At 47.1% G+C, this 71092-nt stretch overlaps 1 protein-coding gene across 1 annotated transcript; it reads left to right on the top strand.

Annotated features, from left to right (window-relative positions):
• The first annotated feature begins 17096 nt into the window (after positions 1 to 17096).
• Positions 17097 to 70530, top strand: B4GALT1 (beta-1,4-galactosyltransferase 1). The gene is made up of 6 exons (XM_028115128.2): positions 17097 to 17721; positions 47591 to 47826; positions 61800 to 61987; positions 64457 to 64579; positions 67261 to 67365; positions 67586 to 70530. The coding sequence occupies exons 1-6, from the start codon at positions 17304 to 17306 to the stop codon at positions 67716 to 67718; spliced, it is 1203 nt and encodes a 400-aa protein (XP_027970929.1). The 5' UTR covers positions 17097 to 17303; the 3' UTR covers positions 67719 to 70530.
• The last annotated feature ends 562 nt before the right edge of the window (positions 70531 to 71092 follow it).

Here is a 71092-nt window from a genome sequence, read left to right as displayed (position 1 = left end):
TATCTAATTCTACTTGAAGTAAATAACGATGGAAGAAAAAATAAGTCAAAATGAGGGGTGCCTGGCTGGCTCAGTCGGTGGAATGTGTGGCTCTTGATCTCAGGGTTGTGAGTTCAAGCCCCACATTGGGTGTAGAGATAACTTAAAAAATGATAAAAATCTTAAAAAAAAAAGTCACAATGAAACAGTCCTTTTCAGATATCTCCAGTGAGATTAAGATGGGTGGTGGTGTTTCTTATTCTAGATTCCCATGGCACTGGACCAATCACTTCTCACAGGCTCCTCAGCTTGGGCTTTGAATTTTCCTGGGAGAAATTGTCAAGGTTCCTTCCTCACAGCCCATCACCTTGCTTTCTTTCCTTCTGTAGTGAATAGGCAACATAACATATAGGAAGTTATAGGGTTTGGAGCTAGATTAAATGGATTTAAATCCCAGCTCCATCTCTATTTACCAGCTGTGTGATCTATGACAGTTACTTACCCTCTCTGTGCCTTGATTTCCTGAAGTAATAATTCTAAAGGGTAATAATGACTACAACAGAAACACCTGTTGGGGTTGTTGTGCAGAAGAATTAATTCACGCCTACTCAGACAGGATTTTTTTTAAGTAATCTCTACACCCAATGTGGGGCTGGAACTCACAACCCCAAGATCAAGAGTCACATGTTTTACTGACTGAAACAGCCAGGCACTGCAGGATTATTATTATTAGCTCCACCTCTGTGAAATACTCCTTTTTCACTTCAACTATAAGGTTTTGGTGGAAGCTTTTTCCTTTTGAGATGACCCTGCTTCCTTAGCTGCTGCATTAGGTGTTAGGCCAGGGGCAGGGTCCCGACACAAGCCAATCAGAGTCTTTTCCTGGGATCTCTGAAATTGGGACATGAGAAAGGAAGCATTTAGTGATTCTCTGGCTGGGGAGCTGTCAGATGCCAGAGACCCAGGCTCCTGGCAGCCATGCTTCCAGCCTGTGGGGGAAGCCAGGTTGTGAGAATGAGGCTGACAGACATGTGGAGAGAAGGAGACATTAGAGATGGAAAGAGTCTGGCATTGTTGGACTCCTTCATTCTGGTGGTCCCCAAATAAACCTTACAAGCTTCCCACTCCTCCTAGGCTTGCTTGCATTGAACTTCTGCCACTTGCCACCAAAAAAGGGTTTTAATACACTTCCTAAGGCACCTTAGGACAGTAAAGATTATGAGGTCTCCCATTTGTCTGTCCACCTCTCTCTAAAAAGCCAAAAGCTCTGGCAAGCCTAAGACACACACACACACACACACACACACACACACACACACACACACACACACACACACACACACACAGAAAAGGCAATTCCTAGTTTCTTGGAGTCACCTGTGACTCCTTCCTTGCCCATGCCGCCTGCATATGTTTCTACTTCTCCACGCACATCAAAAGACAGCTGTACCAATGTCCAGGCCTAAGGAACTGCCAAAAGCTCTGGCAAGCCTAAGACACACACACACACACACACACACACACACACACACACACACACAGAAAAGGCAATTCCTAGTTTCTTGGAGTCACCTGTGACTCCTTCCTTGCCCATGCCGCCTGCATATGTTTCTACTTCTCCACGCACATCAAAAGACAGCTGTACCAATGTCCAGGCCTAAGGAACTGTACTTGCTAAACAGGATGTGATCCCAGAAATGTGTGCCCTTTTCTGTACAACCCTTGTCCTTTTTTCACTGCCCTATTGATTCACAAATATATAATGAGCACCTGCCAAGAACCATGTCAGGCCTTGGGGCCCCAGAGAGGCAGCAAACAGTTCCTGATGTCAAGGATCCTGCAGCTTGTAGGGCTGTCCAGCTGTCAAAAGATGGCTCCGAGAGAGACAGTAGGGTGAGTGTTAAACAGATGCTTTTGCCAAGTGCTGCAAGAGCTCACAGGAGGCTCCATTACTGGTTGCCTGGAAGAGTCATCTGGCTGGTCTACCCACCTCCAGCTTCTCCCCATCCCAGTCCACCCTGTCTACTGCTGCCAGACTATCTTTCTGAACACAGCTCAGTTGTGCAAGCCTCTGCCTCTGCCTTCTGCAGGCTGAAACCCCCATTCCTTAACCTGGCAAGACACTAATCCAGATATTCCTCAACCTACTTTCTCAGACACATTGTCCACTGCTCCCTAATTCAACCCACTCACTTTCATTGTACATGTTCAGTGTCTCCCCACCACTGTGCCCCTCCTCACTCTGTTCCTTCTGTTGGTGATCCCTGCATGTCTCAACAGTATACACGTTCCAAGGTGTGATGACAAAAGCCTTTCTTCTCTCATGGGCCTGCTCTGACCATCTGGCTGTGTTGCTGTGTTGAGAAGGATTCTGTGGCTATACCCAGGCTTAGTGAAAGAGTAAAAGAATCAGTTAGCAAAATCTGCCATAGACACCAGATTGAGTATTGACAGCAGGGAAGGGGGGTGGGGATGAACAGCACACTAGGGATACATGTGCAGACTTCATTCCAGGTCCAGGTCTAACGCATCTCCTTCATCCCCACGAAGACTTCCTTGCTCTTCCAAGTAAAATTAACCTCTTTTTTTCACCTGAATGTTTAGAACCTTCTCTCTACACCTCTGTGAGAGCATAGATTGCTCCTACCTTGTATGGGTACACCTGTTTTTTGTCCTGTTTTGTTTTCTATTTGAGGAGACAGAGGGTATCCTACAGAGGATGATACAGGTAGGGATTCAAAACACATTAACTAAATGGATGAAATGATGTGGAACACCAAGATGAATGTACAGATACAGAAGAGACTCGAGGGGCCTTTCCTGATAAGATGACTTGGTCTATAAGCCTTGACCCAGACCAGACTCCGAGGATGGTGTTATTGTAGCCATGTTCTCACTTCTGAACTGATTTCCTGCATTGTTACTTCTGTCTCACTTGTTCTTTGCTATCTTCTTGTGAGTCTGTGACCACTGAAGTCTGAGCTCCCAGCCTCGCCTTCTTTCCTTTACTTAGTAAACCATTTTTTAGGCAGGGGGAGGGGCAGAAGGAGAGAGAGAGAGAGAATCTTAAGCAGACTCCATGCCCAGTGCAGAGCCTGAAGTGGGGCTGTCTCACAACCCAATAGATCATGACCTGAGCCAAAATCAAGACTCAATACACCATTTTTGATGCCTCCTTGGTGGCCAGTTCTGTGCTCGCTGTTAGGGGCACATGGATGATGTCCTGCCTTCAGTCCAATCACTGACTTGGGGAGAGTGAGGTGGAGGTGGAGAAAGAGCTGAGTCAGAGGGAACAAGAGAGCAGTGATGTGCACCCTAAGAGAAGAGCAGGAGAATGCTGAGGGAGAACAGCAGAAGGCTGCTGGAGGAGTGAGGGGGTGGGGGTTGTTGACACACCCACCCACACCCGCCAAATTCCCTCTTGGTCCCAACTGTGTCGCCTGATTGCTGCAAGCTTCTTCCCCAGTTCCAGGACCCAAATGGATGGAGTCAGGAACTATTTAAACAGCCTCAGTATACCCTAACACCCCCTACCTGGCCCCACCCCACACAAACTTCAAGAGCACACAGCACTAATTCCCCTTTTAGACCTGGGATCCTCATGCTACCCACTGAACTCCCTTGAGTATAATTCACATCTGGGACTCTGGGCCCAGGTAATCACCCAGGCTCCTGAGCAGCACAGGGGGCCCTGGTTTTCCAGTCCTCAGGCCTGGGTGACTACCATGGGCATCTGTGATGTCCCCAGATTATTACAGGGACTCCAGAACAATCAGCAGATTTGCTAAAGTTGCTCTGCTCTTCCATCCCTCTGGGTTTCTGGTCCTACCGCAGGCACCTCCCTCCCCTCCTACCAACTCCCCCTCTCTCCACCTACAAACATGTTTAGGCTGTGGACCCAGCTGCAGAGCCGTCTAACCCTGTTGGCAGGAGACGGGCTGGCTCCAGAGAGCTGGCTGGAGGGGAATGCAGAGGCTCACATTTCTTCAGCTCGTGCCAAACATTATTCAGACATAGCTTTTCAGACAGACACAAATTGCTTATCCAATAAACACAGAAGGGCTAATCCCAGGACATTTATCACAGTGGGGAAAGATGAGAGAAAGGACAGTCACAAGAGGCCTTTGAGAGCTGGCCTGGCGTGGCTGGCCCAAGGGGAGGTGGTGAGACCTCCATGCACCCCTGGGGTTTTCTCCTTAGAGGGCCTGAAACCCAGCACCGGGGCTTTGGGATTTGCTTTCATCGTGACATCCAAAGCTTGTGTTGGTGCATACACTTCCCGTGGTGAACAGAGGGAAGAAATCAACATGGGTCAGGTGCCTTTGTGGGCAGACAGACCTTACCTCCAGTTGTCAATGGTCATGTGGGATAGCTGGCTACAGGGACTTCCTATACTTCCCCCAACATGCACACACAAAATGTCCTCAAGGCATTCTGTAGTTGTATGCAGAGTTCTCAGGGGATGTCCCTCCTGGCCTGGAATCTCTCATTTCTGGAATTCTCATTTCTGACAGGTGTGAGAGCATGGCTGCTGAGAAAGCAGGTTGAGGGACTAGACTGACCACCATGCCAGGGGACCAGAGATATGGGGATCCTCTGTCTACACCAGAGGGCTAGCCAAGCCACTGAAGTCCTTTCCTGGTCCCTTTCTGCTAGGTCCTTCTAAAGGGCCCCATGAGTGTTCCCCTTCAGGGACTGTGCCCAGAAATGACAGAAACTAGACCCTGCTCTGAGGACCAACATCAGAGCCCAGGGAGAGGAGGACCAGGTGAAGCCTCTGTAGACAGCCTGGGTCGCCCACTGCCCTATGTCTGGGTCTGTGCCATGCCACTGAAACTGGAAAGAATGCCCAGGGGTGAGGGTCTCCTTAGCGGAAGGAGACAATGACTAGATCGGGGTAAGGGCATGATAATAATTGTCAACTTTGATACAGTCAGGCACTATTCTCACTTTTCTCATAACAACACGATGAAGTAGGAATGGTATTATTGGTACTACTTTCCAGTGAGGCATTGAGAGTTTAGATAACTTACCCAAGGTCACCCAATTAGTGAATGGGAGGCTCCAGAATCTGTGCTCTTAATTTGCCATATGGTCTACAGGTGTAAGTAGAGATGCAGTGATTTCAGAAAGCAGTTCAGAAACTCTAGTTGTGTGGGAATCCTCAGGATGGTGGAGTTTGGAGGTCTGGAGTTACCAGAACTGGGATGATGCTTTCTTTCTTTTTTTTTTTTTTTAAGATTTTATTTATTTATCTGAGAGCGAGAGCAAGAGAGAGAGAAAGAGAGATTGAGAGAATGAGTTGGGGGGAACGGCAGAGGGAGAAGCAGACTCCTTGCAGAGAAAGGAGCCCAACATGGGACTCGATCACAGGACCCTGGGATCATGACCTGAGCTGAAGGCAGACGCTTAACCAATTGAGCCACCCAGGGGCCGGGGATGATGCTTTCAAGGCACAATGTTAAAATAGGTTTCCACTGAGGACCCGAGGGCTTTAAAATTAGGATGACTAACGCTCTCCAGTTTTCCAGAACTGGGTCCTGTGACATGGGATGGTCCTGGGCAAACAGAAGTAAGTTTACTAATCTATCTGTAACAAAAGGGCTGGGCTTGAATCATTGCCACAGACTTCAGGACCTACCTGTGGGCTAAACTTCTTGCACCTCCCAGGCTAGAGATTCACAGAGTGGCATGCTGATGAGGAAGATGGGCAGAATAACAACCAGCCAGCAGCAGCTCTTCCCAGACACTTGGGAGGAACCGACTATACCATCAAGGTGCTCTACAGTAGGGACACCACAGCCCTCAAAGGTTAGTGGAAACAAGGTGCCTTATGGTGTGGTCAGTCCGAACACGATCAGGAAGGCTGAGGAGAATTCTCAGGCAAGAAGTGGCAGCCAGGCAGGCAGCATGGACCTGGTGGTCTCAAAGGAGGCCAGAGGCAGGGCCCAGCCCACTGCCTGCAGGAAGTTTCTTTTCTGGTTCCTGAGACTTCACTCCTGCCAGGGATGACCTCTCATCTACCCATCTGCCTGGTAAACCCACATTGACCTGCATTCCTAGGCCCAGCAGCTCTTACCCTTCTCCCTCTCTGGCTTTGTCCCCACTTGTTACATGAGCATGTCTGTTTGTCAGTCTCATTGGTTGCAAAGATCTGAAACTCACTAATGCAACACCTAGAGGATTTCAGTATAAGGTGATTGGGTTCTGAGGCACAGAAATGCTATTAGGCCTCAGGAAGGAGGAGAATGGGGCAAGAAGCTGAAGGAATGTAGGTAGTGCTCTCTTCATTTCTAGGTACTCTTTGTGGTCTCTTTCTTTCCATCAGTTTTCTTTGCTTCTCTATGTATTGGCAGAAGGTGGAATATTTACATAATTTCAATTCCAGCCATACCTAGGGTCTGACTGACCATCCTGAATCTCAAAACCAAATTCTCAAGAGAGACCCTCTGACTGGCCCAGCTTAGGTCAGATGCTCACCTTTGGTCCAATCAGCTGTGGCTGGTAGGTGGGTTCAAACAGTACAAAAATGGGTATGGAGGACCAGTCCCAGGAGGGTCAAGGTTTTTGGAAAAAGAGTCACCAGAAGCTGGCTAGACACTTTCACTTTCTATCATATAGATTTCCTAGAACTGATAGGTAACTGTGCCTTCCCTTCTTAGAGTTTATAAAATTTCTTTTGTGGGTCCCTCCATGCTTGGTTCAGTGTTATTCTCACTCTTGAATATTGTAAAAATTAATTTGGGTAACTGTGATAAACTATTCAAAAATCTCGTTCTTAAGCCTGGTGACCCATCACCTCTACCTTACACAGCACCCTGTCTTTTTCTCCTTTGCTTTATGGTTTAGGATCTGGCTGCTCAAAGTGAGACTGACAGACCAACAGCATTGCAGGTCTTTTTTTTTTTTTAAAGATTTTATTTATTTATTTGAGAGAGAGAATGAGAGACAGAGAACATGAGAAGGAGGAGGGTCAGAGGCAGAAGCAGAAGCAGACTCCCTGCTGAGCAGGGAGCCCAATGTGGGACTCGATCCCGGGACTCCAGGATCATGACCTGAGCTGAAGGCAGTCACTTAACCAACTGAGCCACCCAGGTGCGCCCCAGCATTGCAGTTCTTATTAGAACTGCAGAATTCCCCACCCCCTCCCACATATTCGAGTAGCTTCTGCATTTTAACATCTCCCCCGGTGATTTTCATTAAAGTCTGGTAAGCGCTGGAGGGGCTTCTTGTCCTATCCTCTTAATAGACTAGAAATTCTGATGGCAGGGTCTCCATTCAGCAGACGTCTGGTATACACTTTCTATGTTCAAAGTGCCTTGCTTTGTCTTGCAAGGTACAAAACTCAAACGCAGTAATGAGGGGATTAAAATTTAGAATAGTGGTTGAAGAGGATAAATTAATTACATGGTATCTGAGTTTTGCTTTGAAATAATCCTACAGGAGGTGGAGGGAAGTTGGAGGTATAGAAGAAGCAAACATGGGGTGATGGAAACATTGAGGTTCATTATACTATTCTTCCTACTTTTGTGTATTTTTGAAATTTTCCATAATAAAAATTAAAAGAAAGGAATAATGGTGGAATACATTGTAAGAAATCATCTAGCTGCTTGAAATAAATTTGTTTCCCGGACAAATGAAGTAAATGAAGTAAATCCATTCCACTTCCAAGTGGGATTGCACAATTCCTGTCAGAGACTTTTGGAGGACACGTGCAGTAGGAAGAAGTTTGGAACGTTGGTTATGTGCAAATGATTTTCTAATTTTGCAAAAGTCAGGGTGGTAGTCAGTTTCTTTCTGTCACTTCAAGCTGAGACTTGAGGAAAAGAAGGGAAATTTGCCAATTCATGTAATTCATCAGTCCAGGGGCAATCAAATATGGCCATACTAGGGCCCATATCCCTGCCCCCGTGTTGGCTTAATTCTCAGGCAGGCTCTTTCCACATGATACCTGTAGGGGGTTAAATAGTGGACCCCCCAAATTCATGTCTACCTACAACCTCAGAATAGATCTTGTTTGGAAATAGGGTCTTTGCATATATAATTGGTTACGTCAAGATGAGGTCATACTGGATTAGAGTGGGCCCTATTTCCAGTGATTGGTGTCCTAGCAAAAAGAGGAGAGGACACGTCAACAGAAGAGAAGCATACACAGAGAAGGCCATGTGAAGACAGAAGCAGAATGGAGTGATGCAGCTAAAAACCAATGAATGCTGGCCTGCTGGGAGCCACCAGGAGCAAGAAGAAGCAAGGAAAGATTCTTTCCTAGAGCTTTCAGAACGAGCTGGACTCTGCTGCCCTCTTTTTTTTTTTTGTAACTCTCCTACTTCTGCTGGCCTCTTGATTTTGGATTTCTAGCTTTCAGAACTGTGAGAGAATAAAGTTCTGTTGTTTTTAGCCACCAAGTATTTGGGAATTTGTTACAGAGTCCTAGAAAACTAATATTAATACCCTTGGCAACTCCAGGATGGCCACCCCAGAGGAAAGGAAGAAACTTTTTCTCAGTATTTCTCAATATTTCTCAATCAGAATTCCTGAGGGAAGATGCGATCTTTGTTTCTTGGCCTCCTTGGACCGTGTGTCAATCCTTGAACCAGTCACCGTGGTCAGAGGGAAACAGTGCTCTGATTGGCCAAATATAAGTCCACTGAGGAGCCCTATCCCAATTAATTATATGGTATCTGAGTTCTGAGGTTAGCCTATACCAACCACATAGTGGAAGAGTGGACCTCCTCTTACCATAAGGAGGAATGAATAAAGAGTAGACAAAATTAACACCAGTCCATTACAAAGAGAAAAAGTTGATTCTGCAAACTATATTTACCCAGGAATAGATTTTTAAAGATATAAAGGAAGTAGAGATTTCTCAGAATAAGTCAGGGCCAGGGCAATCAAATTTCCTTTTATGGCAGGTCCCTGAGCTGACATCACAAGGATGTACTCGATAGTCTGTTGGCAAACTGGGTCTTCAGCAGGGCCTTTAATAATCTCTGCCATGAGATCCTTATGGGTAAAATGGGAAAAATGAGTTGGATGATAGTACAATTAAGAGGAAAATTAACCTGCTAAATGACTGGAGTGAACCTTTGCTATTATATTTGTCCCCTCAATATGCAATCCCTTATTTTGGAATAATTTTCTAAAAATAATACAATATTAGAGGACTGTAGTGCCCTGGCTCCCACCGTGGAAGCAGAAAGAAGATTCTCCTTTTCACTTCCTGGCAGCTAGGACTGAAGTGTGTGAATTGGGCCCAGCCACTCTCACCAAGGACTTTGAATTTTTAGGGGATGATGCTAAGAGGCAAGGGTAGTGTGGAAAGTATACATGTTAACAGCAGCAGCAGCTTGAACAGTCTTGAAGTGGTGGTGTTGAGTATTCACTAGCAGTGGTAGCCATGGCCAAGCCATGCTGTAAGTGACTGTTTTGCAGTCAAAAACACCGATTGGCACAATGATTGTATTTAAAGGATCCAAGTCAACTTGTAGGGTGTTTCCACTGTTTCAGGGCTCTGTCTTCAGCCCTGCCTTTTAGTTTAACATGAATATCAAAAAGTAAACATTGTGTTAGAAGGCATCTATGAAAGTATGATATTTGGAATTATGAAGGTAACTGAGGATCCTGCTCTCATTCTGTCGCTTGGACCCCAGCTGGAATGCTGCATCCAGTCGTGGGCACTAGTCTTTCTTTCTTTCTTTTTCTTTCGTTCCTTCCTTCCTTCCTTCCTTCCTTCCTTCCTTCCTTCCTTCCTTCCTTCCTTTTTCTTTCTTTCTTTCTTTCTTTCTCTTTCTCGCTCTCTCTCTCTCTTTCTCTTTTTCTTTCTTTCTCTCTCTCTCTTTCCTTTCTTTCTCTCTTTCTCTTTCTTTCTTTTTCTTTCTTTCTTTCTCTCGCTCTCTTTTTCTTTCTTTCTTTCTTTCTCTCTCTCTCTCTCTTTCTTTCTTTCTCTTTTTCTTTCTTTCTTTCTTTCTCTTTCTCTCTTTCTCTCTCTTTCTTTCTCTCTCTCTTTCTTTCTTTCCCTTTCTTTCTTTCTTTCTTTCTTTCTTTCTTTCTTTCTTTCTTTCTTTCTTTCTTTCTTTCTAGATTTTATTTATTTATTTGACAGAGCGAGAACAAGCAGTGGGGAGAGAGAGAGAGAGAGAGAGAGAGAAGCAGACTCCCCACTGAGAAGGAAGCCCGAAGCGGGGCTGGATCCCAGGACCCAGAGATCATGACCTGAGCTGAAGGCAGATGCTTAACTGACTGAGGCACCCAGGTGCCCCTGGGTACTAGTCTTTTATGAAGGAAACAGGCAGACTGGAACCTGGTCGAAGAAGAATGATCAGGACAGGGCAGGAAATCAACCATAAAGCATGATGAACAGTAGGAATGGGAGCTATCACATTGCCTGCCTCTGGAGAAGGGGGACTTGGTGACATGCACGCTTGGATCTCAGATTCCCTAAGGACCGGTGCCTATTATTACCTCCTTTCTACGTGGGAGTGTCTACTGTGATTTTTCTGTCCTGGTCTTTCCATTGTATATCGGATGTATGGGTGGGGGGTAGGTAACTTACAGAAAACTTGCAAGTTTAGTACAAATACTTTTTTGGATTGAGAGTAAGCTTCTGACATGATGTCATATTACCCCCCAAATCTCATATGTATATTTCTAACATAACCACAATACAACCATCAGAATCAGGAAATTAACATTGATACAATAGTATCATCTTATCCTTAGTCCCCATTCAAGTTTCACTGGTCATCCTCAAAACATTTTACAGCAGAAGAATCCACTTCAGAATCAGTGTTGCATTTAGTTGTCATTTCTCTTTAGTCCCCTCCAGTGGGGAACAGTTCCCCAGTCTTTCCTTGACTGTCATGAACTTGATATTTGTTAAGATTTCAGGATGGTTATTTTCTAGAATGTTTCAAAATTTGGATTTTTCTAATGTTTCCAATTGAAATTGTAAGGATTTTGTGGAGGAGATACTTTGAAATTATGTAAATATCTTGTTATCATCAAATGTTCATTTCTTTATTTATATCAGTATGAACTCATGGTTTCTTATTTTGTTCAATTGGCTGTAAACTGTTCCTATCAATATTTATTTTCATGCTCAAATTGTTCCAGACTTGGCCAATGGGAGCTCCTTCAAACTGATTTATGTGTTATTTTGACACATACTCACTATTCTTTGAGCCCTTCTTACTTTTTGGTATATGATTTTCTAGGCTCATCTTGTAATATCCCTGGTCCATTCCTGAAATCAGGCTTTTCTCCAAGAATATTTAGTTCCTTTTATTGGAAAATGCTGTTTAGAAACCAAGATTTGAGCATTAGATATGCTCATTGCTATTGGGAAGTTTCTGCTCCCAGCACTTCTCCCAGGTATTTCCTCATATTTACATGTAAATATATATACACACACACAAACCCCTATATTTATTTCATTATCTATCTATATATTGAAAACCATGAATTCACACCAATTTCTCTAATTCCAATAAAGCGTCAAAGAGTTCATTTTAGTTTTGTCCTTATCTATATTTGTAACTCCCTTCTCTGACAGTCAGAAACTTAGGTGACTCTCATTAGCCATATATAGTTACTTCTTTTTTGTGTGTGTGTTTTGTTGTTGTTGTTGTTTTTAAAGATTCCATTTATTTATTTGACAGAGAGAGACACAGCGAGAGAGGGAACACAAGCAGGGGGAGTGGGAGAGGGAGAAGCAGGCTTCCCGCTGAGCAGGGAGCCCGATGCAGGGCTTGATCCCAGGACCCTGAGACCATGACCTAAGCCGAAGGCAGTCGCCCAACCAACTGAGCCACCCAGGAGCCCCTATATAGCTACTTCTAATCAGTCTCCCTGTATTTAACAATCTCCTCATCCCACTTGGGCTCTAACACCCTGGCCTGCGCTGCCCTAATTCACTAGTACCCTAACCACCCATGGATGCCCTCTACTCTGCTTGGGCTTTGACACCCTGCACCCTGTACCCTACTTAAGGCTGCCACCCTCCCCACTCATCACCCCATCCTCTCTCTTCATTTGGTTGGGCTTTGACACACTGTCTATAAGATTTAGACTCCTACCTTGCTCATCCCTACCTAATGGCTTTTGGACTGAATTGCTCAGGAAGAGGATGAAGGGAACTTGTTTTATAGTTTGCAGGACTCTGAACCTGAGGAATCATCTGGACCTGATTTAGATGATGAAATTCTTGACCTGGAGCCTGAGCCTGAAGTCTTAATAGGCTCAGCCTTTGGAGGATCTGGGAGGAGATTAATGTATTCTACATGTGGGGAAAATCTAAATAAGTTGTGGCCACTGGGCAAACTACAGTGGTTTAAAAAAGAGGGCTGCAGATTCTTTACTCCTCCACCCAAAAAGAGGAAGACACATCTACTCCCTTTGAGTTTAGACTGCCCAATAAGTTAACTAAAATACCCAAATGAGTGATACTGAAGGCTGGGCCTTACGGGGTTTGCATCTTCTTACCTTGTCTTTAAATGCTCCTTCTTGGAACTCACCCTCCAGTTTGTGAGGCAACCCAAGCAGTCATGTGAAAGGCCTTTATGGAGAGGTCCGAGTGGAGAAGAGCCAAGGCCCCTGACCCACGACCATTCTAAGGCAGCCTCTAGCCCTCACAAACTGCCCACCGGGTGAGGGAAGCCATTTTGGAACTTCCAGCTGTGCCTGGGCCCATGTGAAGCAGAACTGCCAGTCAACCTACATGATTAGGAGAAAGAAACTGTTAGTTTGAAGACACTAAGTTTTGGGGTGGTATCTTATGCAGCAACAGATCCTTGAAATAATGGTCTACCATGTGCCAGGCACTATTCCATGTCCTTCTGATCTACTGAGGTGAAAGAGAAATGTAAACTGACAGGTGCAGATAAGGGTGCAGAGGAAATGCCGCTAACCAGCTGAAGGCAGCCCGCAGGGAGAAGCAGGAGCTGGGTGGCTCTGGGCAGATCAGCACTGAACACGCAAACTACAAAACCCAGATTTCAGTTTTTGACCAGTCAGCCCTGCAACATCCTCTCCAGGTATCTCCTCTGATGCGGATTAGTTTCCACCTGACAAAGTGGAAAGGGGGAAGAGGTGGCGAAGGTTGCCTTGGGTCTGTCTCTCTGTTTCTAAGACCAGTTCCTGTTTGGACAGCTGCAGAATATTGTTCTGAATGTTTCTGACCTTCTAGACCTTCTGAAGCAAAAAATTTATGGATTGTAGGCACCTCTAGATGTGGGTGGGGGTGCTGATAAGGCTGGTGGGAACCTCACTGGCTCTTCGTGGTCCCAAGGAATCTACAGCAAGTGTTTCTTTTCCTTGCTTCCTGGCCACAGAGAGGATCCTGGGATAAGTCTGTGACCCCTAACCTCCCTCCCCTCCATCCTGTCTCCGGGCCATTATATGGATACGTGGAAGACGTATCTCCATTTCCCCCTCCTCTCAGTTTTCAGATGGGGGACTATTTAGACCCACCCTCACTCATTGGACAGGCATTTTCTTCTAGGCATAGGCTGTTGAGGTCAGCTTCACCTCGACCAATTCCCTGGTGAACAACTCTTAACTTATGTGTTTAAAATAACTTAGCGGGGGGTGCCTGGGTGGCTCAGTCATTAAGCATCTGCCTTCGGCTCAGGTCATGATCCCAGGGTCCTGGGATGGAGCCCCACATCGGGCTTGCTGCTCGGCGGGAAGCCTGCTTCTCCCTCTCCCACTCCACCTGCTTGTGTTCCCTCTCTCTCTGTCAAAATGAATAAATAAAATCTTAAAAAAAAAAACTTAGCAGGATGGGGTGCCTGGGTGGCTCAGTCCATTGAGCATACAATTCTTGACTTTGGCTCAGGTCATGATCTTAGGATCATGGTCTCAGGGTTGTGAGATCAAGCCCCATGTCAGGCTCCGTGCTGGGCATGGAGCCTGCTTAAGATTATCCCTCTCTCAGGAGACAAACCACAAGAGACTTCTTAAGCATAGGAAAGAAACAGGCTTGCTGGAGGGGAGGTGGAGGGGGCATGGGGTGACTGGGTGGTGGGCATGAAGGAGGGCACGTGATGGAATGAGCACAGGTGTTGTATGCAACTGATGAATCACTTAACTCTAAAACTAATAATACACTATATTGTTAATTAATTGAACTTAAAATTAAAAAAAAGGAAACCCCCCCAAAAAATTATCCCTCTCTCTCTCTGCTCCACACCCCCCACCAAGCACTCTCTCTCTAAAATTATATAAAGAAATAATAAATTTAAAATAACTTAGCGGTGTACCTGGGTAGCTCAGTCGGTTAAGCATCCAACTCTTGATTTGGCTCGGGTCATGATCTCTGGGTCGTGAGATCGAGCCCTGTGTCATGCACTGTGCTGGGTGTGGAGCCTACTTAAGGTTCTCTCTCTCCCTCTCCCTCTGCCCTCCTTTCCCTGTGTGTGCGCGCTTTCTCTCTCTCTTAAAATAAAATAAGATAAAATAAAATAAAATAACTTAGCAATAGTTCTTCCCTTCTCCCCTTCCCACATAATCAAGATGATCGTAAGCATTCATTTAACAGGTATTTTAACAAATATTTACTCAGTGTCCACTATGTACTAGTTCAGTTCCAGGAACTGAGGATATAGTAGCAAAGAGTTCCTGCACTCATGGAGCTGATCTTCTAGTGAGGGAGACAGACAACAATAAATATAGTGTTGGGTAGTGATACATGCTCTGAAAAAAATCAAGCAGGTTAAGTAGATTTGGGTGGGGGACTATTCTATATAGGATAGTCTGAGAAGACCTCTCTCTTAAGGTGACATTTGAGAGATCTGAATTAAATATGGGTGATGAGTATTTCAGACTAAGTGAATAGCAAGTACAAAGGCCCTGAGGCAGGAAGAAATAAGCAAATTCCAGAGAATAGCAATTAGGTTAGTGTGGCTAAAGCAGGTAGAACATGGTAGAGAGTGACAGATGTGGGTGGGGAAGAGAGATAGGAACCAATTAGATAGGGCTCCTACACATTTGGATTTTGTTTTGAATAAAATGGCACGATCTGATTTATGCTTACAAAGATCTTCCTAGATGCCGTTTGGAGAACAGACTGGGGAGGGGACAGGGAGGAGGTGAAAGCAGCGTGACCAATTAGGAAGCTACCATTATAACCCAGGCCAAGATGGTGGTAGCTTGGTCCAAGACAGTTATAGCAGAATTAGTAAGTGGTTAATTCTGATGATTTAAATGTAGCACTGACAAGGCTTGCTGAGGGACTGGAAATGGCATTTTAGCATAAGAGAGGCACATCAAGGACACCTTTTAGGCTTTGGCTTGAGGAACTGGCTGAACAGTGGTGCCATTCTCTGAGGTAGGTTAAGAATGAGAGTGGGGTATAGTATAGGGAGTAGGTTGTCAGGGGGCAGGATGTATTGAGTTTGAGATGCCGGTAAGATAGGCACTTGAAAATAAGTCTGAAGATCTAGGCTAGAGATAGAAATTCTTCAGTCATCAGCAGATTATTATAAATTACTTCTAGGGAGTGTGTAGACAGAAAAGAACATCATGTGCTATATTCTGAGGCCTTGGACAACTGCAGAAGGCAGAAATTTTGTATCATTTATATACAGATATTATAAATCACTCCTAGGGAGTCTGAACGGACAGAAAAGAGCATCATGGACTATGGCCTGGGGCCTTCAACAACTGGAGAAGAGGAGGAGAAGCCCACAAGGGAGACAGAGGAGTGACTAGTGAAGTGAGGAAGATCAGGAAAGCCTGGTGTCCAGGGCCAAGTGAGGAAAGTATTCTATATGATCACAGCTGAGAGTCAACTCCTGAGCCTCAGTTTTCTCATCTGCGAAATGGAGATAGTAACAAGAACCTACATGAAAGTGTTGTTAGGATTGAGACGATGCATATAAAGCAGTTAGGCTTGTGCTTGACTGGCATATAGTAAACTCCCAAGCTATGCTAGTTATCGCTATCATTCCCTCCACTTCAGTTGGCTGCCAGAGCCCTCAGCTTCTCCATCCACATAAATAACAGCAGTTCCGTGAGTCCTTCTCAGGGGTGAGGACTGCTCACTAGGCATCAGGTGTGCCTGAAGAGTGGCCTCTGGGTCAAATTTGAACCGAGCGACTGCTGTGCCTAAGCCTCCCACCCAGACATGCAAATCAACCAGGGGCAAATATGTGGTAAATAAAGGTTTTGGAGCCAGAATTCTACCTCTGTCTCTCACTAGCTGTGGGATCTCAGGTAAGCTTAACCTTCCTGACCCTTGACTCTTTTATCTGTGAGATAGGGACAATTGCTACCTCCTGGGATTGTGTCTGAGCTCACGTAAACTGTAAACAAAGCTGGCTGCTCTCCTGCAGGCCAGCAAGGGAGTTACAGAGGCTCCTTGCCACCCTCTCACTCAAAGCACGTATCCTCGAGGGGCGGGATGCACTAGAAGAGGCACCCACACATCCAAAACCGAGCTGGGTGGGCCTCGGAGATGCTCTGGCTGCCGTAGGCTGAGCCAGACAAGCGGAGACTCGTGCCCTTTCCCGCGGCGAGAGGGTGAGCGGCGCCTCCTTGCTGGGCCCCCGCATTGGTAGAGGAGTCTAGCCCCGCCAAGGTAGGGGCATCGAAGGTCCCAGGGAATCCCTCCGCGGCTGTCCCGCCTCCTTCCCGGTGTTGAAGCCCGTTTCCTGGACAACCGTTCCCCATCCCTCTTCCGGACCCAATCAGGCCTACCGAGGCGCCCTAGGGGGAGCGCCGTCGCGGCCCCCAACCCCTCAACACCTCAAGTCAACGACCAGCCGGCTCTCTGCGCCGCCGCGCTGTAGGCCCAGGCCCATACCCCAGCCCTTCAGCACCGCAGGAAGTGGCGGCGCCTCTCGAGGGCAGCCAGGAGGAGGCGAAGGAAGCGGAGGAGGCGCGGCTCGGTAGCGACCGAAGCCACACGGCGAGGGCTCGGGAGGAGGTCGGTGTGGGAACCCTAGAGCGCGGCGCTGAGCTCCCGAGCTGCCAGCCGCCCTCGGGACGGTTCCGCCCCCTTCAGCCCCCTCCCGAGTCCCCGCCCGCGCGTCGCGGCTCCGCCCCAGAGGCCCCGCCCTCCCGCTCGAGCCCCGAAAACCCTGCTCCAACCGGCGGCCCCGCCCCCGCCCCCGCCCGCGCCTCGGGCGCACTTCTGGTCGCTGGGCGGCCGCGCTGGCCGGAGTCTCCGAATTCCGCCGCCTGCCAGCTGGGGCAGCGCTCCCTCTTCGCTTCCCCTGCGGCCCCTCCCCCAAGCGCCGCGGTCGGGCAGCGCCTGGCCGGCGGCCCGCGGGCGGGCCGCCCCTCCCCGCTGTAGCCCACCCGCCTCTTAAAGCGGCGGCGGGAAGATGAGGTTTCGGGAGCCGCTCCTGGGCGGCAGCGCCGCGATGCCGGGCGCGTCCCTGCAGCGGGCCTGCCGCCTGCTCGTGGCCGTCTGCGCGCTGCATCTTGGCGTCACCTTCGTCTACTACCTGGCGGGCCGCGACTTGAGCCGCCTGCCTCAGCTGGTCGGAGTCCCAACACCGATTCAGGGCGGCTCGAACGGCGCTGCCGCGATCGAGCAGCCCTCCGGGGAGCTCCGACCCCGAGGGGCCCCGCCGCTGCCGCCTTTGGACGCTTCCTCCGAGCTGCGCTCAGGTCGCGAGTCCAGCCCAGAGGCAGACTCTCACCCCGGCCCCGGCTCCGCGAGCAACTTGACTTCGGCCCCGGTGCCCTCCACCACAGCGCTGTCGCTGCTCGCATGCCCTGAGGAGTCCCCACTGCTCGGTAAGGACTCGGGGACTTTCCCGAATTTCCTCGGCGGGGTCCCCTGGACGTTCGCCCGTGCCCTCTTCCAGGATATCCAACCTCCCAGTTCCGGATCACCGTCCCTAATCCCAAACAGAGGTTCCGGGCTGGATGGCATGAGAGGGTGGGAGGCGAGTCCTTTTGGATTCACGTTGAAGACTGGGGTGGGGGTGGTACAAGGAAGCCACGGGCCCCTCTGGCCCCAGGGCCCCAGAACCGGAGGGCTTGGAGACTTCCCTGCTCTGGCTCACGCCTCAAGAAGTTTTGGAGTTTGAGTTTGCTTAGGGCTTGGAGCTGCCTTCGCCCCGCTCACTCTGGTAGGGACCAAGAGGCAGCTCAGAGTAACCCCCTCCAGTCTGGGAAACTGATGATGAGGCCTCCAGTGGGGAAGGAAATTGACCTCCCAGTTCACATCCAGTTCACGTATCTTGTCTTTCCCTAGAACCACTCTCTCCTGAGTGGGTTAACTTTTCGTGAGCTTTTGGGCGAGTGACTTGTTAACTTCTGGTTTTTCATCAGTTAAATGGGGAAGATAAACGGTACCTAAGTCAGGGTTGTTTTGGAAGATTAGGTGAAACAACGTAAACAAGTATTTACGTTAATGAAGGTAAGCCCTTAATAAATTGTTACTATTGTGTCAACTTCCTCTTGTGTGTAGATCCCTGCCCTGGGGCCTTCCTACCCTGCTTCCTGACCCTGTAGGTTCCCCGAAACCTATGAGAGCAGAGCCCTCCCAAGGACTGAGGGTGTTTGTGGGAGTACAGTGTGCACCCTAGCAGCTGGAGGATTAAACTGTAACCAGTCCACATCCCGTTGTTCCTTCCAGGTAGAAGCTTGGAGTCTCAGGTGACTTGCCCAGGTGATGGGAAGGGTGGCCACCAGCCTGCCGGGAACTTGAGAGGGTGGGTTTGCGTTCCTCCTGTCCGGAGGACGCTGAGTGGTTCCCTGCCGGCAGAATGTTTCCTTGACCTGTGATCCACAGGCAGTCAGGCCCAGGGCAGCCACAGGTTGTTCCCAAGATAATCATACCGGTGGCTGCTCATTTTTTAATGCCAGAGTTTAGAGATTGTTGTTCTAAGTGAGGGGCCCTGGCAGGAGGGCAGGCATCCTGCCAGTAGGAACTCTGTCACTCTCCCGCAAAGCCCTGGCAGAGCAGGCCTTCTACATGCTCTTGCTCAATTTCTCCAGTAATTACTTCAGTATTTGCATATCAAGTTTAGGAGGAAACTCTTGGACTTGGTCAGACATGAATTGTGGAAATAAGGGGACTTTTTTTTTTTAAAGCAGAAAATTGAATCCCTGTGGACTTGGTGGTTAGTCTGAGAAGCAGACTAGTCTTATAAAATAAAGTTGAATATTTGCCCTGCTGTTAAGTGTCTGGCCTCAAGCATCTTACAGAGTTTCTCACAGTCTGTGTCTTGTATGTAAAATGGGGGTGTTGGTGCTTAACTCAGGGTTATTTTTAGGGCTAAGTGAGATTGCGTACATTAAGTACATGGCAAATAGGACTTGGGACTTGAGTTCCATTTTCTCAGACTCCTGTGGAGATGGCTCTGAATAGCAGAGAGAAAGGGGGAAGAGAGAGGTAAGTCCCCAGAACCCAGAGAGGCCAGTTTTCATCTTTTTGTTTTTAATTGTTGCCTAGACGTTTATGCAGGAAAAAAGAGAAATTAGCACATTAAAGTGCCCCAAAGTTCATTAGATTGGTATTTGAGGTATAAGGTCTTCTCAATGAAGTGAGAGGGCCCATGTTGCTTTGTTTTTGTTTTGCGACGGTGTGGTGACCGGTTACTGTTATTTCTGAGTTGAATTTTGAATTGGCAGCGTGAAGGCACTTCCTGAGAGATAACATTTGAAGGGCGAGGAGAGGCCCTGGGTCTTCTCTAGCTTGGCCGCCTTAATGTGACGCGCATGGAACCATGATGTTTGGGCTGCTGCTGTGGAGGTCCAACAAAGTGAAGGTGGCGGGTTTTTCTTCATTTTAATTGAGCCCTTAGGTTTGAGTGGTTGGGTCAGCTCTCTGAATGGGGGCTCCTGGCTGAGAGGGGGTCTCGAGGAGGCTGAAAGTCTCTCTAGGAGTGTGTGGGTTGGGGGGAGTTGAGCCCATCTGTTCATCTGAGCAGGTGTCAACCAAAGCCCTTGCAGGGTGGTTTTGAGGTTGATGGGAGAAAGCATCCGTGGGGTTTAGAACTGTGGCCTTTTCACTACTTGCACTTCCTTTCCCTGACTTGGCTCTACTTTCTGGTGTCCAGGGGTCTGGGCCAGACACTATGATAAGCTCCTGTTTGGTATGTGGAGGGCAATGGGCATGCCCTTCCCTGGAGGAGCCAGGCACCAGACCAGGCTGTTGATGGTGTCTGTTTGATCTCTCATGGGTTGTCAGAGCCTTGGATAGACTTCAGACAGACTTGGGCTTGGATCCTGCCTCTGTCTAGTCTTTATGACATAAGGCAGGTTGCGGTGTGTTGAGCCATTGTAGGCCCTGCCTCAGGATCCCCCGTGGGCTAGTGGGAGGCCTTCAGGAGTAGGGACTGCAGGGGGGGAGATGGGCCTTTCCTGAGTATTCCTCCAAGTTCCCTGGGGAGTTCTCCCAGAAAGTTCAGGCCTGCAGTCACTGTCCTCTGGGCCCTCAGGCTGTGCAGCATCTAGTCCACATTACAAGGCTCCCTTTCCTGGCTGCCTGGGTATTCGACCTGGGAGGAGCAGCGGTCTTGCATTTTCTTTTCCTGGAATGTTTGTCTCTGCTCAGATTTGGTGGAAACTCAACGTGACTTGACTGGTGCTGGCCTTGGCACTGCCAGCCCAGAGAGGGGCTAGGTGGAAGGTGGGCAGGACCTCAGGTTGGGCTGGTTAGGGGAGGCAGGACTGACCTGCGGGCTCAACTGGGGCCTGGTACAGCTGGTACAGTCCCCTCAAGGGTGTATGGGGTGTGGGGGGTGAGTATAGGACTGCTTAAACCCAGAGGCTTCCTTTGCCCATCTATGCTTTGAAGAGATCCTCTTCATTTGTTCAAATGAGGACTCTAATCTAGAGGTGGGCACCAGAGAGCCATGGGCACCTGGACCGGCAAACAGCCACCATAGGTAGCCAGGGTCCTGGGAGAGCACTTGTCCATGAGTCAACTTCCCCAGCTTTTGTGGGGGCTGTCAGCCAAGCTTCTGTAGTGGTTTGTGCCCTTGGGAAGACAAAGCACTTTCTGGGTCCCTGCTGGCTCTCAGCTCTCAGGTGTTTTTCCACCAGCATGCTATCCCCCTCTCCCCCCTTCTCACATATTCACACATGGGGACCCAAGCAGGCTGCCCAGGACGAAATGTACTTTGAGGACATCTGTCCCAGCCCTCAGCTTGGGGAAGGGCTCTCTCTCCCCTTTGAGTCTTGGAGCCTCATCACTTTCTGGCCTGGGGTAGAGCCTTATCCTCAGAGTTGGGGAAGGCACGGGGAGCTTCCTCTTGTCCAGGTCTTTAACTTTGGGAGATTATGTAGCTAGTACTTTAAACTAATTTGTCCTGTTGTTTTTCCTCGGGAAAATAGTTTATTGGCAAATACAAAGATACACCTTCTTGTCTAACAGTCTGAGATTGAGAAATACCCTCTATGACTATTGGGCTTGCTTCCTTCCACTCAGCCTGATGGTGGCAGGAGTGATTCCTACCTGTTGCTGTCCCAGACTCTGAGCAAGCATGGGCCAGGTGGACTCTCCCTGACTATGACACACATAGTCATATGTGGGATTGGATTCAAACTGCAGCATCTTGGACCCATAGCATCCCAGGATGGGACTGTCTAGTTCCCTGGCCCCATCCCTCATTGTGCTGGGGCTGGAACTCGGGTATCCTGCTTCCCAGCCCAGTGCTCTTCCTTGAGGTTATTGCCCAGTAGACACCTAGTGCAGAGGCTCGGAGCAGGCTAATATGACCTAGAATTTGAGAGGATCCTTGCTAGGTATGTCTGTGTGTCCACCTGAAAGCTGGCCTGGACATCCTTGATGGCTAAGACATCTGGTAACTTCATTCATTTAGTTCCCACAATGCACCTGTCCTGTGCTGGGTACTAGAGCTGCAAGGAGGAAGATGACACAATGCCTCTTCTTTAAGAACTCACAGTCCAGGCAGCGGAGGCATAATTAAACTGTGCTGATGTCATTTAGGGAAAACTAAAATGTGAGTGTGTTTAGTCTCTCCCTCTCCTATCCATCCCACCTTTTCTTCCTTTCTTCTTTCTTTCTCTTATTCAGAAACCCAGAATTGATATCAAAGTTCTTCAGTCCTGGTTTTGGTTGTTCCTGTAATTTTTGAAGCCTCAAATTAGCTCTGCTGAGTGATCTGTACCTTGCTGCTTTATAATGACTGTTCTGAGACATGAGCAGCCATATGGTCTTTGGGTAGCAGCAGGGTAGGGATTTCCAGGCTGGGACTAGACTAATTTATGGGTTGGGAATGACAGGACAGTTAATGCTCAGGCAGTCCCTGCCTTTCTGTGGATTTCACCCAGGGAATCTTCTGGGTTTTGGGGGCAGGTCTGGGAGGCTCATCCTCTTTGCGGTTAGCTGGGCTCTGGGTGTGTATGAAAGTGGCTGAGTCTCCCTCTCTTGCTGTCTCTCTGTCAAATAAATAAATAAAATCTTAAAAAAAAAAAAAAAAGAAAAAGAAAGTGGCCCAGTCATCCTGTGGCCAAGTCAAACCTAGTGATTTCTTCCTTGCTTGCATACCCAGTGCCTTCAATGCCATCTTCACTGTTCAGTGTTCCCTGCCTGCTCCTGACAAGAAGCAGAGACTGGAATTCTGCTTGTAATCATATCCACTTGGAAATTCCAGTTATTCTTATCTAGTTAAGTAGCAATCCATTTGTTTTAGGACAAATGGATTGCCCTTGCAGCTTAAATCCCGTGGATCCTGGCACTGTGGCCATTTTACACTTGGCTCTGGCAATGCCCAGGGTGGTCCGGGCAATGAGGTCACTGTAAAGGCCGGTGAGCCAGACCCTGACTCCTGGGGGAGTTCACCAGGCATGGTATTGTGAGTGTTCCTAGGAGCTAGACTGTGGCTGTGATTGTAAAGGCCCCAGTTGTGGGGGTCTCTGTGCTTACCTAGGCCTACGCAGGTCACCAGTTTGGGGAGGGGTTGCAGATCCTGTTGTAAAGGTCAAAATGTCCAAGTTCAAAGGTCATGGTGGCTTAAGATCAGGGGAAAGGGTCTGGTTGGGAGGTGGTTCTGAGTGGACGTGGCCTAAAGGGATTCGTCCTTAGAAGGCAGAGGGGCTGAGTCACACACTCAGTGTTTCAGGTTCCACTTTCCAGCCTGGCCTCGGCCCGCCCCTTCCCTACACAAATGAAGGCCAGGAGATACATAATTGGCCGTTGCTGAATTCTTTGGCAGTGAATTTAATGTCTGGTCTGGGTGTGTTATGTAGCTGCTTCCCTTTCCCCTGCCACCCCTCCAAAGCCCCTCACGGAGCCCGGAGAGAGGGAAGGAGTTCCTTCCGTGGAATGCTGCAGGCTAGGGCTGTGGGTCTTTGCTTTTTCCTGTATTTTTTTTGTAAAAGGTAATGCAGTTTTATTGAAAATAACTTAAAAAGGTAAAAGAGGTAGAAAAGCACGCCTGTATTCCTTTCACTTAGAGGAAATATGTTGGCATATCTCCTGCTAATCTTTTTCTTGTACATATTTAAGAATATAGATGAACAGATAGATTGGTATGGATAGACATAGATACCTGGTATCCAGCATTTGTCGCTCAAGATTCTTTCTCATGAGCTTGGTCCTACACTTTTAAAAACCCCAAAAGCTGTGTCATTTTGTCAGCTGAATATGCTATAACTTTATTTTTTCAGTTGTTGTTGAACACACACACACACACACACACACACACGTAGTTTTTGTTTTTTCTTAGTGGCCCTCTGAGGCTTGTGCATAAAGCATTGCACTTTCTGGATTGTTTCTCGAGTAGAGTTTTCTAAAAAGGGAAAAAAAGGGTGAATGCTTTTTGAGAAGAGCTACGTTTTAAAACCAGTCTTAACAAAAAGATAGACCCATTCAAAATTACAGGTTTACTTAGTGCTGGCAGAGGAGTATCATTTATTGCTGAATGAAGAATGTGTCTAGAATTCTGATTAAAAAGGAAACTAGGTGCAGGAAGTGCCTGGGGCAGGGGCAGAGGGCCAAGCTGTAGGATGGACACTTGGGATCAGACTGAGCAGAAATCTGTTGTTAACAGAAGCAGTGGGGGTGATGCCCCAGGAGTCTTCTTTCTCAGTAACTTCTCCATTTGTCTCCTTAGCTGCCAAGTCCCTGGGCTAGGCTTGTGTGGACTGTGGCACTGGGGCCGTGGTGCTGGGGAGACACCAGCTAGCTAAGCTGGTGCAGTTGACACGACTGACTCTTTCCACAGAGCTGCCCGGGAACACGCTAGCAAATTGGACTGTGAAAACAATAGCACAGTGCTCCCACCTCCAGGGGGTTCTGAGATCTGGGGAGGGGCCATGAAGTGAGACCCTATAGGTTTCCAGGAATTGCTTTTGAGAGAAGCCTTAGAGAGCATTAGAGCCCAGCGCTCAGTCGGGACTGGTTCAGGTGGTCTGAGCAATCTAATCTCAGGCCAGTAGGCTAGGCTCTTCCCAAGGTGTCATTGTACTTTGAAGTTATTCCACTTTGATTACCCTCACCAGATCTACATTCTCCCTTTCTGAGGGACGCTTGGGCTTTGGGACTCTGCCAGGGGTCATTTGGCACAGAGTCTGGGGATCCAGGGGGAGGCTGTGCTGAGGGAAGGGGCGGGGTCATATCAGACCAGCATGAGCAGTATGGTATGAGGTCAGGTTCCTTCCTGCCCCACCTCATGGGTCCGGAGGTCATGGGGAGGGGTCCTGGCAGGGGGTTCACTAATTGCCTGACCCCATGACCGTGTGCATTTAAAAAATGCCTTTAAAAGTTTCCTTAAGGGGCGCCTGGGTGGCTCAGTCGTTGAGCGTCTGTCTTCCGCTCAGGTCATGATCCCAGGGTCCTGGGATCGAGCCCCGCATCAGGCTCCCTGCTCAGCGGGAAGCCTGCTTCTCCCTCTCCCACTCCCCCTGCTTGTGTTCCCTCTCTCGCTGTGTCTCTGTCAAATAAGTAAATAAAATCTTAAAAAAATTTTTTTTCCTTAAAAGTTTCTTCCTGTTTTGCATAATGTCCTTTTGCCTTTGACATCCTGAAAGTGCAGAGCTGTCGTTAGTGTCTCAGGCCACCCCTGCCGCCGCCAGCTTGAAAAAACAGGATAGGGCTCCAAGCTGAGGGCGGATCTAGGGAAAATGGTATTTGCATCATAGGAGCTTGGTGACTTGGCGTTGAGGTGTTAGGTAGCTCCTGGCATTCAGATGAGTATAAAGGCTGCCTGGGCAGGGCCGCTGCCTGGCTGAGAATGGGTAGACCTGAGTCTTTACCCTAAGTCAGGAGGAGCCCTAAGGAAGTGGGTGAATGAAGACTGATTTGCTCACTCAGCAAGCTTTTGTTAGTAACCACAGTATCTGAAGCATGGGAGATAGACATGAACAAGGGCTCAGCAGTGGACAGACCCTGGCAATATGGTGTAGTCAGAGAGGGGAAGTGTGGGTGTTCCCAGGGCACTGGGAAGGTGCAGAGAACCAGATGGGTGATCTGGGCTAGGTCCAGACTCAAAATGAAGGACCTCTCTTTCAACACTGATTCTAGCATCTCTGTGTTTCTCAGTGTGTCTGAACAGTCTCCCTGGTTGGGAAGGGCAGGGGTCTACCGCTGAACGCAGCCTGTAATTTCCTCTGGTTGCTGTCACATGGGAAGAAGGCCATGGCTGCAGTCCCAGCTGCTGCATGCAGTCACCAGCTGGGCAGGAGAGGACAGGAAGTGGGAGGCAGAGTGAGAGGAAGATAATGGAAGAAAGAAGCTGGTGCAGAAGGGGCTGTGCTGGACAGGGGAAAGCTGAAGATAGCTAGACTGAGGGCCCGAAGGAGAGAAGGCGAGGGAGAGGGAGGTACACAACCAGGGGGTTTGTGGTCTGCAGGGTGTAGGGGCAAGCCTCAAAGGCCACTGGTGTGAGAATTCCGTGTTCTGGTCCTTCTAACTCATTCCATCATTTTGGGCAAGTCCCAACTCTTTTGGTCCCTCTTTCCCTCTCTGAAGTTTGAGTGGGTTGGACCTGTTGGTCTTTAGTGCTCTTCCTTCTCTTCCTCCCAAAGTCTGGGTTGGTATGGGGGAAATCCTGGTCATTTATGCTGCATGAAAGGGCTCTGAAATTCCCTGTGAAGCTCGTTACCCACTGGCTAGCTGTGTGATATGGGAGAGATGTTTTCCTTTCGGTGCCTCAGTGCTCTCACCTGTAAAATGGGGATAACAGTAGTGTCTACCTCATAGATGTTGTAAGGTTTAGGTAGTAGGCATAAGAAGGCCTAAAACAGTGCCTAACACTGAATAAGCTCTGAATATATGTTATCTATTATTGGTTAGCACTGATAGTTCTTATTTGTGAAGATTTTGGCGTTTGTAGGATTTCTTCCTTTTTTCTGTTTTTTAGTTGAAAATACATCACCACATTAAATATTTAAAAAAATACAATTCTGCTGTTTACCATTGTAACCAAACATATGCCTACCACTGTAACAAAACTTGACAAGACTTTCTAAATACATACATACTTTACTCTGTTGTAATTGTAGTGTGAAACTATTTTGCATTCTGTTCGTTTCATTCAATGCTATCTTAAACTGTTATGTTATTCATAATTATCCTAATTATCTTTTCAAGCTGCTATCTAAAATCCTTATTCAGGGGCCACCTGGGTGACTCAATTGGTTAAGCATCCGACTCTTGATTTTTGGCTCAGGTCATGATCTCAGGGTGATGAGCTCAAGCCCCACGTGGGGCTCCCCACTTACCAGGGAGTCTGCTTGAGATTCTTTCTCTCCTTCTCCTTCTGCCCCTCTTCCCTCAAATAAATAAATAGATAAATCTTTAAAAAAATTAAATCCTTACTGATATTCCCTTAGCATTCAAGGTTTCAGGTTTCTCCGTCATGGTCGTTGTTTTTTGTTTTGTTTTGTTTTGTTTTTAAATCATAGATAATCTTGAACATTTTCTCTTGTGTTTAGCTTTTTGCTTCAGTTGAATTATTTCCTTGGGATAAATTTCTAAAGAGGAATTAGGTTAAGGGAGATAGTCACCTTTGTGACATTGGTTCACATTGCCACTTTGCTTTCCAGGAGGGTTGGAATAATCCACAGGCCCTAAACTGTAAGTTCCTAGGCTAGAGATACTGGCTTTTAAAAAATATGGATACCTAGGGGAAGTCAGATCTGTCTGGAGTCTCACATTGACACTCCCCGCTTGTGTGTATGTGTGTGCGTTAAGTTCCTTGTGTAGCGCACTGCACCCAACTTGGACTTGAGACTCTTCCCGTATGCCGTTGTGTCTGGGAGTTCCTGCTGAGGTGTATCCACCAAGGGGCCTTACTGGTGGCTCTTTCAATACTTCCTGTACCTTTGCCGAAGAGTTGATTTACAGAAGGTAAGAAACTTTCCTTCTTCCTTTATTTGTGGAGCCAAACCTGTAGAATGGGGGCAGACCCTGGCTTTACAAGCCTAGCTTCAAAATGGTATTGGTCCTAACATAACATAATAACAAACAAACAAAATAAAACAAAACAAACACAAAAAGCAAAATGGTGTTAGTCTAAAACTTTGTGGGTTGATGTCTGAAAGTACCACATGCAGCCATCCACAGAAACTGTGTTCAGTTCTGACGGGTTAGCCTGGGCACCTGACCATCTAACCCATGTGGATCAACTCCAGTCTGATGGCTCTGATTGAGGGGATCCAGAAATGAGGCCCAAAGGAAGAAGGACTTAAATTATGTTGGCTAAAAATAAGTTGATCGATGGCTGTGAATGGCCAGTTCTGCCTCTCTGGCCACCCCCTTCACGTGCCTCTTTTGTAGATAGACAGGAGCCTGCTGACGTCCATAAGTAGTACGATGACTTTGGAGCCAGTGATTTCAGCGGCCAGAGGTTTACAAATTAAGCAGATGGGGTGCATTCAACTTGTGACAGCTGCTACTTTCATCTCGCAGCCCTTCTTGTCCTCTTCTGCCAAGTTCCGCAGCACTCAGCTGTGATTTAACAAGGTGCTCCCTGGATGTGTTTGCAGCCAGGCCAGAGCCGTCTAGCATATTGTTCTGGGGGGCCCAGGGCAATACTTTCTTCCTGTGTAGAATGGGGAGATAATTCTTACCTCAAGGACTTGATAAGAGGATTGAATGAGATGAGGTATGTGGTGATGTCAGTGCTCTGTTCTTTTGTTCGATGTCTAACCCATTCCCTTGGGTGCAGAAGACATACACTCAACAGAGTAGGCTGCAGAGTAAAATTTCCTCCAAACGTGAGTTGTTGTTGTTGTTGTTGTTGTTGTTTTCCATCTGCCCTGGGGCAGAGTTAAGAGGATAAGGGAGAGGTGTGAGGCTGTAACCACAATTTAGGGATAGGGTTTAGCCTGGAGCCAGGGTTTGGTGGAGACTGTGGCCTGCCTCGATGAAGAGACCTACCCCAGGCCACAAGGAGGCCTCCATTCTGTTGAATCCACACCACTGGGAGCTGGGAGTGAGTGTTGCCACGTGCCAGGCGTGCCAGGATTCTGTGGTGCTCCACAGCCTTCCCTTCTCCAGGTGGACATTTTTTGTCCGTGTCCTGGGGAGAGGCCATCATAGAGTATAGAAAATTGAATGGAGGGAACATTGAATGTTTCATGGAGTCTCAGGGGACAAGAAGAGATGTGTTAAGAAGGGGGGTGGGGGGAGGGGGCAGCCTGGGGTGCCCAGTGACCTAAACTTGGTGTGTTATTAGGACAACTTAGGCAGAGGCCTGTAGATAGCCTGTCTTATAAAAGAGTAAGAAGTACTGATTTGTAGTTCTTTTTTTTTTCAGCTTTATTAAAATATATTAAAGATTTATTTGAGAGAGAGAGAGAGTGCACATGCACGCACAAACTGGAAGAGGGGCAGAGAGAGAGAGAGGGAGAGAGAGAATCCCAAGCCAACTCCCTCCTAAGTGTGGAGCCCAACTCAGGGCTCAATCCCAGGACCCTGAGATCATGACCTGAGCTGAAATCAAGAGTCAGATGCTTAACCGACTGAGCCACCCACGCACCTCACAGCATTATTAAGGTATAATTGACAAATAAATGAACTGTAGTTTTCTTTATTGTGATGTCTTTGTCAGATGTTGGTATCAAGGTAGTACTACCTCATAGAATGAGCAATACTACCCTCCTCTTTCCAATTTTAGGGAGAGCTTGTGAAGGATTTGTATTCTTCTTCAGATATCTGTTACAATTCACCAGTGAGGCCATCTGAACCTGGGCGTTTCTTTGTGGGAAGCTATTTGATTACTAATTCAGATTCTTGTTGCATGGCTATTCAGATTTTCTGTTTATTCTTCAGTCAGTTCTGGTAGTTTGTGTCTTCCTAGGGATTTGTCTTCTTCACCTAAGCCCCCCTAATTCATTGGCATACAGTTGTTCACAGTATTCCCCTGGGATCCTATTTGTTTCCCTAAGGTTGGTAGGGGTGTTTCCTCTTTCATTCCTGATTTTGGTAATTTGAGTCTTCTCTTTTTTTTTTTTCTAGCCACAAGTATGTCATTTTTGTTGATCTTTTCAAGGAACCAACTTTCGGTTCACTGATCTTCTCTATTGTTTTTCTGTTCTCTATTTCATTAATTTCTGCTCTAATCTTTATTATTTTGTTCCTTCTGGTTGTTTTAGGTTTAGTTTGCTCCTTTTTTCCCAGTGTCTTAAGGTGGAAGCTTAGGTTGTTATTGATTTGAGATCTAAAGGCCATATACTTTTTTTTTTAACATTTTTTATTTATTTATTTGAGAGAAGGAGAGCATGAGTGTGGAGGGGGGGGAGCAGGGAGAGAGGGAGAAGCAGACTCTCCACTGAGCAGGGAGTGTGATGCAGGGCTCGATCCCAGGACGTTGGGATCATGACCTGAGCCAAAGGTCAGGTCCAGCTTAACCAACTGAGCCACCCAGGTGCCCCTAAAGGCCATATACTTTTAATGTTTTTTTTGATTAAAGATTTTATTTATTTATTTGTCATGGAGAGAGGACAAGCAGGGGAAGTGCCAGGCAGAGGGAGAAGCAGGCTCTCCGCTGAGCAAGGAGCCTGACATGGGACTCGATCCCAGGACCCTGGGATCATGACCTGAGCCGAAGGCAGATACTTAACCGACTGAGCCACCCAGGCATCCCTACTTTCAACATTTCATAGATGCTGTCAAATTGCCCTCCAGTTTGTGCTCATCAACAGTGTTTGAGAAGTGCCTATTTCTCACATTTATGCCAGTTAGCAGTCTTTTTACATTTGCCAGTATGATGATCAAATGTGGTATCTTGTTTTAACTAGTTTCTTTGACTATTGATGATGTTGACCAAACTTTCATGTATTCGTTACGTTGGCCATTTGTATTTCTTCTGTAAATTACTTGTTAATATTTTTACCCATTTTTCTTTTTTTTTAAGATTTATTTATTTATTTGAGAGAGAAAAAGTGTGTGCATGCGTGTGAGCAGGGGAAGGGGCAGAGGGAGAGGGAAAGAATCTCCAGCAGACTCTGTGCTGAGAATGGAGCCGGTGTGGGGCTTGATCTCAAGACCCTGAGATCATGACATGAGCCGAAATCAAGAGTTGGATGTTTAACCTACTGAGCCACCCATTTTTCTATTAGTTTTTAAAATAGGTTTGGAGGAGCTTTTAATATTATGGATATTACTCCTTTATTATATATTGTTTGCAGATATGGCCTGGCACCTATCTTTTAACTTTACCTCTGGTATCTTTGACCATACAGAAATTTCAAATTTTTATGTATTTAAATCTGTCTTTTCCTTTATGGCTTCAAGTTGTTTTTGCACTCAGGAAGGTCTTCATCCCAAGATTATAAAATTTTTCTTCTGTATTCCCTTCTAAGCTGGTTCTTTAACATTTTATTTCTGACAGTAAAAGATGAACAGAATCACTGTTCAACCCTCATGTGTTGCAAGAAACCATATCATACCCAGAAGGCCCTTTGAGGTCTCAGCCTCTTCCAAATCACTGACGCTGGTAGATCAGAATAGAAATGTGAAGTTTTAGCCACTGTGATTATAGAGCTGTAATAATCTGTAGGCTTTGAAGGTGTAGAGATTCAGGGGAAAAGGCAAAGTAATACTTATTGAATATCTGTTAGTGCTAAGCATTGTGATAAGTATATACAGGTGACCCTTGAACAACATGGAGGTTAGGGGGCACTGACCCCCCCCACCCCCTGTGCTGTTCAAAATCCATGTATAACTTCGGACTCTCCAAAACTCCTAATAGCCTACTATTGACCGGAAGCCTTACCAATAACAGAAACATTTAGTTAACACGTATTTTGTATGTTCTATGTATTATACACTGTATTCTTACCATAAGGTAAGCTAGAGGAAAAGATTGTTTGTGAAGAAAATCATAAGGAAAATACATTTACAGTACGGTACTGTAAAAAACCGGTGTATAAGTGGACCAATGCTGTTCAAACCCGTGTGCAAGGGTCAACTGTATATGAGTTACCTCGTTTACCACCTGAAAAGAACACATTATTATCCCCACTCCTTAGAGGAGGAAATTGGAACTGACTGCATTTAAAGTAATCCTGATACCAGGGGCGACTGGGTGGCTCAGTCGTTAAGCATCTGCCTTCGGCTCAGGTCATGATCTCAGGGTCCTGGGATCGAGCCCTGCATTGGGCTCCCTGCTCTGCGGGAAGCCTGCTTCTGTTCCCTCTCTCGCTGTCTCTCTCTCTGTCAAATAAATAAATAAATTGTTTGCAGATATGGCCTGTCATAAAAAAAACAAAAAAGTGATCCTGATACCAGAAAGCTATTATCAGGAATGCGTGACTGGCTGACTGCCCCCATGGTCCGTAGGGCAGCAGTCTCTCTATAGCCCAAGGTCTGGTTTTAGACGGAGAGAGGATGTATTTGTAACCAGCACTGAAGTTCCAGAAATTGAGTTAGGGCTCCAGAACTGATCAGAGGGGCAGCTGACTCACTAATAAAACTCCCACGAGACTTATTTACATGCTCGATATCAAATTGCTGCTTTGCTGCGAAGATTAGAACTGTTGTCAAGTGGCCTAGAGTTCTCTGGCTGTTGGCGGTACTACAAGCAAAGCCATAGTACAGTCAAATGAGGCCGCTGGTAAGGCAGAAGGCAGAGCAGGGAAGGGAGCTGTACTGTAACGCTGGATGGTGTCTGGCTGTCAGGGCTCACGAACCCATCCCCACAGCATTGCAGACCTGTTTCAGGGACCGGTTTGGTCTAGTTGTCAGGGCTTTTTCTCTCCTGTACAGCTCTGGAAGGACACATCCAGCTCCATCTCCACCACTCCCTTATTAGTTTCCTTCTGTACTTTCTTCCTTCTCTCCTTTCTTTCCATCCAGTCATCAAACTTTATTTCATGGCCCATTATCATCACAGACTCTCTTGCCTTATTTTCTTTGTTCTGTTTTATTCTCATTCTCACTTCCATTTCCCAACCCCACCAGGAGCAAAAATTCTAATGTGTTTACTGTGTATGTTTTTCTCTTGCCCAGTTGGAGCTGCTGCTTTATATTTATATACCTTTTTTAATTAAGAAATAATTTTTTTTAGGGGCACCTGGGTGGCTCAGTCAGTTAAGCGTCTGCCTTTGGCTCAGGTCATGATCCCAGGGCCCTGGATCGAGTCCTGCATCAGGCTCCTTGCTCAGCGGGGAGCCTGCTTCTCCCTCTCCCTCTGCCTGCCACTCTCCCTGCTTGTGCTCTCTTTCTCTCTCTTTCTGTCAAATAAATAAATAAAATCTATAAAAATGATTTTTTTTAGATTAACATACAGTAAAATTGGCCTTTTTTGGTATTTAGTTTTATGAATTGTAACACAGTGTATATTTGTATAACCACCACCACGATAAGGATTCAGAATAGTTTCGTCACCCAAAAAATCCCCCTTGAAATCACATTCTCCTCCCACCCTTAACACTGGCAACCACTGATCTATTCTCTATTACCAGTGTTGTATCTCTTTGAGAATGTTATAAATATGTATCATATAGTGTCTGTACCTGCATTTTTATTTTTTTTTTAAGTTTATTTAAATTCCAGTTAGTTAACATACAGTGTTATATTAGCTTCAGGTGTACCATATAGTGATTAAACACTGCCATACATCACCCAGTGCTCATCATGACAAGTTCTCTCTTTAATCCCCCTCCCCTATTTCACCCATCCCCCACCCACCTCCCTCTGGTAACCATCAGTTTGTTCTCCATAGTTAAGAGTCTGTTTCTTGGTTTGCCTCTCTCTTTTTTTCCCCCTTTGCTCATTTATTTTGTTTCTTAAATTCCACATATGAGTGAATCATAGGGTATTTGTCTTTCTCTGACTTATTTCACTTAGCATAACACTTTCTAGCTCCACCCATATTGTTGCAAATGGCAAGATTTCATTCTTTTTGATGGCTGAGTAATATTCCTGTGTGTGTGTGTGTGTGTGTGTGTGTGTGTATCTCACATCTAATTTATTCATTCATCAATTGATGGACACTTTGGCTGTTCCCATAATTTGGCTATTGTAGATAATTAATGCAGCTATAAACATTGGTTGCATGTAACCCTTTGAATTAGTATTTTTGTATCCTTTGGGTAAATAACCAGTAGTGCAATTGCTGGATTGGAGGGTAGTCTATTTTTAACTTTTTGAGGAACCTCCATACTGTTTTCCAGAGTGGCTGCACCAGTTTGCATTCCCATAAACAGGGCAAGAGGGTTCCCCTTTCTCCATATCCTCACCAACACCGTTGTTTCTTGTGTTGTTGATTTTAGCCATTCTGACACGTGTGAGGTGATATCTCATTGTCATTTTGATTTGTATTTCCCTGATGATGAGTGAGTGATATTTAGCATCTTTTCATGTGCCTGTTGGATGTACCTGTATTTTTAACTTATGTAAATGGTGTTATTTTATAGTTTATTCTGATTCTAATTTTTTTCACCCAGGTCTGTTTTTGTTTTAATTTTTAGAAAGCTTGACATAACTTCAAACTTACAGAAAAGTTGCTAGAATTACACACAGAATTTCTGGATATCCTCTGGGTTCCCCTAAATTCCCCAAATGTTAACCTTTTACTATAGTTGCCTTTTTTCCCCTCTTCTTTCTCTCTATTCATGTATATATGTGTGTGATAGATTATGAACTATGCTCCTTTACCATTAAATATTCAACATGTAGGGGCGCCTGGGTGGCTCAGTCGTTAAGCGTCTGCCTTCGGCTCAGGTCATGATCCCAGGGTCCTGGGATCGAGCCCCGCATCAGGCTCCTTGTTTAGTGAGGAGCCTGCTTCTCTCTCTGCCCGCCACTCCCCCTGCTTGTGCTCATGCTCTCTCTCTGACAAATAAATAAATCTTCAAAAAAAAAAAAGAAAGTAGAATGGAGGGAGATAAAGGTAAAATCAGGGAGACAAGTTAGAAACCTATTATGTGGTGATCCTCTGGAAAAATCTTAAGATTTTATTTATTTATTTGACAGAGACACAGCGAGAGAAGGAACACAAGCAGGGGGAGTGGGAGAGGGAGAAGCAGGCTTCCCGCGGAGCAGGGGGCCCGATGCGGGGCTCGATCCAGGACCCTGGGATCATGACCTGAGCCGAAGGCAGACGCCTAACCCACTGAGCCACCCAAGCGCCCCTGAATAAATAAAATCTTAAAAAAAAAAAATTTAACATGTATTTCCTAAAAACAATAATTTTTTGTATAACCATAGTATAATGATCAGAATCAGGAAATCAACATAGAAAAATTCCTGTTATCTCATTGCAGACCTTATGAAGATTTTTGTTAATTGTCCTTATTGAAGACCATGCATTGTAGTCAGTTTTCATGTCTCTTTAGTCTCTTAATCTGGAACAATGCCTGAAACTTTCTATTACCTGATACTGACATTGTTGAAGGGTATAAGCCAGTTATTTTGTAGAAGGACCCTCAACTTGGGTCTGTCTGATGTTTCCTTTTATTTATTTTTTTTGTTTGGTTTTTTAAAAAAGATTTTATTTATTCATTTGACAGAGAGACACAGCGAGAGAGGGAACACAAGCAGGGGCTGTGGGGGAGGGAGAAGCAGGCTTCCTGCTGAGCAGGGAGCCTGATGTGGGGCTCGATGTGGGGCTCGATGTGGGGCTCGATGTGGGGCTCGATCCCAGGACCCTGGGACCATGACCTGAGCTGAAGGCAGACGCTTAACAACTGAGCCACCCAGGCGCCCCTGTCTGATGTTTCCTTGTGATGAGGTTCAGATTACACATTTGTGAAAAGAATACCATTCAAGTGATTCTGAGTTCTTTTACCCCCTTTAATTAAGAAATATCTTACAGGAATTTGCTTGAGATTATGTAAATATCCTGTTATTCCTCGAACATTCATCCACTTGTTTTTAGTATCAGTTGATGATTCTTCCCTGAATCAGTTCTTAGTATGGTGGTTGGTTCTTTCATTCCTTCTGTGTTTCATTCCTTCTGTATTTGTTGGTGTTTTCCTGTAAGGAAGAGCTTTCCCTTCTCCCCTATTAATTCATATATCAGTACAGACTTATGGATTCTTACTTTATTCAGTAGCTCATAATTCTTTACTATCATTATTTTGATGCTTAGATTGTCCCAGATTTGGCCAGTGAAATCCCCTTCAGGCTGTCTCCTGTGTCTTTTTGACATATCCCATCATTCTTTGAGCACTTTCTTTTAGGCACAGCAAGATGATCTGGGCTCCTCTTGTTCATACCCTGACTCAGCCCTGGAATCAGCAACTTCTCCAACAAGCTCTAGTTCTTTTTAGTAGAGAATGGTATTTAGAAACCAAGAACTGGGCCCCAGGCATTCACCCTTGTTTTTGTTTTGTTTTGTTAAGATGTATTTATTTATGCTTCTCCCTCTGCCTCTCTCTCTGTCTCTCATGAATAAATAAATAAAATTTTTTTTTAAAAAAGATGTATTTATTCATTTGAAAGAAGAGAGAGCGCATGTGCGTGCAGTGTGTTCCCACAAGAGTGGGGGGAGGGGCAGAGGGAGAGGAGAGAATCCCAAGGAGACTCCTGACTGAGTGGGGAGCCCCATGTGGGGCTCAATCCCAGGACCCTGAGATCATGACCTGAGCCCAAACCAAGAGTCAGATGCTTAACCAACTGAGCCACCCAAGTGCTCCTCACCCTTGTTTTTTAAGGTCCGTCCATGTTGCTGTGTGTACATCTAGTGTCCATGATGTTCATCCCAATTTTTCTTTCTCCTGTAAGGATAGATTCCCACACTGCCCCCAACACTGTCTTCACAAATACTTCTGTAAGGAACAGCCTTCTACATGTTCTTGATGGACCTGTGGCTGTATATTTGTATTGATGCGGGAGTGCCAGATGACCACTCCAGAATGACCACCCATCATTTAACATTTCCACTGGTGGAGCATGGGGGTTTTTGTACTTCCAACAAATACTTGACATTAGCCAGCTTCCTAATTTTTGGCCGAGTGAATCTATATGCTGGGATAGGTCTTGTTTTTGTTTTTGGGTTTTTTTTTTTTAGATTTTATTTATTTATTTGACAGAAAGAGAGAGCACAAGCAGGCGGAACAGCAGAGGGAGAGGGAGAAGCAGGCTTCCTGCTGAGCCGGGAGCCCGATGCAGGGCTCGATCCCAGGACCCTGACATCATGACTTGAGCCAAAGGCAGATGCTTAATGACTGAGCCACCCAGGTGCCCCAAGAGATAGGTCTTGTTTTAACTTGCCTTTCTCTGATGACAAGCGCTCATATGCTCGATGGCTTTTGGGTTTCTTTGGTAAATTGCTTGTTCATGATAATTAGTTGCCTGTTTTTCTCAGTGGGGTTCTTACATTTTTCTTGATGATATGCAGAAGTTCCTTATACATCCTCGATATTAATCTCTTGCTGGTCCCAAACATTGCAGATTCTGGATCTGAATCTGTCATCTATCTGTTCATTTGCCTGTGCTACCTTTTTTTTTTTTTAATTTAGACCCTTTGTTTCCTGTTTGTGCAGTCTCTCACCAGCACTTCTTTTTCTATGTTAAAACCCTTTGTTCCTCCACATTTTAAGTGTGCTAGTATAGCTGAACTCAGCTGATTCTCTTCAACAAATGGTCTATCTTTATGATGACTTAACCTCTTACTGAGTTGTATTAAGAATGACTTTACCTCTTAGAGTGTGAGGGAGGCCTGCATGTAAATATTAGTCATGGATTTATTCAGCAAATATATGCTGTGGGCCTACTCTTTTAGGCACTATGCTATCACTGAAAAGGTTATAAAACCTGCCAGTGGCTTTTCAGAGGTAGAGCAGGGATTTGAGCCTCTTCCTGCCATACTATTTCCCTCAGAAACTGAATTTGGTTCCTATACACCTGTGTGTCAGATTTTTATATCTTATCTAACAAATGGCCTAGGAAGATGCAGAGCAAAGTGTTCTCCCCCAGCATCCCGAGGAGGGGAAAGTAATCAGGAGAGGAATGGAGGCAGATGTGGCTTCTGCCATTGTAGGCCTGGAGCCTTCAAGTGGCAGGCTCTGGGCTACCTGCTGGGGACGGGTGAAAGGCTCTGGGCTGAGAGCGGAAGTCCCAAAAGAGGCAGGAGGACGGCCTCAGTCTGGAGGGGGAGGTCGTAAAATAAAACACCAGGCCTAAATCATTGAGAAGCTCATATCTTCTCTTGCAGAAATGCCCTATTTCTAAGATGAGAGAGATGTCCCAAGATCTTCCTGGAGCTAACAATTTCCAGGCAAATTGGCTTCTCAAGCCTTTCCTGGTAGTGGTAACTGTGGGCAGGAACAGTTTCCAGAATTTCCACAAATTCCAGTGGAGGGAGGGAGGCAGGGAGGAAGGGAAGCCAAAGGGAGAAGAGCTGAGTGAGGAGGAAATCTGACTTTGGGCCAGGACCAAACAAAGCAGAAATTCCTCCTGGGACAGATTTTCCCTGGAGGACAACACTGGGAAGGCTGTTTACTGGGCTTTAAAAGCCTGTGGTCCCCGGCACAGTTTCTTGACCTCAGGGCCCTGAATCTCTGTGGTTTCACTATGGATAGAAACTTTCTCCTCGGGTCGCACCAGGACAGAAGTGTATCATCACACCCCCAGTCCCAGGGCCTCCTGAGATTTCCCAGGGCTCTTTCCTTGCTTTTCCTACTCCACTGAATTCCAGAGCCACGGCCATGTGTGGTACAGAAGTTTGCTTGAGAAGGGTTTAGATCAATCAAGTCAAATAAGATTCACTTTTACGCCACCTTGGATCAGTTGGTGGCTCCCTGGAACCCTCGTTAAGGATTCTGAAACAGTCTTGGTGGGCACAGCAGAGAAAGAGTAGAGGGACGTGTGTGCTGCGATTTGCTGTCCACTGTGTAGATATGTCCATGAACATCAGAACCCTAAAGGGTTAATGAGGGGAAGATAGGGATGACCTTTTTTTTTTTTTAAGATTTTATTTATTTATTTGTCAGAGACAGAGAGAGAGAGCACAAGCAGGGAGAGCGGCAGGCAGAGGGAGCAGCAGGCTCCCCGCCGAGCAGGGAGCCCGATGCGGGGCTCGATCCCAGGACCCTGGGACCATGACCTGAGCCACACTTAACCGACTGAGCCACCCGGGCACCCTTAATCTCCTTCATCTCCTTTCTAAACCCTGGCTCCAGGCCACCACTTTTGTCTCTATAGATTAGCCTTTTATGGACATTTACCTTTTTGACTAGGGCCTTTACCTGGAATTTTTGACATTCTCTTAAGGATGTTCTTTTTTGCCAATCCAGGAGTGTCCTTGAGAAAGCCTCAATCCTTCTGTCCTTCATTTTCTCTCATGCGCAGCCTGGGGACTGAAACATAATCCTTTAAAAAATTTTTTCTACCTTTTTATTTGTTTTTTCCTCTCTTTTATTTTTTTTTAAACATTTTATTTATTTATTTGACAGAGAGAGAGAGGAAGAGAGCACAAGCAGGGGGAGTGGCAGAGGGAGAGAGAGAGGCAGGCTCCCTGTTGAGCAGGGAGCCCGTTGTGGGTCAGGATCCCAGGACCCTGAGATCATGACCTGAGCCAAAGGCAGATGCTTAACTGACTGAGCCACCCAGGCGCCCTATTTTATTTTACTTTTTAAAGCTCTGTGTGGGGCTTGAACTCACAACTCGGAGATCAAGAGTCACATGCTGTACCATCTGAGCCAGGCAGGCACCTCTGAAACATAATTCTTAAGGTCCCTCAGCCGTGATCTGCCAGGACTCTTCAGGGTTCTGGTTTGAGGTAGATCCTGACCCTTCAAAGTGGTAGAATCTGACATTGGCTTTGTTCCCTTAGGTTTAGGCCTTGGTACTCTTGGTGACAGAATCCTGGACTGAGTGACCACTCAGGGCTTTTCTGGTGATTTCTTGACCCACCTCAGCCTGAGTTTTGGGGTTATTCTCTCAAGGAACAAATGGTATTTGGTGAAGAGCCTGTTTCATGTGGCTGTGTGAGGTTTAGATGAGGAAATGCAGTGTTTTTATTAGGTTGGGCTGTCCACTGCCACAAAGTCTCAAATTATAGGCCTAGAACCTGGAGGAAACTCATTTTAAAATTGAGGGTGGGGGCTGTGTCTCTAGATCACAAATCAGTTGCTACCCCTTGACACAAAAAGGCATATTTAGCGGTGCCTGGGTGGCTCACTCAGTTAAGCGTCTGCCTTTGGCTCAGGTCATGATCTTAGGGTCCTGGGATCGAGTCCCGCATCGGGCTCCTTGCTCAGTGGGGAGCCTGCTTCTCCCTCTGCCTGCCGCTCCCCCTGCTTGTGTTCTCTCTCTCTCTCTCTGATAAATAAATAAAATCTTTAAAAAAAAAAGAAGGCATATTTAGAGCCTAGGAAGGAGAGTGTTTTTGGGCTTGGTTGCGTTAGTCATAGACGTGTAATTAGGACAACAGTCTAGATTCTCAAACATCAAATGCCAGATGGTTCCCTGCCCTGTTAGTTCTGGTTCTTAACCCATAGTTGAACAAGTGCCGTGTGGGTCAACCTACATTTGTGGATTCTACTCTACCAGAAACTGTCCCAAGGACAGAAAGGAATGGGACACAACCCTTGCCCTCAAGGAGAGGAGGGTCTAATGGAGGGAGCAGGTAGACAGACTGGCACCCTCACCCCGAAGGGCTCTAATGTAGGCTTGTAAAGTTTGTAATGTTGGTTTGTAAAGTTTGTAAACTTTACGTCGAGTTTCCTCTGGCATGCAGAGCAGGGACTGATTCATCCCAGGGGCTCAGGGAAAGGTCTGAAGAAGGGACAACATTTGGTTTGAACTTTAAAGGATTGTTACCTTACCTTTTTCACAAAGGTTTTCAGTGTAGCTTATAAGGATACATACTGTAAAAAGGACAGATATAAGTAAAATCAGAAAAAGAGAAAATGTGATTTAGAAAGTTAAAGACCGGGGAAGAGTTAAAATGTAGATATTCACACCTTATGGCCCAACATAGTTATTACATCTGTCCCTTTGCAAAAGCCAAAAGTGAAACACGTTCTGTTCTAAGTATTGTCAGAGAGCAGAAATGTACAGTAGTTCCTGAGTGTAGATTGTTTTTCTTGGTACCCACTCTTTTTTTAACTTTTATCTTTTTTATTTAAAAAAATTTGTTAGAGAGTGAGTGGGAGAGAGAGCACGCTCGAGCATGCAAGTTGGGGGGAGGGGCAGAGGGAGAGGAGAGGAGAAAGAATCCTCAAGCAGGCTCCACGCTGAGCGCAGAGCCCAACATGGAGTGATCTCACCACCCTGAGATCATGACCTGAGCCGAAATCAAGAGTCAGACACCCAACCACTGAGCCACCCGGGCACCCCTCTTGGTACCCACTCTTAAAGAGCCTCATGGGAGTGGGAGGGAGGTGGTGGTTAATGCGTGAACCTATAAACCACCATTTCTCAAAGTATAGTTCAGGGACCCGCATTAAAGTTATCTAAACTGCTCGTTAAAATGCAGAGTCCTGGGCCTCAGTCCCAGACCTACCAAATGGGAAGTTCTGGGGAGTAGAAGCCAGGAATCCAGTTTTATGTGCTTTCCCAAATGATTGCTCTTGCAGTCCACAGTTTGAACGTCTATAATAGAAGGAAACCTCACCAGTATTTTGAAAGCCAGTGCAGTAGCAAATAAGAGTACTTGGCCTTGGGGTGCCTGGCTGGCTCAGTCAGAAGAACATGCGACTCCTGATCTCAGGGTCGTGAGCCCCACGCTGGGTGTAGAGATTACTAAAAAAAATAATAACATTAAAAATAAACTTAAAAAAAGAATACTTGGCCTTTGTTTAAAGATTGGGTAGGAGTTTAATGGGGGAGAGAGCAGAGTGCAAGAAAGGGCAGTTTCACTGACCTGGATGGTTCATTGGTGGCAAGGTCACTTTCAGGTGATATTTTGGAAGACCTACAAAATGTGGCAGTTCAGGCACATGGCAGGGTCGCTTCTAAGCACAGATAGAGGAGTAACGGATGCCACTGTTCTCGATTCGTCCAGCTTCCTCTTGGCCACCTGGCCTCTGCTCTGCAGACCTCCTCTGGCAGGCTCTTTTATTTTTTGAGCAAATACCTTGTTTTTTTCTGTGCCTCCCAAGTGTAGGGTTCTAAGACCACAAATGTGTTCTGCTTCCTGTTGAAAAAACTTTCCCATCCCTGGGGTCTAATAGTGGCTTGGATGGTGAGTTGGCAGAAAGAACAGTGGCTGTTGAAATTCTGTTGAGTGTATGGTGTGCTTGAGACATATCAAGTCAGTGTTAGCACTAGATTATTCCTCTTTTCTGGTCACTGAATTGTATGTTTTGAAATCTTTATTTTGGAAGACACTTATTGGGAAGGGGATGAAAGAGGGGGTCACACTTCTTTCCTTGGTTTATATTTTAAAATAGTTATTGTTTAATTTTAACGACAGAACCAAAGGTATAAAGAAAATTACCACGAACATCTGGTTTAAGAAATAAATCATTTCCAGTACTTTTGAAGCCTTTGTGAGCTTGATTTTAAAATTTAATGAGTAACGGTTATCATGAGACTTGAGAAGTCCCTTCTGGTGGCTCTCTGTCCCCTGCTCTTACGTCAAGTTTCCTCAAAGCGTATCGAAAGCCTCTTAGTTGCTTGTATCAGTAGTGGGTAAGCAGGGAGCATAGCTGTGTACTGTCTTCTCAGATGAGATCTATTGGTATACTCTGTGTCCACGGCGGCCAAGTGGCCACAACTCGTGCGTGATGAGTCCTCTCTGAGAGGAGCTGCTTCTGTGCAAAGCTTTCTCGACTCTATTCACTGGCACCGGAGTTAACACCGCTTCCTTTGTGCCATTTCAGCTGTTCTCACCACTGTCATCCCCACCCTGGTTTGCTGGTCTCCCTCCCCTCTAAGAGCAAAGAACTCTTCTTCACCCAACCCTGCTGCTCCCTGCCTGGCACCAAGCAGCCTGGCCCTGTGCAATAGATGGTGCTTCTCATTTCTAGTCTGAGGGGTCACAAGGAGCATCATGACTTCATGGGACCACTGCAGACAGCTCTTACCTCAAGCCTGGGGATTTGGTAGGACCTGGCTTCCAGTGCATATCTGGCCTTCAGAAGATTGGTACAGAGAAAAATGGCCTACTCACATGAGCCTGTGAACAGCGCTGTGGTAGAAGGGGAGATAGTTTGAAGAGGCGCTATGTCACACTGTCGGGGCTGAGGCTGGGCCAAAGAAGACAGGCTGGCACCCCAACTTGAGGACCACAGAGCTCTGGGCACTGCTGCATCTCACAGTTCCCACATGTTTGAGCTTCAGTACCCAGGAAGGTTTCACAAGAAACTTAGGAGCCGGATCCCGTGGCTGTCAAGTATGGGATTTTTTACAAATTGAATTTAAAATAATTCAGTCTCAAAATCCACCATGATCATTTCATAAAAGGACATTTTAACATTTAGAGTAAGAAGCCCTTGACTTTGGAAGAAAGGGCATCCCGATACATTGATTACACTTCCCTTAATGAAGAACAGTGTACGATGTCTTTACTTTTACCATTTTGTGACAGGCTGGTGAAACATCGTCTCACGACGCAGCATCAAGTCAGAGATTGTATCTTGCGCCACTGGCCAGTCAGCTGGGGAGCGGTGACTAGATGTTCCAGCCTGTTTTGCTGAGGACAGTGAAAGGAACGAGCGGCTCCAGCATGAAAGGGAGACAGGGAGTCCGTGCTGGGTTGACTCTAGATTAGCCGGGCTTTGATGGAGGGGCATGTGTGTGTTTGGGTTTGCCGTGCCGGGCAAGGGAGCAGTGGAATTTGTCTGAGTTGAGCTCACACATTGAAGTTATTGAGCGCCTTACACGCAAGGCCGTGACCTGGACTCCCAGCCGAGAGGCCCACGTGGCGGGGCTTTAGCGGGGGGAGCCGAGGACAGGCTCACATCTGCTCAGCTGCTTACGTAACCCTGCTTCCAGCTCCCAGAGCCAAGAAAACACACAAGCCAGCCCAGCGGGGCCTAGGGCCTGTGGTAGCACACGCCATGCGCCGCACAGCAAGGGAGCCTCGGCTCAGCGTGAGGATTCTCATGAAGCCCTCATCCTCTGCTTCCTCCCCTTGCCCCTCTCTGAGGCCCCTGGCAGTGGCTCTGAGATCTGATAGCAGTTCGTTGTGGTTCTGGGCAGAGCTGGTCACTGCCCTCCTGGAGTCCGAGCTCTCTGGATTTGCTCATTGGGACAGCGCCAGGCACGCCGTGGAGAACAGCCCCTGCTGCATGGCAGCGGTGTGCAGGGCACTCAGGGAGGCCTCCTGACTGGCACTGGACCCAGGAGGAATTTGGCTCCAGGTCTGCAGCCGCCGCCGACTGCTGAGGACTGACCAAGCTCAGGCGTGAGCCACAGGGCTCTCGGAGCTGTGGAGGCTTCAGAGAAAGCAAGCAAGGATAGCAGGATTGGGGATCAGGGCGCTCTGGATGTGTCACAGACATGCTGGGGGTTGTGAGAAGGGCCAGGAGAGGAGCAGGAGAGTGAGGAGAGGCTGTTGAGTAACAAAGCCCTGCATGAAGCCATTGGAGGAACGAGTCCTTTACACAGCTTTAAACCAGGGTAGTTTTCACTGAGGTTCTGCCACACCCTCATCAGGGAGCTCCTTGAGGTCCGGAACTGTCTTGACTCTTCTGTCACCTCCCCTCCTCCACTGGGCACACATTCTGGCACACAGTAGGTGCCCAGAAAGTGTTGATTAAAACAAATTGGAAGTGGCTTTGACACATACCATAGGAAAAGTTGGCGTTAAACACTTCAAAAAAGAGTCTGGTTTGGCACTTGAGCAGGCGCCCATGGATTGTCACATGCCGTTCGTGCCTCCTGTGTGTGAGTGAGTGTGCTGGGTTTGGGGAAGGGGAGGGGGAATAGAAGATGGACCACCTAGGGTATCAGCTCCCACAATGTGGTGGACAGCAGTGTCACTTGCCGAGGAAGCTCTGGAGCAGAGGCAGGTTTGGCATAGGTGATGATGGGGGTGGGGGTGGCGGTGAATAAGAGTTCGTTTGGTGCTGGTTGGATTCCAATCCCTGCAGTCTCCAGATGGGAAACCAGTATCCTGAGAGCGGGTGACACTTGCCTAAAGATCATCCAGCAAGTCACTGGTGGAGCTGAACCCAGGCCCAGGCAGCCTTTCTTCTGTCCAGGTCCTCTACCTCAGGACCACCTTTTTGGAACCCCCCAATGGGCAAAACTAAGATGCTTTCCAGCCCACAGGTGTCTGCTCTCGGGAGGTTGGGCAGACCACGTGTGAATTCCTGTCTTCTGGGTTAGTTTCAGAAAATATGAGCAAGTTGGTAGGGTGACAGTCCAGATGCCTCTTGGGTTCCCCAAAATGGAGTTATGTTTAGCAGCATCTTCAGAACCAGAGGTAGGGTGGGGCTGCAGGGAGTGCGGGGGATGTTGCAGGTGTTGTGAGGCCCTGTGAAGTGAGAAGAGCCCAGTGACTATCTTTTCATGTTTTTCACAAGTGCACTGGGCTGCAGGGCCTCCCAGAAGCTTTGCCAGGGTCGAGCAGCCCAGGCCTGCTGGACCTTATGGGGAAGGACTATCTCCACGAAAGCCCCAAAGCTTGTGAAGATGAGAGATTCAGCTTCCCATTGCCCAGTCACCTGGGCTGCTTGTGATTTACCTCTGTCCTTCTCCAAATCGGCCAACTCATTCCCTAGGGCAGTAGCCTGAGATACCATATTTTTTACGAATTGCCTCGTATGATTCTGATGATGGGTTTGAGAAAAACTGGTTCAGGTAACCCCTTACTTAGTCCTGGGGCACAGTACTCCCTCACCCAAGGGCACCCTGAGAAGTTGGAACTGGGTCAGTTGTGTGAGATGAGGCCTCCATGCCCCTGGGCCAGGGCGTCTGCTGTCTGAGCTTTGTTAACGAAGAGAGCAAAAGGACAAAGCTAGATCGGGGCTTTATTAATTTTAAGATTCCATTCTGTCTTTGAATGTAAAAGTCTGTTAGAGGAAAGAAGGAAGGGCATTTCTGGCAAAGAAAAAAGTGTGGACGTAGGCATGATTTATTGGAATGGGGAGGGAGGTAGAGCTGACTGAAGGGCCTTGTGCCAAGCTAAGAAGTTTGGCCTTCTTAAAGACTACATGGCCTGTGAGCCATCAGAGGTTGTTGTTTTTTTTTTTAATCAGGAAAGTGATATGATCAGATCTGCGTCTCAGAAGAAAATAAATGGATGGGAATGGGTCCAGTGATGGTGGAACTGAGTCAGCATTGGAGGGCGGGAAGGTGTGAGAAGTACCAGGGGATGCTGGGGAGTCTGCACCTGCTGACATGCAAGAGGAGCAAGAATCACAGCTTCCTTTTCTGGGGCTCGTTTCAGGGGGGTGAGTGATCTCTGGGCACAAGGGGTGCTTGGAGCGCCACATATTATTGATGAACAAATAGGGCAACGGGGTGATGCGTGCTGGGCCTCGGGTGGGTCTCACCGGCATGTTTCAGGTGACCGTGATCCCTGTTTGTGGACCGAATTCTCACCTCTATTCTGTAGCTGCCTTCGTTCTTGTGGCTAGTTGGCTTATTATGCTGGAGTTAACAGTTCTGAAAATATGTTCCCTGGTCGAATGGTTCTATGGCCAAATAAGTTTAAGAAAAGGTAGGTTATATAAAGTGAAGGGGATTTCTTGACTGCACAACTTCTCAGAACCTTTGCTGTGCCTCATACTTTTCAGAAGCAAGATTTAGTATGCTTATTTGACCAGGGGGCATGTTCTTCCATTGAGCGTTTTACTTGAATTATTGTTTCCTGTAACCTACTTTGAGAAAGTCTGGCCTGCAGGGAATACTGGGGCTCTGGGTTTGGGTATTTTTTTTTTTAAAGATTTATTTATTTATTTGAGAGAGCGAGAATGAGAGAGAGAGAGTACATGAGAGGGGGGAGGGTCAGAGGGAGAAGCAGGCTCCTTGCTGAGCAGGGAGCCTGATGTGGGACTCGATCCCGAGACTCCGGGATCATGACCTGAGCCGAAGGCAGTCACTTAACCAACTGAGCCACCCAGGCGCCCCTTGAGTATTTTTTTTTTTTAAGATTTTATTTATTTATTTGAGAGAGCACAAGAGAGAGAGAACACGAGCATGGGGGAAGGGGCAGAGGCAGAGGGAGAAGAAGCAGACTCCCCGCTGAGCAGGGAGCCCAACTCGGGACTTGATCCCAGGACCCCGGGATCATGACCTGAGCCAAAGGCAGACGCCTAATCGACTGAGCCACCCAGGTGCCCTGGGTTTGAGTATTGACTCTGTCCCCAGTTTCCTGTGTGTTCCTGGGCCTGTTACCTTTTCCCTGCCCTCACCTTGCATGCCACAGGAGGGGCGGTCCCCAGCTGAGGAGTGCAGTCCTCTCCTAGCTCCACCTTAGGAAACGAGGACTTCCATGTCTGTATCCGGATCATGATTTTGGCCTCTCCCACTACTCCTAACCTATCACTACCTCAGAATCCACCATCCATGTCTCATCGATTTTTATTCTAAGCCAAGAGCTCTCTTACTAACTTATTCTCTCATCTGGAGCTGTATTCTTCCAGGCTAGAAACTTGGGGGACCTCTCTGACTTTTCCTCCCTTATTCATCCCCTTTGTTACTCCACGACCTACATTTACTAAGCATTCTTCTTCGATGTTCTTTTCTGCTGTTTCTCTTCTCCGTTTCCCTGTACTCTGCTCTGGCTCTCAGTTCCTCCAGTCCCTACCCCTGGAGTTTTTTTTTAATCTGTGCATCAAGTGCCTTCCTGAGACATGGGGTACTCATACCGCTTCTTGCTACCTTTTGATTTGAGGCTGATTTCCACAACACCATCCTCCCCAACACACACACACACACACACACACACACACACACACACACACACACACACCCTTTCCCAACTAGGCTAGGTTCAGAGAGTCGATGGAAGTCATTTGTGCAAGGTCACACAGTTGGGAGGTGGTAAAGTTAGGTCTCAATCTCAGGATTCCTAAAAAAGTGCTTTCTCATCCATTTTCTCTGATCCTTACAACAACCTTTTAGGAAGTCTAAGCAGCAATCACTCCATTTCCAGTTAGAGCTGAGAAACCTAGAATCTCAGGGGAGCGGGTCATGGGCAGTTGAGTGCTTCATAGGGTGACCAGCTATCTGGCTTTACCTGGTCCTGAGGGGTTTCCTGGGATGGTTGGTCGTGCTAGTGCTGGTCGTGCCTTTTTCATTGTCACACTGCCTCCCAGGAGGATGTGTCTCCTGAGGCTGTGGCGTGGGGGAACCCTGTAGCCTGCTAACTTCTCCTTCCTTCCACCTCTCTAGTCGGCCCCATGGTGATCGAGTTTAACATGCCTGTGGACCTGAAGCTTGTGGAGAAACAGAACCCAGAGGTGAAGGTGGGCGGCCGCTATGCCCCCAAGAACTGCATCTCTCCCCACAAGGTGGCCATCATTATTCCATTCCGTAACCGGCAGGAACACCTCAAGTACTGGCTGTTTTACTTGCACCCAATCCTACAGCGTCAGCAGTTAGACTACGGCATCTATGTTATCAACCAGGTGAGGTCTGGGAAGATGGAGTGAGGGAGGGAGTGTGTGTGTGCACGCACATATACGCACGCAAGTATGTGAGTAGTGAGGGTTAAGAGAAAGAACATGATACTAGACATGTGGCATTTTATAACCCCGCCGCCATCATCCTCCTTAAGCAATGCAGATAAGCTAAATACCATACAACTTGCTTGCTTGTTGCTGTCTGCTCTTTAGGCAAGGGTAATTGCTGGGCTATTTTGTTTTCTTTTTGCTGCAAGTGCCCTTCCAGCAAAATTGAGAGAAAAATGACAATCCTAATTCTCCCCAAGTAAAACACTGATTATTTCCTGTCTTTGGGTAGCTGTGTATTTTCCTTTAAAAAAAAAAAAAAAATCAAACACCCCTTTAAATATCAGAGTTTTAGGCAGCTTCGAAATTATCCAGTCTAACTATATCTTCTGGGACACCTGCAGGAGATTGCACCCTTAGATCAGGCCTGAATGCCAGCCTCCAGCAAAATAGCTGGGAAAGTCTGATTAGTAGGCCACTGAGCGTCATGTGCCCTGGGCTGGGTCTGAGAAAAGAGAGCTTCTCACTGCATGTCTGATTCATGTGTGTTGAGCTTAGCCGTGCTTAGGAAACTAATGTGGGAGACATGTCAGCCTTGAAGTCATGTCAGCATGACCTGGAGAATCAGATTGATCTAGAATGCAGTTTTTAAAAAATAACTTAACTGATTTCCAGTTCGTTTGAGAAGCATTATTATTTTTCTAAGAATGTAATTTGGTGTTCTGAGTTTTTCAAAATAACCTAAATTCATATTTTTATAACCTACTAGGTGGAATAATACATTTACCCTGTCTGTATACCAAAGTTCATTGAAATTCATCTGAAGAGAACAGTATGCCCAATTCTAAAAGGCTCACTGTCCATTTCATTTCAAGATAAACTCTGGATCTGCTCGAGATAGTAAAATTGTTGGTAGTTGACAGCTTCCGTCAAAGTAGAGGGACTTTGGATGCCTTCCTGGGACCAGTGGGAAGCTGGAAATAGCAGTGTGTCCATCGACCATTTCTGAGCACTGCCGTGACATAGTGCTGCAGAGAGAGTCTAAAGAAGTAAGGTCCCAGTTCTGTCTGTCTGGAGGCTTCCTTCCTCACAATGGCAAGTGGAACCCTTCCAGGGAATAATTTATTAACAATCCCAAATAGTATGTGACTGGATGGTGGCTGCCAAATGCTCTGGAAGCTCAGAGGGAGGAGAGAGCAGTGAGTGACCTGGAAGAACCAGGATATAAACTGCGTTCTAAGGGCTGGAGGGACATCTGGGCATCTCAGCTGGAGCCAGGGAACAGGGCCTTCAGTGCAGAAAGGAGCTTTGCATGTTCCTGGAGATGAAGTTGACCATAGGGGTAGAAAAGCAGCAGAGGTGATAGGGCCAGGTGCAGGAGCTGAATCTGTCAGGTAGGGAAGCCCTGTTAAAAAGGAACTGAAGTTTGAGGTGGGGGAGTAGGTGGCAGGCAAACCCCTCGAGGCTGTTCGAGTCCCCTGGCCAAGTGAGGCACAGACCAAGGCCCTCAGAAAATCTGCAGGCAAGACAGCCAGACAGTTGTGGGTCATCTTAGAAGAATATTTGAGAATGTAAGAGAGAATAGGTAAATGCCCCATAAAATCCAAGCCACTTCAATCCAACAAGTATTTGTTTAAGAAAACCCTTGTCAAGGAACATTTGTCTGATGCCAATGAACACATGTTGATCATGGCTCAGGAGCATATTAAAACAATGGCAGGGAGCGCCTAGAAGAGGAAGCCACCATCGCTGGGAGCCAGTAGGGAATTCCTGAAAACAAGCCATGCCAGCTTCGCCTTCCTCTCTTCCCAGCTATTATACCAGTAGGTGAGGGATACACTGTAGACACAGTGTTGTCAGATCTTACTATGCAAAGCATGGATGGCCTCCCACAAATCGGCCTGAACACAAGACAGACGACTGTGGGCTAGATAGGATATAAATTAGATTAAAATATATACTTGAGTAAAGTGGGTAAAAGAATTAGTGGTGATGCTGAGCTTTTGAATTTAGGTGACCGAGGTCAAGGAAGACTGGAGGGAAGGATGCTAAGGTAGAGCTATGTTATATTTTAGGGGAATGGGAGACTTCCCCGTTCAATTACAAAGTCAAAACAAATATTTAGCCGTGATCTTAAATTCCTATGACATAATTTATGTAGATATTTCCCAGGTTTCAAACAACAGGTTTCAGAGTACTTTGTACCAGCTAGATGCTCCTGCCTGCCCCAGTCCAAGCTGGCGGAACAACTAGACGGCGCCAAGCTGGACGGTGGCGCTGCCATGCTGGCTCACACCGGACACTGCATAAGACCAGGCTTCTTCCAAAGTGTGCTTTCCAAAATGGAGCTCTGAGGCCACATTTGAAAAACGCTGGATCGAACAACGGGAAGCAGGTTTCATTCCTACACAGCCTTGTGTGCTAGTGTACGTCATAGCCTCCAAAACTGCTTGGCACACGGTGTTTTCTGAGCTTGGCTGACTGGAGATCTGTTTTCCAAGAATTGTCTCAAGCAATGAATGTTCTATGAATTACACTTTGGGGAAAGCAGGCCTAAACCAACACCTCCCCCCCCATCCCCCACCCAACCCACCTCTTTACTTCCCTAGGATACTGAGACCGCCCCCCCAATCTCTTCCCTCTTGCAACTTAACATCGGAAATATTTGATTTTTAGCTTTCCAAACATATTTACATCTTTTTCCCCCCTCTAGTCTTGTCTTGTCAGTGTCACTATCACCACCCCCCTTCCATGTCTTTTTGCTTCTCCATCTTTTCCTTCTTTTCTGAGGGTTACCTTTCCACCTTAGGAACATCTTTTCCTCCTTATCTCTCTCTCCCCCAGCTAATCTTATTTATTCTGCTCCAACTCTCCCCTGATGATTTCTTTGAGAAAGTATGATCTGACTTCCAGATAACCGAATCATGAAGAAACTTGAAGTTTGCTCGACCTTTCCAGTAAAGAATATCGTCTGCATCATATCCGTAAAGAGCACATAATAAAGTGGTGAGAGGAAACCTAATCCTTGAAAAGAGGCAGAAGAAGAAACATTTGGAGCATACCCCACCTGCAAATTAGGAATTTCCTCTGTTCTCTCTTGTTGTTACACAAAGAAGAGGAAGAAAGAGAGTTGGTAGCATCTGGCTTTGACCTTCGTGTAAATAGGCAAGCCTCCCATCATCCCCCTGCCTCAGACACCTTGCTGTCATCTTGACTCTTTGTTCACTGCCTGCCCCATTTAAGATGAGAGACAAGGAATGCTTGAAGTAGGAGGAGCCTCTGAGACCTCTATTCCAAGGGTTCTCCAGCAGGCTTTCGAGCACAGAACCTCCTGCCCCATTAAAATGCTCTGCAGTCCCCCCAGCAACAGCAGGTCACTCTGGTGCTATTCTACTTGAATGGGAGACCGTATCCCCATCTCTGCCCCTCCCTTCCCCCAGGTAGTATGAAAATGTCTACTCTCTTGCACCCATGAGGAGACAAGGCTCAGTGAGGGGAAGGGACAGGTAGGAAGTCACATAGGTAACAGGAGGGCTCCAGCTCCAGCCCAGCGCCTGTTACCTAGTGCCCTCTCGCAGCCTCAGCGCTCACTGTCCTCTGGGCCATTTGGTCCCTTCCTCAAAGTCTTTCTCCCAGCTGGGTAGGAGGGCTGGGAGCGAGCTTCCGGCTCGGACTGCCTGGGTTCCAGCTGAGATTGCTGTTCATCCTCTGGTCTTCAGCACTCCTCCTGCCCTCTCTCCCCAGTGTTCGAGCCTCCCATTAGGCTTCTGGCATGTCCACCCTCTTGGAGCCAAGGGTGCTGCTCTGTGGCACCGATGTCCCACCTGCGGTCTGACACCGGGGCCTTGGTGCAGCGGTGGATACCAAGATGTCAGAGCAGATGGGGGACGGGCACTGTTAACTCCTCATACTTCAATGAGGAAAGGAAACTGTAAAACCACCTAGGCTGAAGGAAAGGCAGGTTACCACCTGGTAGTAAAGGCTGTACATGCGAAATAGAGGGTGTTTGTGAAGCTAACCAGCATAAAAATTACCACACGGGTGAGGAATGCAGGCCCAGCTGGTCAGGTAGTTCTGTCATAACCATGCAGCCTTTGTCCTGAGTCGGGGCCCAGGACCGGTCTCTCCGATTCTGTTTGTGTATCCTCTGGTGCTTCTGATCTCACTCAGCTGCCCAAGATCTTTCTAGTTCTGACCATGTTACTCTTTAAGCCCTTGACTGTGTCCCCACTGCCTACAGCCAAGAGTCTAAAGGGTCCCAAGTGCCGAGCTTGGTATCTAAGACCATCTGGGTCCCCCCCATGACCTACCTCTAGCCACTTCCTCCTCAGCCCTCCTTGAGCCACACTCGACACAACAGACACACTGGACTCTCCATCTTCACTAAGACACACTCCGTGCTCCCCTCCTTGTGTCTTTGCTTATGCTGCCCCCCTGCCCCGTGTGCCTGTCTCCTGTGTTCCTTGTGACCTAGTCCTTTCTTTCTAGCCACCATTTCACCCCTGGCTCCCCGCCCCCGCCTTAGCTCTGTGAGGCCTTGGAGTAGAGTCAGCCTCTCCTCCCACAGGCCACTCAATGCTTTCTAGTGAGGGGTGAGGGCTGATTCTGTGTATGCACGTTCTCCCTGGCCTGCGGCCTTAAAACCCCAGGCCCCTCAGGTCTGATTCCCACTGCCTTCCTGACCACATAGCTCCATGCACAGTCCAGTGCTCAGTCAGGGTTTGGAGATAGAAGCTGCTCCCTGTGACTCCTGCCCATTTACTGAACACCCATCCTCAGGACCCCTTGCTCCTGGTTCTCTGGTGAGGTCTGTTCCTCTTGGAAGTGAAGCCTCCTTTCCCAGTCAGGCCAGGTCAGGACCCTTGGGAACCAACCTGCACAGCCCTTCTCTGGGGCCTCTCTCCAAAGCTTCCTCCTCCTTCCTGGCCAGAGCAGGCTGCCTGGGACATTGCCCTCAGGGTGACCTTGCTTTTCAGGAAAAATGCACAGAACCTGCTTTAGCCCTGTGGTCAGTGATGGTCATAAGACTTTATGGTCCTTTGGACTGAACCTCTTTCATGGTCTCACTTTGAATTTTGACCCTACCAGCCCCCCAGTAAGGCAGATGGGTACTCTCATTGTTTCTGCTGAGAGAAAGCTCACGAAGGTAAGCAGCTTGCTTGGGGCCCCATGATGGCTGGGTGGCAGAGCTGGGATTTGGATAAAGATGACCTGAGGCCTAAGGAATGCCTTGCTTTGCCACGTTCAGTCCCGAACACACTTGTTCCCCGCACTCGGTAACAGCTCCATGTCCACTTGGCAACACCACCTTGAGTCCCAGTGGGTCATGAGAGGTGAGTAGCAGCTTTGGAGAAACAGCCTCAAAAGGAGGCTTGCCCAGTTGTCATGCTGACAGGTAAATCCTGGTCTGAAAGCCTGGGGGTGCAGCAGAGGGGGGCCTGCCTGAGGATTCTTTGACTTTGGAATTTTTTCCCCTCTTCCTTCTTGTCTGTGCATGTTGTAAGGTATTTCCAGGCTGCTTGTCTGGAACCAGGTATGGCCAGGTTTGGAGACAGCCCTTTGTACCCTCAGTGAGTGAGAGAGTACTGTCACCACACCTCAGCAACTTATTTCTGTCACTGGGCCAAGTAGCTGGTTCCTACTTGAGGCCAAGAGGAGTCAGACTGAGTCAGACTCAGGGGTCCATCCCATTGTGGGGAAGGACGACTGCCTGGACCGATGGCCCCCACTGGTTTGGTTTCTGTGGTGATTCTGTGTTGATCTTGTCTGTTCACCATCCCCCCATCCCTGCCTTCCATTTTCTCCTGAAGCTGTCAGCACCCAGATTGATGTGTGCAGGAATGGGGCTTGGGAGCAGTAGGGCCAGTCCCCTCCTGCAGCACCCCCTTCCTTGAGTACTGGGACCTTCCGGATCCTGGGGCACAGGAATGTTGTGGGAAGCCTGGGGATGTCTGTGTCCCACCAGAGCTCGTGTGCAGTCCCAGTGACTGGTCGTTTCCTTTGCTGTGTGTTTTCCCCTTTCCCCATCTGTGGCTTGGTCCATTCTCCTGGGGAATGTGGCAGAGCCCTTACAGGTACTCACAGGCGTGAATTGCCTCCCTGGACATTGTTCTGGGAAACATCATTTTCCCCGTGCACCTGTGATGTCATGACGGGGAGGGACAGCTTCCTGGGAATTTGCCTTTGCACTGGAACAAGGGTCAGAATGCCCCTCCCCCGCTTTTCTTCACAGCCTTGACATTGCCTCTCTTCCTTACCTCTCTCCCTTGCATCCATCCTTGTCTCTTTTTTTTTCCTCCTAGTGGGGGCCTTTTGCTTTTACTTGTTAATCCTGTTTGTAGCAAAGCAAGCTGAAGGAGGAGCTCCTCTCTGTGATCTGCTTCTTACTCTCCACCTACCTCCTCTTCTGTGCCCTCCACCTCCTAGAGAGAGAGAGAGAGAGAGAGAGAGAGAGAGGAGTGCCGGCCTAACTCCTGCTGTGACTGCCATCGCCGCCGCCACCACCAGTGCTGCCACCCTGGTAATGTCCACATGCCCCAAATCAAACCTGAGCCCGGGCCCCGGGGTCCCCACGCAAGGTCGTAGTCTCTGTGGGCTCGCTTGGAAATGCTGAGGTCGCGGGGAGCCAGCCTGTCGTGCAGAGGTCTGAGATACTTTGCCTTTAAATTAAGCCACAATTGAGCTCATGCTGTGTGTGTATATCCTTTTGTGTCCTGCGTTTTTCTTCAGTTCCGTGTCATCAGCATCTTCCCGTGTTCTCTCATAGCCTTCATAATCTCCACCGTCCGCGCTCCCCTAGTCGTTAAGCACGCAGCTCTACCGTGAGGAACTTAGCCGTCCCTCTACTACAAGGCATTCAGACAATTGCCACTTTCTCGCTGGTGTCAGTGACACCATAACGCACATCCCTGAGGCAGATGCTTATTTGGTGCTTGCTTGCTTCCACATTTAGAATCGTTTCCACAGGCTAGATTTTCCGGCACGGAATTACGGGTTCAGATGCAGTTTAAACATGTTTCTAGTCCATTATATAAATGGTCAAGTTGCTTTCTGAAAGAGAAGCCCTTTATTTTTTAAAATGTTTTCCTGCAGAAAGTCAGATCTCAGGGCCTCAGGTCCAGGGAAGGAGGACATCCTACTATGGTTCCTGTGGAGCTGGGGTTTAAAAACTCTGTTCTCTGTGCTCACCTCCCCCCGAATACCTGCTGGGCCGTTCTGTTCGCTCATTTCTCTCTGAAGGCAACCTAGGGCTTCTGACCTGTGTTCTAGTCCAGTGGGGGCCAAGGATGTACTCACTCTTGCCAGTTACTTTGGCAAACAGAGAGCCACCCCCCCTACCCCAGCTCCCTGACCCTGAAGGGCCCCGTTTCCTTTACTCCCTGGGTGAAGAGCTGAAGTCTGAAGTCCAGGTTTTGTTGGGAGCCCTCTCTAATAAGCTCGAGGCTACCATATTATTATGGTTAAGAGCCAGAGGCCCAACTGCTGTGAAATCATGGGTGAGTGGATATTAGCCTTCCACAAACTCAGCGTTTGTGTAATCCCAGCAATTCTCCAGGGATCACCTCCCAGCCAGCCTGTCTACTACCCCGGGGTCCACACGTAGGCCCGCGGGTCAGTCCTGCCACAGGACCGCCCAGCCAGAGCTTCTTCTGCTTTCCTGCCACCCTCTGGCCTATGCCTTTTCTCTTGGTGTCTGATTGGGCACAGAGAAGTATGCAAGGGGCGTTTCAGCAAGCATTTCCACCGACTATAGCCCTACCTCCAGAGCTGTGGGTTTGAGAGCCTGTGGGTTACTATGGGTGTTGAGAAGGGGGCTTGTGTGTGTGTGTGTGTGTGTGTGTGTGTGTGTGTGTGTGTGTGTCTCTGGCTTTGTGATGGGCCAGGGCATGTGTATGGGAGCAAAATTGTTCTCCCATCACATAGAGATTCTGATTCATTGAGTCTTGGCTTTGGTTTGCTGTTTCCAACCTCATTGTTGCTGTGTCTTTTGGTGGAGGAGGGGCCAGGTGGTCAGTCCCCAAGCTGTCATGGTTGGGGGAAGTGTCTACCGGTGTATACACATGGGTCTAACATCCAGGGAAGGCAGGGTAGTTTAACCAATCCTTTAGAGACTGTTAGAACTTGGTCAAGAGAGGCCATGGCCTTCTGCAGTTGGTCGTGTGTCTTGCTGTAATAAGGAGAAGCTGCTCTTACCTTAACCACAGTCAGGATTTGCCTGGGGATTAGACCAGACTCTGGTACCTATTCTAAAAGCCCCACGAAGGCTGCTTGTGGGTACAGTGCACGTGCCCAGGGAGCAGGTGAGGCACGAAATGGGAACATGGAGCCCTTGCGTTAGCCCTTGGAGGAAGGCGTTCTCTACCTGCCCACCATTACTGCCTACTCTCCATTTCTCATGTGAATCATGTGACAGCTTCCAAACAGATCTCCCTGCTTTCAGTTGTGGGATAGGGCACAAGTCCCTCCTTGACATGTAAAACATAATCTTTGTTTAAAATCTTCAAGGGCTCCCCATGGCCTAAATAAAAGACAAAGCCTGAGTACTTTAATAGAGTTCCCAGCCTCCCTCTCCCCGGCAGGATTTGGTCCCCATTCACCCTCATGTCTTATTCTGGCTTCCCCATTCTGTATTTCTTGTAGCTTCTTGAATGGTTCTTTTTTTTCCCCCACAGCCTTGACAAATGCTGCTTTCTCTTCTAGGAACACTCTTCTCATGCTTTTCCAATCCCCTAGGATTTGATCAGTGTCTTCATCTCCATATCAGCCCATTATAATTGCCTGTTTAACTCAGAACTACTCAAAAGCTGGGCCTGTGTCTTTTCCTTTTCTGTATCCCTACAGCTACTAAATGACAAGAATGAATATATGAGATAGAAGGAGAAATATGATCCTTGGTCCTCTTTTGCCTCTGGAGCTAGCCTTTCTCTTTTTTCTTAACTTCTTTTTTCTTTCTGATAATCACTTTATTGAGATATAATTGTATACCATACAATTCACCTATTTAAAGTACATAATCCAGTGGCTTTTGGTATATTCAGGAGTTGTGCATCCATCACCGTAATCAATTTTAGAATATTTTCATTGCACCAAAAATAAACCTGGTATTTCTTAGCTTCTACATCCCTTCATTTCCCCTGGCCTAGGCAACCACTAATCTACCTTCTGTCTCTATAGATTTGCCTGTTCTGGACATTTCATATAAATGAAATCTTGCAATCTGTGGTCCTTTGTGACTGGCTTCTTTAACTTAATATGATGTTTTCAAGGTTTATCCATGTGATAGCATGTCTCAGTATTCATTCTTTTTTATTGCTGAATAACATTGCATTGTAGGGATATACTACATTATATTTATCCATTCATTAGTTGACAGACATTTGGTTTGTTTCTACTTTTTATCTATTTTGAATAATGCTGTTATGAATTTTGTGGACAAGTTTTTGTGTGGACATAAGTTTTCTTTTCTTTCTTTCTTTTTTTTTTTAAGATTTTATCTATTTATTTGACAGAGAGAGAGACACCCAGCGAGAGAGGGAACACAAGCAGATAGAGAGGGAGAGGCACAGGGAGAAGCAGGCTTTCCGCCGAGCAGGGAGCCCGATGCGGGGCTCGATCCCAGGACCCTGGGATCACGACCCGAGCCGAAGGCAGTTGCCAAACGACTGAGCCACCCAGGCGCCTCTGGACATAAGTTTTCATTTCTCTTGGGTATATACCTAGGAGTGGAATCGCTGGATCATGTGGTAACTCTTTGTTTATCCGTCCAGTCTGAGGAGCTGCCAGACTATTTTCTAAAATGGCTGCACCATTTCACATTCCCACCGTCAGTGTATGAGGGTTCTGTTTTCAGTGGACATACCACTTGCTCTCCTTAGTATAAATGAGGGCTCTAGAGAAAGGTGTTACCAGTCTTAAAGAGAGCAAGTTGCTTCTGATGCTTCTTAGGACATTTGTCTCTGCCATGTAGATCTGCCAGAAAGGCCCTGGGTTTGTTGTTTGAGGTGTCTGGAGGCAGCCGCTTCCTCCTTTCCGCTCCCCGAGGAGCTTGTCCTCTCCCTTCTGGTATTGTTGGCTTTGCTTGACTGACTGTTACACCCATTTTTAGGTACAGGCCCAGTCATAAAAGGTTTACAGGTTTTTCTGCGAGCTTTGATTGGTGAGACAGCTTCTCTGTCTAGCTGTGGGAATGTCATACCATTTTTGTCCTTTCTTCTTTCTTCCTATCCTCTCCTTCTCTTAAGAGGAGCCAGTTGCCCTTGAAGGAATGGATATGTATAACTCTTACCTACCAAAGTAAGACAAAACCTGTACTAAAAAACTCAGCCTTTCAGAGGGACCTCTGCTCTCAGAGCGCCAGTTCCTCTTCATGTGTGACTTCCCGAGCATATCATACCTCTAAAGGTCTCAGACTTCCTCTTGTTGCTATAGAGATTCTCATTTTGTGAGCCACAGGCTAACTCACTTGAGCCTTAATCCTTATTGGACCCCCCCCCCTGCCCCCAGTCAGAGAAGCAGGATTTGGGAAGTTTCTTGAAGCTGATTGGGAAGGACACACACAAACACTAGAGAAGGGGAAGTCTCCATGTTGGATTTCTAGGAGACAATTTGAAAGGTCTGTTCAAGATGCATGGGAAGACCTACTCCTAGAATAATGATAGTAGCTGACATTTGTTGCCAGGCAGTATGCAAAGGCCTGTTCATGCATTGTCTCATCTAATAAAACTCACCTGTTGGTATCCAAATAACCAGATGAGGAAATGGAGACCTAGAGGTGTGATTTACCCAAAGTCACATAGCTAGGAAGCCAAGAAGCAGGCATTCCCGGGATAAAAATGCATGTGTCAAAAAAAAAAAAATGTGTCCGTCACAACTATGTATTTGGCGTGGCTGGACAGTAGTGGTGCTTGATAAATATTTACCTGAGGGAAGGAAGTAGCAGACACACTGGATGCATGTGTCCATTGAGAAGAGGCAGGAATGAAGGCTGGATGTCTTCCCACCCCCTGGAGAGGAAGTTAGTGGTGGGGGTTGACAGGCTTGCTAGGGCCTGTCTTTCTTATCAAGAAAGTTACCCAAGGTGTTACACCATTTCACCCAAAGAAGCCTAGAGTTAACTTTTCTATAATCCCAGGGGTGGAAGGGGAAGACACAGACTTTCCTTATCTACCATTCTGCTGCTCTGATGTTCCTAAGGGCCCCAGTAGGAAATTACACCTGCAAGAATGTACCCCACCTTTTCCCTCTCCCAGAATCACAGAGGTGGAGCCAGGATGAGAGGAGTGATATACAGTGCAGGCTATTTTAGAAAACTGGCTGACTAATTTTAACTGTGGACCAGACACTGAAGTGCCTTATTGAGTTGAAGGAACTATTATGCCACAAGTAGGGAAAAGGATAGGATAGATCTGCTCCTTGGGTTTCTCCTCTAGGCTACCATTGTTCTTGGGGTGTGGTGCCAGAGGTGCTCATTCATGGTTCCAAATTGGCAGTTCCTGGGAGAGGAAAAATGCTTAGTATAGTCTCAGTCAGACATCTGCTTAGTTCAAACAGTCATGGCTAGCAGGCCAGGCCCTTTGGTTTGGGCATAGCCATCAAGAGCTCCCTGCCCCTGTTATTAGAGAATGTACCAAGAGAAGGGAGTATTGGGTGGCCACCCTCAGGGAGTCTACTACCTGGGTGTGAAAAGGCTTTGTTGGAACACCCTTTCACTTGTTGGAAAAGTGATCAGTGGGGCTGCATTGTGTTTGAAAATATTCAGAGAAAGCTAACTCTTAGGGTCTTCATGGGGCTAGAGGAGCAAGATGGAAAGTACCAGGTGCAGATCTCTCTCCGAACTGCCAGAAGGGAGATGGGTCTGGGAAGAATGAAGTAAGTCTGGTTTGGGATGAAGGTTGTTACAAGATTGTTGAGATGTTTAAAAGCATGTAAAACACTTATCCTATGCCTTGCATGTCACATCTCCCAAAGAACTTTAGCAGTGTGTTGTAATAATAGTAATTACAACACCTTTATAGTTTTCATATCTGGTTTCTAAACTTTAAACTTCTTTTCACCTCAAGACTTACAGAGAATTAGCTGAAGGCAGGATTCTGAATGACTCTTAACTGGTGGGTACAACTAAAGAACACAGTGTGTGCCATTGGGCTCAGCCTTCTCCTTTCACCATATATGATTAGAAAGCTTTGTCATGGGCTGAAGAAAGGAGTTCTTATATAAAATGTTTCCTTAATTCATTCACTATTCTCTTGGCTGACTTCCTGATACTTGTGTTTCTTAAGTGGTTCGTTTCTCTGAGTCACCCACCTGAGTTGGGCAGCTGTGGCACCGTCCATATGCTCTGTACTCGCACAGGCAGCCTATAGAGCACCAGTTTCCAAATCCTTTCTTCGGGGCCTAGAGAGAGGATGTTGGGGATCCCACCTTTGAGATTGTATAGCCACTGCAGACCCTTGGGAGATATACTTTCCACCAAAGTTGAAGGCCCTGATTTTGTTGATCCCAAGAGATATTGGGAGAGCACTAAATGAGGATTTCAGAGTGTTGGGTCCAGCACCAGCTGTGTCACTTTTGTACCTTAGTTTCTTCATGGCATTGTTGGGAGGATTCTGGCCGGGATGAGAGTACGCGTATGGAAGGGCTTGTGGACTGCTAGGTGGCAGTGTGGATGCTGTTACTGTCCTTACTAACCTGGGGCTGTGGTTAAGAGCAGAGACTCTTGGTGGTGACCCTGAGGGAGCCCTTTGGTTGAAGCTTCCCAGGATTGTCATCTACCATTGTTTGTTGAAACCCATCCCTTGGTCTACTTATCCATCCATCCATCATCCATCCATCCATCCATCCATCCAGGAGTTATTTATTGAGCTCTTATAGTATGCCAGGCAGTGTTCTAGGCATTGGGTGAATAAAAAGTTAAAAATTCCAGCTTTCATTGAGTTTATATTCTAGTGGGGGGGCTGAAAATAAGTAAATAAAATATGAAGTACCTTTGCACCAACAGACTTGGTGCTTCGGGACCCAGTGGTTGGCATCCTGAAGCAGGTGTCTTCTTCTCTCTCATACACTCTGTTTCTATCATAGCGTGTGTCACACAGCTTCCTACCCTACGTTGTGAACACAATGAGAGCAGAGACTGACTTGGGTTCACCATATTTCTCTGGTACCTAGTTTTGTTTTTTTTTTTTTTAAGGTTTTATTTATTTATTTGACAGAGACACAGCGAGAGAGGGAACACAAGCAGGGGGAGTGGGAGAGGGAGAAGCAGGCTTCCCGTGGAGCAGGGAGCCCGATGCGGGGCTCCATCCCAGGACCCTGGGATCATGACCTGAGCCAAAGGCAGATGCTTAACGACTTAGCCACCCAGGCGCCCCTTCTGGTACCTAGTTTAATGACAGATACCTGCGAAGGCATACAATAGACCCATAATCAGCCATACAAAGAGGGAAGAAGTGTAAAGTCCATAGGTACCAGTTTCCTGGCTATCTTTATGGGAGTTAGTCTAAATAAAGTATATTAAATATATGACACATATGTTTAAATGCTTTTTCACCTAACAATACTGTCTTGAAAATCATTTCCTTTAAGAGCTTCCTTATTTTTTTAACAACTCTATCCCAATTATGTGGATGTTACATAAATTATTTAACCAGTTCCTTAGCAATGCTTATGGCATTGTTTGCAGTCTTTTGCTGTAATAAAAATCCCACGGTGAGCAAGTTCATTTTTGCATATTTGCAAGTCCTACGTGATAATTCAATTCCTCGAAGAGGGAATGCTGACGCAGGGCATGCCATTTGGTATTGATTTGTAAAGTGAGAGCAGAAAAAAATGAGTGGACTAAGGATCACATGTAGTCGGCAGGTGACCAGTCCGTGTGAGTGTTCTGTTCAGGGGCCTCACGATATCTGATAGCACTTCTTCTGTTTCTGCCCCAGGCTGGAGAAACCATGTTCAACCGTGCTAAACTCCTCAACATTGGCTTTCAAGAGGCCTTGAAGGACTATGACTACAACTGCTTTGTGTTTAGCGATGTGGACCTCATTCCAATGAACGACCACAACGCCTACAGGTGTTTCTCACAGCCACGGCACATCTCTGTGGCCATGGATAAGTTTGGATTTAGGTAAGAGATATCCACCAGAAGCTATGGAAAACCTGACGACTAGGAAATGCAGCTCTGCCAGCCCCGGAGTCTCTCTTGAGGTTCCAGAGGAGAATCCTTCCCCTGAGAATAGGGTGCTTTTTAAGGCCAGAGTCAGTTACAGTTTGAGGAGGAACATGAAAATTCAGAAACACTCATATCCCTGCACATCCAGGCAAGAAGAGTGTTTGTGTTTGGGATGGCTCTAGCCTGGAGGCTCCAAACAGATGCTGTATTTCCTTGCTTCTATCCCCTCCCCCTCCACCCAGTTTGGGAAGCAAATTGGAATCATTTCCCCCCAGTAAATTCTTGGGTTTGGGTACCTTAGCAGATGTACCTTGGTACTTAATTAAGAAAGAACATGATACTGTTTTCCTGCAAAACACAGGCTTATGTCTGGACATTGGGACCCAGACATTTCCATCAAAATGCCCCTATTGAGGAGGCCAACTGATGCCTGTCCCCAAGGGCAGCGGTATAATCCAAAGCATATTGTTATAGGTGGAAAATAACCTTGTAGTCTTTTTTTTTTTTAATCTTAAAAAAATAAATCTGCATTTTGTTCCATAATTATCCATGTTTATATTAACATAAAATTGTTTTAAATCACCTATTAGTTGAGTAAACTGACCCTTCCCTCACTGCTTTAAGTCAGCCTGAAGTTCCAGGAAGCTGTGTGCTGGGCATCCCTGGCTTAGGCTCACTACCCCAGTGTGGCAGGCCTGTGCTGACCAGCAGTCCCTTGGTTTAGATACAGATGCTGTCTTTCAGACTCATTTTATTCCCATAATTTCTTTCTATCCTCTCTTGCTGGGGGAATGAGGCCTGGGAGATGAAAACAGGGATGCTAAGGGGCACCTGGCTGGCTCAGTTGGTAGAGCATGTGCCTCTCAATGTCGGGGTCGTGAGTTCAAGCCCTACGTTGGCCACGGAGCCTACTTAATTAAAAAGAAAAGAAAAGAAAAGAAAATAGGGATGCTGTGAAGTCCTTCCCCCAGACCAGCGCCTAAATTGCTGTCTTAAGGAGGGGAGAATTTGGCTGTAAACATCACCCTCCACCCTCCACCCTCCACCCTCCACCCTCCCTACCTCCCTGTTTGTGTATCTTCTTCTCTTTGAGATACACAGGCTCAAACCCTGCCCCCTCCACATCCCCCCCTTGAAGCATGGTGGTGATGCCTTCATTCTTTGCCACAGCACCATGCCTGTTTTACCCAGAACCAGTCAGACTTGGGGGACAGGCGGTTGGTCAGAGAAACCAACACAGACGGCGAAACCGAATCTCACCATCTCGGCATGTACTTTCCTGTGAGGTCACCAAGAGTCCTTTTTGTATAAACACTGATTGGGAGAAACCTTATTGGCTTGGCCACCTGCTTCAAACCCTCCCTTGTAATCAGGCACAGACTGTAGTGTGAGGTATGCCCAACGGTGGGTGACTGGGCATCTAAGTGATGACACCTAATTACAGATAGATTACCTTTGACTCAGTGAAGCAGGCCCCCAGGGATCTTTGTGGAGACTCACAGTCAGATGTTCTGAATGTATTTTGAAAATAATAATTGCACCTTTTTCTTTCATATGTTCTGTATGGTTTGGCTGACTTCCCCCTCGAAGTCCGACTTAAGAGTTTTCTTTAATCTATGTGATGTATTTTTAGTCACTTTGGATTCCAGTAAGAGCCCTAGTGTAGTTTGGTGCTGCACACAAGGTCATCACAAAAACCACAGGCTTTAAAGGCCCCATGGGAAAGCCTTTGCCAGGCTTCTGGACGTGACCTGAATCTTAACATTTCATCACTGTTGAAATAGTAAAATACCAAAAGGTGTGGAAAGATGAGAGTCCAGATGCCCTACTGCTTGAAAACATGTCAAAATAGATTCACCCTTACACATTTTGCTAAGTCAGGATGTGGTAGAAATTTTCTAGAAAATGTTATTTGAGCAGATTTTCAGAAATACTGTTTTGACTGTTGGGGTCAGTGTTGAAACCAGTATGCCTGTGAAGAATGAAAGTTGGACTGGTAGATGGGCTGAGGGTGGGAAGGGAGGGCATAACCAGGTGGGCACAGGGAGGCTTTACCCCAATCTCAGTTTCTAGGATGTCCTGGATAAAGATTTCCCATGCAGGAGCAGGACATATGGAAAAGCAGATTCCTGAACGGGGCACAAGAAGTGGGCTTATGCTTTTGTCACTGACTAATTTTCCAGGTAACCACAGAAGCAACACAGTATTCTTAGAGCAAGATTCTACTTTTTGATATCTGTATCTTCTCTAGGATCATCTGAGTCTGATAGAAAAACAAAACAAAGAAAACCCTCATAAATCCCCAATTAAGAAGTCCCAGAGAATAAATATAACACTAGAAGGGTTTATGCTTTGAGCATGCTTTATTTTGAAAAGTCAAGACTTACCTAACCACTGGTCTTTGTGTGTGTGTTTCTCCCCCAGCCTGCCTTACGTTCAGTATTTTGGAGGTGTCTCTGCTCTAAGTAAACAACAGTTTCTCACCATCAATGGATTTCCTAATAACTACTGGGGCTGGGGAGGTGAAGATGATGACATTTTTAACAGGTAACGGTCACAACTTAGATCTCTTTCTTCTCTGTCTCCTTTCACTCAGCGCCTGGTTATTCTGCAAGGATTGCTCCTCAGGTGGGATACAGTCCCCACTTGGCCCACATTCTTTTTTTTTTTTTTTAAGATTTTATTTATTTATCAGAGAGAGAGTACAAGCAGGGAGAGTGGCAGGCAGAGGGAGAAGCAGGCTCTCCCCTGAGCAGGGAGGCTGATGAGGGACTCAATCCCAGGACCCTGGAATCATGACCTGAGCCGAAGCCAGATGCTTAACCGACTGAGCCACCCAAGCAACCCTTGGCCCACATTCTTAAGTGTGCACCGCAGTAAGTACCATAGGTGCTGAAGAATGTCTTTAGGAAGATTAGCTTCTGTGATTTTTGCATTAGCCTTGGAACATGCAAAATGAAAACCAAGTGAAGGGTTGAGTTTACTTTGATTTATACCACATGCTGTTTTGTCCTGAAGAAGTAAACATGTGTGCTTTGCAAAAATTCGGCATTTCATTGTGGTCCCGTTTGATTATGAAATAAGTTTCTTTGGGCGGGATCCTAAGTTCCTTTACAGAATCTCATGTTATTTGTTTATTCTGGAACACTTTTAACATACGTGAAAGAGGACTGAGTAGTATAATGAACTTCTGTGAACAGCCCCTTCCCCACGACCATCTCTCCACTGCCAGCCCCGCCCCACCCACACCCCAAGGGCTCCTTATAAGCTGGTAAGCCTTTATCATGGGGGTTGTCATTGCAGAGGGTAAAAAAAAAATTCTAATGGCATTTGAAACCACATTCTGCCCAGTTCTCCCTGGCCATGGAGACTTCAACCCTGCCGGCCATGGATAAGAAGTGCCTTCTCCCTCTGGGAGCTAGTCTGAGCTTGTCACTGAGCTTGATATCAGAATAAACCCTAGCACATTCCTGAATTGGAGTACATTATTTGATCCATTCCCAAAAGGTGTGTGTCTGGGCAGCACCCAAGGCAGTCACATTTAGCTTGGTGCGAGAACCTGTCATAGACTCAAGTCTTTACTATCGGCCTGGGAGAAATCAGAGTTGGAGCGCATGCAGATTGATGATCAAGCACCTTCAGCATACAGAGCACTGTGTCCTGCAGGCCCGGTGGGGAGGCCACTGAAGCCCCGGATAGGGGGTCCAGACAGATTATACAATTTCTTCCACAGCACCACCTGGGCAAACAGGGGGCCCATGGGATGGCATTCAGGGCCAATGTGATGCCACAGATCTGAGTGGTATAGAGGGTTAGTGGGGAGGGAGCCCTGAGGGTGGAGGGACTAGAAGGCAGAGTGATTTGTGGAGCAGCTTTCTTGAAAGATAAAGGTGTGTCTTATGCACCTGCTCGCTGTGTGTGAGGCACGAGATCAGGACCAGGGGAGCCGAGGCCATAAGAAACCTTTGAGTCATCCAGGACCAGCCAGGCCTGCCTCTTAACTAACTTGAACTGCTGCTGTCAAGGCTTTGGCTTTGGCCCTCATTCCTTTCCCCCAGACCTACACAGAATCTTCCATCCTGTTCTGGCTGCCTCTTGTCTTTTTCTCTGCTCTCCATCCTTATGGTGCTTATCAGAGAGACTTGCCTTTGGCCAAACATTTTTGGGGAACTGTATATTATGTCCCTTTCAGACACCGGCACTGATCGCTGGCATGCTATAAAGCTGCTATAAAGCTCTGGGAAGGGGCACCTGGGTGGCTCAGTTGGTTAAGCAACTGCCTTCGGCTCAGGTCATGATCCTGGAGTCCCGGGATCGAGTCCCACATCGGGCTCCCTGCTCAGCGGGGAGTCTGCTTCTCCCTCTGACCCTCTTCCCTCTCGCGCTCTCTATCTCTCATTCTCTCTCTCTCAAATAAATAAATAAAATCTTTAAAAAAAAAAAAAAAAAAGCTCTGGGAAGGCTTCCATCATGTAGCCTTCACCCTTCTTTCCAGCCTCATCTCTGACCACTTCCTACTCCAGACTCTGTCCACAAGTCCCCAGAAGTTTGTGTTGCTCCCTGAGGACCCTGTGTTTGCTCTGTCTCTCTGCCTTTGCCTCAGCTGCCCTGGGTGCCCGAAATGCTCTAGCACCCCTTCATCTTCACAACTGGCTCTGCCTAGTCTTTTTTATTTATTTATTTATTTATTATTTATTTATTTATGTGACAGAGAGAGAGATGGAGCAGGAACACAAGCAGGGGGAGCGGGAGAGGGAGAAGCAGGCCCCCTGCTGAGCAGGGAGTCCGATGTGGGACTCGATCCCAGGACCCTGAGATCGTGACCCGAGCTGAAGACAGATGCTTAACAACTGAGCCACCCAGGCATCCCCCTAGTCTTGCTCAGGGAAAATGAGTGGCTTCTCCTCAAGTGCTCAACCCTACCTCCGCTCCTTGCCTCCATCCTGACACTGATGGTCCTGTGTTCTAAGTGTGCACTTTAAGTTCTATGAGGGCAGACACCCCCAGTGCCTGGCCCAGAACAGTCACCAACACAGACTACAGAACCTGTGGTAAATGGACCTGGGGACTTAGTTTGTGTTTGGTCCAGTACCCCAGTGGCCGGGGAATGGGTTGAGTGAGAACAGTAAACAAGATGGTGGATGGAGCACAAGTCTTGCAGCCGGGGCTTTTGGAGCCAAGTCTTATGGCAGCTGTGCAATGATGAATTGTCCTTTTACTCCTCGCAGATTAGTTTTTAAAGGTATGTCCGTATCTCGCCCAAATGCTGTGGTTGGCAAGTGTCGGATGATCCGCCACTCAAGAGACAAGAAAAATGAACCCAATCCCCAGAGGTGTGTTCTTTGTTCATTTACATTCCTTCTTTCTCCTTTCAGACGGGGGGAGGCCGCAGGAATGAGGCTCTGGAGAGGGCTCCATGCCTTGAGGGAGAGGGAGGGTTCTGTCCAGGGGACTGGTAGAGTAGGTGGGCATGTGATGAAGGACAAATGTTTAATGCTTTTTTCTTAAGATTTCTGTTTTGACACCAACCCTTTGCCTATCTTTTCCCTGTAGGTTTGACCGAATTGCACATACAAAGGAGACCATGCTCTCGGATGGTTTGAACACACTCACTTACAAGGTGTTGGACATAGAGAGAAACCCATTGTATACCAAAATCACAGTGGACATCGGGACACCGAGCTAGCATTTCGGTACACTAATAAGAGACCTGAAAATGACCAGGGACCTTTGCTCTGTGTCTCTGCCAATCTGCTGGGCTGGTCCCTTTCATTCTTAACAATCGGAGTGATAGGCCCCCTTCATTCATCATTCAGATGCCTTTCCAGATGACCAGGATGAGTGGGACATTTTGCCCCCAACTTGGCTCGGCATGTGACTTCTTAGCTCTACAAGGTATTTGTAAATGTAGAAACCATCAGCCTTTGGGGGATTCTTGGCATGTTCACAGTGTCACCCCAAAGAATCCGTACGCAGCCCAAAATTTGGTGACTGTGGGACTCATTCCCAGTGATAAACTGCTAATTTGTTTTGAAATAGGTAAGAATTTCGCTTTAAATTGTGGTATTATTACTTTATGAAAAATCGGAGAGTGCTGCTGAAATCAGATTGGTGTGATGTTTTTTGTTTGCATATTTTAACAGACAAACACAGTCTCAACCATTCTCATTTTACCCCTTCCCCACCTTTTAGTGGTATGCAACTACTACAATCACTGTGTGTGTGCGCGTGTGTGTCTTTTTGTAGCAAAAGGATTTTAAAACTTGAGCCTTGGACCTTTTGCCCTGCTAATGTGTGAATTCCAAGGCAGCATTAGTGTTCTTGGTGACACTAAGAACAAGGCAGCCTTGGGTGTTCTCACATTCAGTGGCCTTTCTCCAGATTGTCTGATTTCTGAATGTAAAGACTTTTTTTTTTTTTTAAAAAAAGCAGTTTGTAGTATTTTAAAGAAAGAACAAATCGGGTTCTAATTATGATCTAGCTTGATTTTGTGTTGATCCAGATTTGCCTAGCTATTTAGTGTTAAATCATGGCAATTTATTTTTCTGAGCATGCTATATAAACTTGAATTTCTTATGTATTTTTATTGTGGTGTTTTAAATGTGGGGAGGGGATTGAGCATTTTTTAGGGGAAAAACTAATGTATGCTGTACTGGCCATGAATGGACCTCTGATTTAGTCAGCAGGCCAGGTTTTGTGAAGAGCAGAATCACCTTTAGGCCCTTTGAGGGTAAGGCCTCCCTGGTCAGAGTTATCCTGCTAGACCTCTGGGGGAGGCAAAAGCTTAGGCTTGCTAGACAAAGCTCCCCACCTCCCTCCCCTCCCCAGGTGGGAGGGAACCTCCACCCCTCTTCCAGCCCACCCTGGGACCTTCCGCTAGGGCCCTAGGCTGTGGAGTTGTAAATGACAGCCATCAGGTTGTTGACTGGCCCCGTGAGTCTGGGGAGGGGGAGGAAATCACTCTTCTGGCCCCTGTGGAGTCTGGGGCCCACCTCCTTGGCTGTGGTGGCCACACTGTCTGGCTTACCTTGCAGGACCCGGTCTCCTCCCACCGCCCCCCCCCCCCGCTTTTTTTTTTTTTTGGCTTTCTCCTTCCTTCCTCCCCGTTTTTTGTTCCTTCGCCTCTTGCCTGTTCCCTAAAACTTGCCTGTGGCACTCAGGGTCAAACAAACTATTCATTCTCCAGCATGAATGTGCCTTTTAATTAGTCATCTAGAAAGAAGTTGAGCTGAACCCTCCCACACTCCCCCACAACCACTCTGGTGCCTAAAGCCTCCCATCCCCCTCAGGTTTTTAGCAGGTGCTCCCACTCCAGGGAGGCTGATCCACAGGGGTGTCGTCTCCAAACCCATCTCTGCTGGGAGAGGTTTAGCCTCCCTGGGACAAGATGCACAAGGGCATTCCTACCACTGGGCACCCTTGCCACGTCCAGCCTGGCTGGGCTAAGGGCAAAAGATTCAGCTGTCTAATCCCAGGGTTGACCCTTCAGCTGGTGGCAGCCTGGAGCCCCACCCTGACCTCCTGGGAACCAGCCCCTAGTGTGGAGGCTGAGATGGTGCCCAGCCCCAGTCGTCCCTGTGCCTTTAAGGATGCTCACATGGTTCTTTTTCCAGAAGCCTTTGTATTGATTAAAAATTATTTTCTGCTGCAGCAGCAGCTGGGCTATGCAAAAAGTATTCTTTCTCTCAGTTCCCCATTCCTGAACAGCGATGTCAGTGGAACCAAGAATGACCGCACTAAGAGGGAGTTTTGGGAAATGCAAAGAATGAAGACCGCTCTTTCTGTCCCCAGATCCTGACTTTTCCAAAGTGCCTTAAAAGAAAGGAGACAAATACCCTGGGTGATAATTTCTTTTTACTTTACTCTTAAAGAAAATTCTGACTTTTGTTTGTTTGTTTTCCTGTCCCTTTACGTTCCATTGGAATAGTCAAGTATGTGGTTCATTCTCAGAACCAAGGGAAATCCCGCTTCACCTGTTGCCCATTTGCTGACCTTCTGGTGCTTTCAGGGGGCCCACTTGGGCCCAAGGTTAGGCCCACATGCTTGCGTGGTTCCTAAGATGCTACAGGTCCTGTTTTCGCTGAGGGTTAGGGAGCATTTCCTTCACCTGGAAGTTGTCACCATGAAGTTGTTGTATGCTGCGTCTTTTCTCTGTTTCTGTCCATCCTGTTGCTGGTGACCCTGTAAAGTGGACTTTGGGAAAGAGGGCGGCAGTGGCACAAGAGGGTAAAGGAAATGCTGGCGCTGGCTCTCAGTCTGGGCAGGGTGTCTGCCGACCTCAGGGCTGGGCGTGGGGTGCCCCACTCAGCCAGGACGGCAGCTTTCCTGTCCTAGAGACCTGTTGTGTGTTTTGATTTCCCATGTATGCAAATGTATGGATTTATCATTGTAAGTGGGCAGGGGGCCGTGTGTGTGTCTGACCTTGGTGTTCAAAACAACTGTATTTTTGCCTTTAAAATCCAGTAATATAACGTGAATAAATGACCTTATCTTTGTAATCTCAGGTGGTTTCTTTTCTGATTTCCGGGGTTTGGGCTCTCCCAGGGCTGGAGGGAAATGATTGGGACTGACTGCTGGGAGGATCAGAGGAAAGCAAAGGTCTGCCACCTGTGCCCCCTCCTTGTGTGTGGGGGGGGATCTCACCTGACTGTGCTCCGCCCACCTCACTGGGATCTGCTGTTTTTGAGGCTTGTGTCTAACATACTGACTGGCGCCTCACAGGCACTTACTACATACAGAGTAGCTGGTGCCACATCAAAATAACATTCTTCCTAGCAAGTCTCGGGCCACATTCTGCCATAGTCAACAAATGCTGGGGTAGTTCTGAGATCGTCCCCAGAGCCATTTCCACAAGGTGTTCTCAGTGTAACTTGAATGGGTATTCTACAAAATAAGATTTCTTGTCGGTCCCAGGAAATGTAAATATTCTCCAGGGTCTTAGCTGTGACTCAAGGATCTGAGGCAGTATGTACCCCGGGTGCCTCCTCCTCATTGCCCCCAGGATCAGGCACCAGCAACCTCTTACCTGCTGGCTGGATTGAATTGGCATCTGGAAGAAAT

The sequence above is a fragment of the Eumetopias jubatus genome, unplaced genomic scaffold, assembly GCF_037043125.1.
Source record: "Eumetopias jubatus isolate StellerSeaLion01/CBP00866 unplaced genomic scaffold, mEumJub1_p1.0 scaffold_15, whole genome shotgun sequence".
NCBI lineage: Eukaryota > Metazoa > Chordata > Mammalia > Carnivora > Otariidae > Eumetopias > Eumetopias jubatus.
This window is presented reverse-complemented; position numbering and strand designations above follow the sequence as displayed.

Excerpts from the sequence above, each read along its gene's own strand:
- B4GALT1 (XM_028115128.2), top strand. The coding sequence starts at position 17,304 with ATGAGGTTTCGGGAGCCGCTCCTGGGCGGCAGCGCCGCGATGCCGGGC. Across the intron at positions 61,988-64,456 it reads ATGGATAAGTTTGGATTTAG|CCTGCCTTACGTTCAGTATT; the intron begins GTAAGAGATATC and ends TTTCTCCCCCAG. Across the intron at positions 64,580-67,260 it reads GATGATGACATTTTTAACAG|ATTAGTTTTTAAAGGTATGT; the intron begins GTAACGGTCACA and ends TACTCCTCGCAG.